Below are 70,689 nucleotides of genomic sequence, written 5' to 3'. Positions count from 1 at the left end.
GTAAAAAGGAAGCCCGGAGAATTGGATGTGTATATACGTTGTTAGGACGTGCACGCACTTTTCCGTCTACCAAAAATGCCCCTCCATCTCACAGAGGTCACATTGAACGTGCTGCCATTAATACCCCTGTCCAGGTTCATTTTCTAACCACCTATAATGCACTTGTCCAAACACACACAAGGCTCTGATTTAAAATAAAATATTATCAACAGGGAAGTGCTGCTGATGTTGCTATGTGTGCCATGTTGGAAATATCTAAGAATGCTCGTTTGAGAGAGCTTGGGTGGAAGCTGCTTCTACAGGTTTGTGTTTTATTTTTTTAAGAAAAATCTAATAAAAGCAGAAAGAAAGTAGGATGCTAAATAAATGAGATTTGGAACACACACAGGTTCATGATGAAGTGATATTGGAAGGGCCAACAGAGTCAGCAGAGATTGCAAAAAAGATAGTGGTGGATTGCATGTCAAAGCCTTTTGATGGGAAGAACATTCTCAAAGTTGGGCTATCCGTTGATGCTAAATTTGCCAAGAACTGGTACTCTGCCAAATAGACTAGAGTGTGATGCCTGCCACCTGTCCCCATGTTTTAGAGGTTGGAGTGTCTGCTCTGTGAAGTGGTTGATGATTGATGACAAAATATGATTTGATTGGTGATGGAAGTTTTGCCTGCCTGTGTTAATTTTCTCTCAGTCTGGATCTTGAGTTTTGATTTTAGGTCCTGCTTCCTTGTAAAGTAGAAGTAGTTTTTGAGTGACTTTGCAAAAGATTGATTCATGTGTATTTGCTTTGTATATAGTTTTCTTAGGTCTTTAGCTTCTGGTAATACTTCTTCTATGTAACTTGCATTCTATGATTCTAAGTGTAAAAAAGATGTTGAAGCCACTGCTGGTTTTTTTACTTTGTTTATGCTTTTCTGTTAAGAGTTGATATATATATATATATATATATATTTTCATAGAATTCTTGTACTTTTGACCACCATTTTTTCTTGCCGCTCAAAAAAAAAAAAAAAAAGCTTATAAACAATTAACCAATTAAAATTGATGCGAGTGTTGGTTAGTGGTTACAATACTCTAAATCAAATCTTCAACTAGTAGCCAATTGAGCTCACAGCATAACTGTAGAGTGTAGAGCCGTTTACCATGACCTCATTATCATTATCAAACCAATAAAGCAAAGGGAAAATGAATCAAAGAATTCACTCACTACAATTGGGCCAAACATGCTAGCTGAGACCCATATGGTAGTCGGTGTCCCAATTGTATTGCGTATCCTAAGTCATCAAATCAGAGTTCTATATATAAAGAATCAGGTTCGTTGTATCATGTATATAAGGAAATGCTAGTAAATTGAATAATATATATAAATAGTGTATGCAGTCTATATCACCAAATCAGAGTGGCGCAGCGGAAGCGTGGTGGGCCCATAACCCACAGGTCCCAGGATCGAAACCTGGCTCTGATAACAGAGAAAGGCTTCCATAGTTTTTTTTATCCCTACGTGCTTTTTCATAAAATGAAACAAAATCGTCCCAACACTTTCCTACTTTCAGGTTATTTGTGTCTAACGGGTACTGACTTCTTGTTTTGTCATCATATCTTATTTACTTAACTATTGTAATCCTGTATTCCAATAAAGCTTTTATGTGCTGTCAAACTAATTCATGAAACCGATAGCAAAAAAACATAACTGAATGATTTATATCCTTTTAATTTTAACACCTGTTTTGTTCCATCTAAATACATTGCTTTTGACAAAATCTTAGTTTTAAAAAGTAGTCACTTGTAAGGAATGACAACCTTTGTTTTAGTTTCTTATATCTGATAACTGAGATTTGAAAATAATCTGGAAAACCATTGAACTTTGCAGAAAGTTTACTTTGGGTAACTTTATAGCTGACATGCATGACATTTATAGGATCCGGATTGTAGTTTCTGTTTATGGACCCAAAATGTAAAAAAGAAAAACATTAGTTGAACCACGCATTGAGATTTGTCATTTGTTGGAGGAATAATGTTGATTGCACTGCATACCCATAAAACATTTTCCTTACAAAAAGATCCTCCTCTGACCACTTTCCTTGGATATCAATCATAATTGCACGTTTCTTCTTTCCTGAGGTTTATATATATATATATATATATATATATATATATATATAGGAACACGGGTACAATTTTAATTGAATAAAGGCCAGTTTCGTGAGGCTTGCGCATATCACAATTTTTTTTTTAATTATTTAAAAAATCTAAAGGAAGTTTTAGAAATTACATAATACGAGAATCATAAAGTTATTAAATGTAGACATAAAACATCACCCACAAACGACTTTAACAATCTCCTACTAAATAAACCACAATGAAGCTTCTTTAATGAGGCCAGTCTAGTCCAGTCCCATGTAACACAAACAAGTATAAGTAGTTCCATCTTAAATAAAACTTGGTGTTTAAAACCCAATATGGATCATACAATCGAACTAAATTTTCATACTACAACATGCTATACTGCTAATCCCAACTAAAACAACTATCTGTTGCTAAAGACAAGGGAAGTTACACACTATTATAGCAAATTATCAAAAACATAAACAAAACATCATCAATCCTAATCAAAACTACCAACATGAATTATTGACTAAAAGGGAGCACATCAATTGATCAACAAACTCTTCAATGGGGCATTTTCTGGGTTCTGTAATTGAAGGCTATTTATGTCATTTTCTTGCATCATATCATCAAAGGGGGGCATGTTGAAAGAAACCAACAGATGGGAACTCATAAAAACGCCTGCTTTTCATTGATAGCATATTACCATAAACCCAAGATTGCCCTCAACCCCACTGCTCGAAAAAAGATCAAACAAATGTGATAACATTAGTTAATTATCTGAATATATCTTGGTACATGAATAAAATAAGGTATGCATACCCATGGAAATAATTTGCAATATGTGCTTCAGGGTGCATCACTTCCTGCAGTAGGTTTTCTGTTCAAGTAACGAATTACAGCATCTTCCACCCTATCAACCATACATACACAAAATAAGTCAAAAAAAAAAAAAGTACAATTATTATTGTATATGAATTTACAATAGATGATTTCCATTTATTTCAACTAGGGTATAAGTATATTCAAACCAGTGTAAGGTGTTGTTTCTTTTTTACTTAATCTGGTAAGCTATATATCGGTATTTCTTTTTGACTTGACGCAAAAAAGAAGTTTCTATAAGAAATAATAAAAAGAAAACAAAGAACTCACCATGGTTGATTATAAAATTCAGAACGATGCTCTTTCTCAGCAATACGAGTGGCATCACCAGCAGCAGTTTTCAAATCCTTACTCTGTGATGCAATAAATGCATTAATGAACTCACTTGGTGATTGACTAAACCCTAAAAAGAAAGCCCTTCTTCGCCTATGTTCATGAATTTTCTTGATTGCAGAACAAATCGCTTCATCACAAGCATCAATCTCCCTATGTTTCTCCAAATTCTCCAAGAAATTTGACATATCTTTATCCAATGAAAACGGGACATCCACAAGAACATCATAACACGTATTCCCAACCGGATTCTCCCCAGAAAGCTTGATTTTATGCTCCAAATGTATAGGCTGTGGTGGGGATAAATGCTGTGAAATCTTTTGAGAAACCAATGCAAATTTCACTTTATCTTCTCCAAATAGTTTTCTAAGAGGTGGATCACATGTAAAGAAGGAAGTATCAGTTGGGATTTGAAGTTTTTTCATTTTCACATATTGCCAGATGGCGGCTATAATTCGAGGGCGGGTCTCCACCTCGAGTCCAAGCACTTCGCTTAAAGCAGGTGAAAGTTTGAATTTTTCAGGGGTGTAATTCATTTCTAATCGAATTATAGCAGTGAACTCTTTATCTCCTTTTCTTTTCACCTCAAAACCCTCATTAAGTGCCAAAGATCTAGAACTTTCCCACAAGATTACATGGTTATCCGGGTAGAGATTTTGGTCTAAGTAAATAGTGATTTTCTTGAAAAAAGATGAAAACTTTGGATTATTTGAGGTTTCTGTTCCGTTTTCTAGTAATCTCCCAAGAATCTTGAGAGACCATGATGGAGGCTCGGTGTTTTCTTTATGGATTCCTGAATTTGTTTGGTTTGTGAATGTGTTGAAGATGTAAATCCTGAGCATTTTTTGGATGCGAGGAGGGTTCTTGATGGATTCTTGAATGTCAACTTTTTTTCTTGCAAGGGCGGAATCCACACGACCCTCGAATTCCAACAATTGAGTGTAAAGAGCGGATTCCGGTAAAAGGGCGGCTACTTTGTCCGGAATCTGCTTTTCCGGTGGACCACTTTTTCTTCTCCGGGCTGCAGGGGTGAGTTCCATGGTTTTTAAAGGTGAACCACTAGCAGCACCAGAGGAACTTGGAGGTCTAGAAGATGGTTTTTGACCCGATCTTTTTGCATTCATGGGTGTTATGAGTGATGGAGATGAGACACCGATGTTACTGTTGCTATTAATCCCTACCATTGGATTTGGCTTCTGGGAAAGCGATTGGGCTTGAGCTTGAGCTTGTAACTGAGCTTGAAATCGGGCATGGGCAGCTCGAGCTTGAGCCTGAGCTTGAGCTTGAACGTATTGTGCTTGAGCTAGCGCCTGAGCCTGCGGCTCAGACAGCTGAAAGTGACCGGAAAAATGGGCTTCACCACCATCATGACTTTGAGGTTGTGGGTGGTGCGAATGGTTCATAGGTGGTGCCATAGATTGAGGAGCTGATGCGCTTGAATTACCAAACCCAGTTGGAACACTCACGCCCCCAACGTTTTTCATTGAATTGTTCATATTATTACCACCCCCCGCCATTATTATCTCAATCTAACAAACCGTAATCACTGTCTTCTGTACTTCCCACGATTCTATCAAACAGAGCCCTTCCTGAAACACTAATTTAAGTCAAAATCCCCAATCATTATCATTCAATTTGCTAATTACGTACATGGGTATACAAAGAATAAAATAAACAATAAAAATCACACACGGATCAGTGCAATTGCAACTTGTGAGAGTTCAAGACACTGGAATATATGAATTTGAAACCCTAGATTTTGTTGGATCGAGAGAAAATGGGAGAATTTGGGACTTACACCGGAATGTTGATAGAGATTTGGGGTTTCCTTTTTGGGGATGAGGATTCCAAGTTGTGAGCTGCGTTCGATAACCTCTGCTTCTTTTACTTAATCGTTTTCCCTCTTCTCCGGAATATCTTTTCCGCTCGTCTGTTCGCCGTTCGTGGCGTTCTTGTTGTGGGTTTCAATAAGCTCTCGAAGTTACCAAAGTGCCCTCGTTCAAACCCAAAAAATTATAGAAGATTTTTGGACTAATATTATAAAAGCCCTAAATTTTTAACGCTTAATTGGAAAAAACCCTGATATTTTTTTTATTATTGTTCTGGCCACAACTTTCTCGCAGAATTATCACTCTAGCCCACTTAACAAGTTTCACGGTTAACTTTTTTGCAAAATCAGTCCTAAAATGTTCAAATTTGGTCCCTGCTGTTTGCAAAAAATTACACCATATGATTTTCTAACTTTATTTTTCATTTTTTGTATATTTTATTTATTTTCTGGTTTTTTTATAAATATATATACATTTTTTATTTTCTGTTTTTATATAAACTTTACTTATTTTCATTTTTTTTAACTTTTCAACAATTTGATTTTTTTTACCTTTTGTTTTCTATTTTTTTAGTGTATATATAGAGTATATTAGAGTTTTTTCTTTCTTTCTTTTTTTCATTTTTCTTTACGTATTATATTTTTAATTTTTTTCATCTTTTTATTTATTTTTTCTTATTTGTTTTCCAATGATTTGTTTTTTTTTGTATTTTTAACTTTTTTATTAATTTTTTTCGAAAAATATAAAATGTATTAATATATTAGAGTATATTACAACTTTGATAATTTATAGTTTTTGTAATTTTTTTTTCAAGTAAATAAAATAGTTATGTTTATATTTGTAATTTCGGTCCAATTTATTTTCTTTTTATTCTTTTTTTTCTTTAGTGTTATTATATTTATGTTACGAAAAATGAAAATTAAAAAAAATAGCTTGTTTATTGAGAATTAGTGTTTCAATGTGTTGTATAACTTGTAAATTAAATCATATTTTTATATATGATATCAATAGTTTAAATTCAAGATAATATTTTTCAATTTGATAATAAACTAAAAGAAAGAACAAAAAATATAATAATAGTCGGTTTATATAAAAACAACTTGTTATAGTAATTTAAACTAAATTCAAGTTCGTTTACTTGAATCAAAATAAATAAAAACATTAGAAAAACCATAAATAACTAAAATAGAAAAAAATAGAAAACAAAAGGTAAAAAAAAACAAACAAATTGTTGAAAAATAAAGTTAAAAAATGAAAATAAATAAAGTATATAAAAAAGAAATAAAAAATGTATATATATTTATAAAAAAAACCGAAAATAAATAAAGTTTACAAAAAACGAAAAATAAACTTAAAAAACCATGTGGTGTAATTTTTTGCAAACCTTAGGGACCAAATTTAAACTTTTTAGGACTGATTTTGCAAAAAAATTAACCAAGTTAACCATGAAACTTGTTAAGTGGGCTAGAGTGATAATTCTGCGAGAAAGTTGTGGCCAGAGCAATAATAAAAAAAATATTAGGGCTTTTTCCAATTACACGTTAAAAATTTAGGGCTTTTATAATATTAGTCCAAGATTTTTCTTTTCTAGTTAGTTTTTTAAAGGGTTTAGGTCATTTTTTGTCACTTAACTTTTGGTTTTGTGCTCATTTGTGTTGGATTAGGTGTCTAAGCCCATAACTATAATTGGTATGTACTTGAATTGATAGCAGCACAGTCCTTTTGGGTTGCCCTCAACCTAGCAACTGGACAAGGAAAGTGTGAAAGGAGAGATATTAATTTATAAGATTAATAAATTAATATAAATGATTTATTAATATGTTAATGGATTAATATATTAATTAGAAATCATTATGTTTAATTAATTGTTAGCCAGAAATTAATCAGAATTGATTTTGGGGTTAAAAGAATTAATTATAAGGTGCAGGGACTAGTTTGCAATTATCTAATAGTTGAGTGGAAGGCTCTAGAACCCCCTTGGAAGAGGGTGGACGAAATCTTTAGGGGAAACCCTAATAATTTCGTCCATAGGGGCTTGGATAAGGCCCTTGGGTTTGCTTAGGCCCTAAGCAAAGGATAACTAGGGTTTCCCTTAAACCCTAGATCCCTCAGCTATATAAGGAGCCTCCTGGTTCATGTTTTTGGTCACTCCTTCTTTTGAAGAAACCCTAAGGCCGAGATTTTGCATACTCCCTCTCCCCTCTCTCTTCTTCTACTTTCCTTCTTGCTAGTTTGGGTGTGATTCCATTAGAGGCATTACACTTGTGGTGCTAAAGCTTCCAAGAAGATCAAGATCAAGATCAAGAGGATTGTCAATTGTTTGCTATAACAATTGAAAGGTATGTAAACCCTAAACCCTAGTTTACTATTTTCGAAAATAGCCTCTCTCCTCTAGGGTTCTTGTTTTGCAATTCAAAGTTGTATGTTCAATAGTTAAAACATAGATCCAAAGTAGGTTGCATGTGAACTTAGGAATTGTTTTCTAGGTTATTTGTTTTACCTAAAACCCATCAGTGGTATCAGAGACATTGTTGTTTTAAATTGAATTGCTACAATTGTTGAATTGCAAATTAGGGTTTATAGCTATTAAACCCTAAAGGCCAAATTTTCGATTTCTAGGGTTTTGGATCAAAGGGTTTTTTCGAAAACCCTAGCCTCCAAAGAACCCTAATCGAAATTAGGGTTAGGGTTTTGAAAACCCTAGCCTCCTCCCTTGTAAATTTCGAAATATGCTAGAGGATAACTAGGGTTTCTTGTTTTTGGATAATTGTTACTTAATTAGATTAATTGGATAATTATCCTTACCCTATTTTTCGAAATTAGAGGGATAAGGATTAGGATTAAATTAATTGATTAATTTAATTAGATAATCCTTACAAGATTTAATAATTTGATTAATAGTTAATTAATAGATAAATATTAAATCTAGTTAATTGGTTTATTTAAATTTGAATTTAACAGCTTAAATTTCGAAATTTATATAAACCCTTGAAGTTTTAAAAAGTTTTAAAACACACCTTATATATATATTATAATTAAAGGTTTAATATTATATGTATAAGAATATGGTCAGTCAAATCGCTAGTATGCCTCATTCACGAAGCTAATCTATAAGGGGGGTATAAGGAAACTGCCTATAAAATGGTAGTTGAATGGGTGTCCACTCTCACCCACCGCTTCCTTGATTAGTGGAGGGTCGTTAGCAGAACGGATTTGATAGGACAACTACTTCTCATTAAAAGTATAATGATATTAAAGAAAGTACTAGAACATTATTTTCAAAATCCCAACTCTAGTTACTTTAGGAAAAATGTGAAAAGTATGCTAATCCATGAAATTGCACATTATGCTTTATTGGTCGTTAGTGGAGCGTGTGTGGTTAACCAGCACACTAAAAGGCACTAATAAAGAGTAGCAATGGGTATCTCATAATTGTCATTTTGATGGAGCGTGTGTGGTTTACCAGCACATCAATAGTTAATGATAAAGACAATGAGGTTACCAAGCACATTTGCATGGTTATTCACATCTTGTTTGTGATCCTCGGCATCCCAGTCACAAATAGAAGAGCATAATCTGAGAATAAAACATGCCATTGAATAGTTTCAATGTATCTCAAAAGAATTAGGAATTTCACTTCGTTTGTTTCGTCTAATGGTGGAATTGGTGAATCGTCATTCACCTACCTTTATGAAATTTGCACTTGGATCTCGGCATCCCATTTCTAAGTTGTGAATCTTCATAGTTGGATCCTAACCTTGATATTATATCTTTGGGTTATTCTATTAAGGTATCTTGAAATCTAACTAAAACTTTCTTTCTTTTCAGATGTCTACTCCTGGAAACACTTCTGCTTCGTCCTCCTCCAACCAAAACTTCTCTTTGCTCAATATATGCTCCAAAGTCGTTATGGATGGCTCAAACTATAACGATTGGATGCGCAACATCAAGATGGCTCTTCGTTTCGAGAACAAAGAATATGTTCTTGAAAAGGAGCTCAAAGAGCTTGATGAGAATGAAGCTACTCCTGAAGATCTTGCTGCCTACAAGAAACATTACGATGATGCTACCAAAGTGGCATGCATCATGGTGGCAACTATGTCCCCAGAACTGTAGAGGTACTATGAGGACTACTAGCCTTTCGAGATGAACAAGGACCTTATGGAAAAGTACCATAAGCGAGCTCGTCAAGAAAAGTTCGAAGTAGTCAAGTCACTCATGGCTTGCAAGATGAAGGATGGGGAGTCGGTAGTGTCACATGTGCAAAGAATGCAACGCTACATAGAGCGTTTGGTCAAGCTCAATATTCACTTTGATGAGGAATTGGCCATTGACATGGTCTTGAACTCACTTCCTGAATGTTACGGTCAGTTTATTCTAACTTACCATTTGAACAATACTGAGCAGACCTTGGCCCAATTGCACAACTTGTTGCAGACAGCTGAGGCAGGGATGAAGGGTAAAAGTATACCCTCCACACCTACGAGTGCCCCTGTTTTGGCTATTGGACAGGGAAAGGGGAAAAAGAGGAAAGGTCCTCCCAAGCAAAACTGGAAGAGCAAGGCTCAAGCTGGGTCATCTAGTAATGGCCCAAAGGCTAAGCCCAATGGTTCCACTCCCCATGTTTCTGATCCAAAAGAGGCAGTTTGCTTTTACTGCAACCAAAAGGGGCATTGGAAGAGATCTTGCCCACAGTATCTGCAAGATATCAAGGATGGCAAAGTGAAGCCATCTTCGGCAGGTATTTACACTATTTCTGCTAATAACTCATTATCTTCTCGTTCATGGGTCCTTGATACAGGATGTGGTTTTCATATCTGTTCTGATTTGCAGGGTCTAAAGGAAAGTGAGGAGATAGAGCGAGGAAGGATAAACCTGATCATGGGAAACAGAAAGTCTTCACCAGTAACCAAGATCGGAGTTTATCAGCTTCTGCTTAGTAATGATGTTAGATTAGATTTAATAAATTGTTGCTATTCGTCTGAGATGACGAGAAACATTATTTCATTTCATGCATTGTTCAGACAAGGTTTTACATATTCTTTTAATGATTTGAATGGTTCAATTTCTGTTTATAAGAATGGTGTTTTTATGTTTGAAGCTTTGCCTTGTAATGGTGTGTATGAAACAGTGACTTGTGTTGATAGCCTAGGAAATAGTGTACTTAATATTGACTTGTCTAATAGTGTAGACAAGGCATGCTTGTGGCATTGTCGTCTTGGACACATTAACAAGAAACGCATAGCCCAACTCCAAAAGGATGGAGTGTTGGAATCATTTGACCTAAAGTCAGATGATATGTGTGAGTCTTGTCTTTTGGGAAAGATGACAAAATCACCATTCACAGGGTCTTGTGAAAGAGGTGAAGGTCTGTTGGATCTCATACACACGGATGTGTGTGGACCCTTCAGATCAACTACAAGAGATGCTAATCGATTCTATGTGACTTTCACTGACGATTATAGCAGATATGGATATATCTACTTGATCAAGCATAAGTCAGAAACTTTTGAAAACTTCAAAGAGTTTAAGCATGAAGTCGAAAATCAATTGGGCAGAAAGATAAAGATACTTAGATCCGATAGAGGCGGGGAGTATCTTAGTATCGAGTTTAACGACTATCTGAAAGAATGTGGGATAGTCTCACAATTGACTCCTCCTAGGACACCACAGTTAAATGGTGTAGCTGAGAGGCGTAATCGAACCTTGTTAGACATGGTTTGTTCTATGATGAGTCGGGCTTCGCTTCCCATTCACTTCTGGGGGTATGCCTTAGAGACAGCCGCCCACATCCTCAATCTTGTCCCTACAAAGAAGGTTGCCAAAACACCTCACGAAATGTGGACAGGGAAAGTTCCCTCGTTAGCACATATTAAAGTCTGGGGTTGTGAAGCTTTCGTAAGACGAGAGACTCACGACAAGCTAGCAGCTAGAAGTGAGAAATGTGTTTTCATTGGTTACCCAAAGCAGTCTTTTGGATATTTGTTCTACAGGCCTAGTGGGAACGTGGTCTTTGTAGCACGAAGAGGAGTCTTTCTTGAAAGAGAGCTCATATTCAAAGAGGACAGTGGGAGCACTATTGACCTTGAAGAAATTCAAGAGTCAGCCAATGAGGGAACCTTAGATGACACTAGCACTCAACCAGAGGAAACAGTTCCTGTTGAACCAATTGATAACTCATTACCTCTTAGAAGATCCACTAGGGTGAGTGTGCCACCTGAGTTGTATGGTTTTCATATTACTTCAGATGGTGACACATTCATAAGTGACAGAACACTGGTAAACTTAGATGAACCAGTCACTTATAAGGAAGCAATGGCAGGCCCAGAGGCTTCCAAGTGGAAAGAGGCAATGGACAGCGAGATTAAGTCCATGTATGACAACCAAGTTTGGAATTTGGTTGATAGTGCACCAGGTCGCAAGACAGTTGGGTGCAAATGGATCTTCAAGAAGAAGACAGACATGGATGGAAATGTGCACACATTCAAGGCTCGACTGGTTGCAAAAGGTTTCACTCAAACCCCAGGGGTTGACTATGATGAGACCTTCTCACCAGTAGCTAAGATTAAATCTATTAGGATATTGCTCGCCATAGCTGCCTTTCATGATTATGAAATCTGGCAAATGGATGTCAAAACTGCTTTCCTTAATGGGAAGTTGGCTGAAGATGTTTACATGAGTCAGCCAGAGGGTTTTGTTGATGCAAAGTTCCCCAATAGAGTGTGCAAGCTTGAGAAATCCATTTATGGATTGAAACAAGCATCTCGCAGTTGGAATCTTTGCTTCCATGAGAAAGTCAAAGAGTTTGGTTTCTCTAGAAGTGAAGATGAGTTTTGTGTGTATATCAAGGCTAGTGGGAGTATAGTAACTTTTCTGGTGTTATATGTCGATGACATATTACTCATTGGTAACGATGTTCCAACCTTGAAAGAAGTTAAGTCTTGGCTTGGAAAGTGTTTTGCCATGAAAGACCTTGGAGAAGCTGCCTATATTCTTGGGATTAGAATATTGAGAGATAGAAAGAAGAGACTAATTGGACTTAGTCATAGCACATACTTGGATAAGGTACTAAAGAGGTTTAGTATGGAAAACTCCAAGAAGGGAGAGCTACCTATCCAGAGCAATAACAAATTGAGTAAGACTCAATGCCCGAGTACAGATGTTGAAATAGATGACATGAGTCGTGTACCTTATGCTTCCGCTGTCGGATCGATCATGTACGCTATGACATGTACTCGCCCTGATGTGGCATTTGCTTTGAGCATGGTCAGTCGCTATCAGGGAAACCCAGGTAGAGCTCATTGGGTAGTAGTTAAGAATATACTCAAGTATTTGCGAAGGACAAAGGACTGGGTCCTTGTGCTTGGTGGCAGTGATACTTTGAGAGTAGATGGTTACAGTGATGCCAGCTTTCAGACGGATAGAGATAACTTCCGTTCTCAGTCAGGCTGGGTGTTTTTACTGAATGGAGGAGCAGTTACTTGGAAGAGTTCCAAGCAAAATACGGTGGCTGATTCTACTTGTGAATCAGAGTACATAGCAGCAAGTGAAGCGTCGAAAGAAGCAGCTTGGTTGAGGAACTTCATCGGGGATCTCGGAGTTGTTCCAACCATCCAGGAGCCTATGGAACTGTTCTGCGATAATGAAGGAGCGGTTGCCTTGACAAAGGAACCGAGAGATCATGGTAAGACCAGACATATCGACAGAAAGTACCATTTCATCAGACATAGAGTAGAAGAAGGCCATCTTATAGTAAAGAGGGTGTCATCTGAAGATAACCCAGCAGATCCCCTCACAAAGGGTCTGAGTAGGGCTAAGCATATTCAGCATGCTCGAAGCATAGGACTGAAAGATGATATTAGTTTTAGTAGTTAGATTAGTTTTTGAAACTTGTAACAAAGTAAATGTAATTGACTTTTGGTGATTAAATAATAAAGTATTATTTATAAATTTGGCTACTACCTTTTGTCAATTGTTTATTATTGTGTTTCATTTTTGCATGTTTTACTTCCTGAATAATGAGATTATTCAAACTCCACAGTCGCTCGTACTCTTGGAAGTAAGTAGTGAATTAAGACTGTCATGAATTGGATTGCAGATTGTCTAAGGATAGACATGGCAATAGAATTGATGCAATGTTCATGAGTACTCAGAAATTGAGATTTGAGTATTGGATAAACCCTCGCTCAGAGTATTACTTCATGGAATTCATCACGAGTAATACTGAGACGATAATATCTTATAATCTTGAAACGAAGATATATGAGTTGTAATTTACAAGTCGGTTGTGTATTGGTGATACGAAAACGCATCAGTAACTTGGTGTTATAAAACGTATTGTCATGCATAATTTGATGAGTAAAAGATACAAGCATATGAGTCAACGTTTATTCGTTCCTTTTGCCCTAACAGGAAAAGCGATATCTGTGGGCCCCTCGATGATTTGGTGTTGACTTATGTGCTGGGCCCAGCCAGGACTAAATTGATGTGTTCGATTAGAAGTCCTACATCATCACAAATCAGGAATCGGGAAACATAGATTCTGGACAAACAGATTGATTACATTCCATGTCTTTTGTCTGGGGATATCAAGCAGAACGAAGGGTTATATGATCACTTATCTTAGGACACGTAACTGACTGGGTCAGAGTTCGGCAGCAGCTTTTGGAAGCTACAATTTGCTGGTCAAATTTAGAAGGCATACTAGCAATTATAGTTACAGACTTATCCAAGTGGGAGACTGTTGGATTAGGTGTCTAAGCCCATAACTATAATTGGTATGTACTTGAATTGATAGCAGCACAGTCCTTTTGGGTTGCCCTCAACCTAGCAACTGGACAAGGAAATTGTGAAAGGAGAGATATTAATTTATAAGATTAATAAATTAATATAAATGATTTATTAATATGTTAATGGATTAATATATTAATTAGAAATCATTATGTTTAATTAATTGTTAGCCAGAAATTAATCAGAATTGATTTTGGGGTTAAAAGAATTAATTATAAGGTGCAGGGACTAGTTTGCAATTATCTAATAGTTGAGTGGAAGGCTCTAGAACCCCCTTGGAAGAGGGTGGACGAAATCTTTAGGGGAAACCCTAATAATTTCGTCCATAGGGGCTTGGATAAGGCCCTTGGGTTTGCTTAGGCCCTAAGCAAAGGATAACTAGGGTTTCCCTTAAACCCTAGATCCCTCAGCTATATAAGGAGCCTCCTGGTTCATGTTTTTGGTCACTCCTTCTTTTGAAGAAACCCTAAGGCCGAGATTTTGCATACTCCCTCTCCCCTCTCTCTTCTTCTACTTTCCTTCTTGCTAGTTTGGGTGTGATTCCATTAGAGGCATTACACTTGTGGTGCTAAAGCTTCCAAGAAGATCAAGATCAAGATCAAGAGGATTGTCAATTGTTTGCTATAACAATTGAAAGGTATGTAAACCCTAAACCCTAGTTTACTATTTTCGAAAATAGCCTCTCTCCTCTAGGGTTCTTGTTTTGCAATTCAAAGTTGTATGTTCAATAGTTAAAACATAGATCCAAAGTAGGTTGCATGTGAACTTAGGAATTGTTTTCTAGGTTATTTGTTTTACCTAAAACCCATCAATTTGGTCACTTAACTCTTTTTCAGTTTTAAAAGGTCATCAAACTTTTGGCTTTGTGCTCATTTAGTCACTTAACTTTTGGTTTGGTCATATTTAGTCACCTAACTTTTATAATTGTGCTCATTTAGTCACTAAACTTTTAATTTTTTTTAAAAGTTTAGTGACTAAATGAGCACAATTTTAAAAATTAGGTGACTAAATGAGCACAAATCTAAAAGTTAAGTGACCAAAACAGAAGTTAAGTGACTAAATGAGTACGAAGTCAAACGTTTGATGACCTTTTATAACATAAAAATAGTTAAGTGACCAAATGAACACAAAACCAAAAGTCAAGTGACCAAAAATGACCTAAACCATTTTTTAAAAATAATACCTATAAATATTGTGGTTTTCGGTTATATAAAATTTCAAAAATAATACCTATAATTTATTTATTTATTAGAATTGATTACTGATTTTAATGTATATTTTAGGTAAATGGATAAAACATAAGATGTAGGAAAGTTATTGGTTACTTTTTCCATAAAAAAAAGTTAAAAAAAATCAGAAATTCATCAAATTTATTTGATTTTTATGAAGTTAATCCACAAAAAAAAATCTACAAGTTTCCCAAATAACCAAAGGAATTGAAAAAATATTTTCTAGCTAGGTACCATGATAGGACTATATATAACATTATAAATATTTTGTAAGATCTTTATTTGATATGCGATGATCTTTTTGTTTTGAGATGGTAAAGATCGTGAATACATACAAAATGGTTTTATTTGATAAAAGATGGAAGATGATATTTATGTAGATGAGATGTTGGAGGTTTTAATCATCCTAGATGGTAATTCCATTTTTGTCAAAGGTATTGATCTCTTAACTATCCTCCAGAGGCTATAGGAAGCCCAAGAGACTAAAACAAAAAGGATCATAGTTTTATACGAAAATACCGATAGACTTAAAATAAAGGGTAATTCTTGTATGTGGTATTATACAACGAGATGTGATGGTGATGTGGTTTTAATAATGAGACGATAGTATTGTATAGTGTTAAAGAATTGTAGTATGATTCTTCTTTATGCATTGAATAAAATGTGAGTGTTATAGAATAGACAACATTTACTTGTTAGCTCAACCAATTTATCTTGACTTATTGTTAACTAAAAAGTAACTTCAGAAAATCTTTAATCAAAGATTTAAGACCTTCTGAATTTAAGGTGTTCAACCTAAAATTGAAGACTTGATTAGTTTAAACTTTAAAGTGCTCTCAAACTATGATTTCCAATCAAAGCTAACCATCTAAAGGAACATATAGTCATATAACCGATCCATAAAAGTTATTGCATATTGTAAACTTTGTTTATCTCCCAACAAGGCAACCATACAACTTTGTTTATGTGTTTGTATTCAACCATCATCCTCCATTCTATGATATGATGCAAAAAGGACTTACACATGGTTTTAACCGATTTGAGAAATATTAATATAAAAGGTGACTTTTAGATTGATAAATACATTTATTTTTCAAAAAATTTGGTTAGGCTCCTCACTTAACTTAGAAACTACATCAAATATGACATTATAGGTGAGCAAAAGGACAAGACGGGTATATAACCGAGTAATCTAGGTACAGTCTAGACATATTGTCTTGGGTCGGTACCATATTTCAAGCTTATAATGGTCTTGCCCTGATCTTAGGTTGGTCTTCCTTCGGTCTTGAACCGTTGGTCTCGTTTCAGTCTTGAACTGTTCACACAAGTCAATTTTTTTAAATTCTTTTATAATAATTGGTCTTATAAATACCTTATCGTTTCCAAACATTTTCTCTCTTTCACATCCTTTCATTCCAAGATACTAGATTTTTACATGTTTGTATATTAATTTCGTTTCAATGATATGTTTATGTGTTACAACTTATGGAATGTTTTGAAACAATTTGTATGCTTTTATATTAAGAAAATATATTTTTTATATTAATAAAATCTTTTAAGTTCTCATAATAATGTTATGAAACAAGATCATGAAAATAACGAACTAAGACAAAACGGAAAACTTAGCAATTTTTAACTTAAATATTTTTGTGTGGTCCGAGTCTTTTAAATGTCGGAAAGAATGGTTCACACCAAAACAGAGCCCGAAAACCCCGCACAAATATGGTTTGAGACCAAACATGTCTCGTTCAAAATAGGTTCATCAATTACTGAAAAATGACTGGACCACCTGAGAGCAGTCCGAAACCAAACCAATACCGATTTTGTTTACATCCAAATTGTCGATTTTGATCCCGAGTAAAGTTGACAGTGGATCAATTCGATTTGGGTTCGAGTTCAACCCATTTATTAATTAGGTCGAGGATTCCAACCATACCCAACCTATTTAATTAAATGTGTTGATATTCCAACACAACACAACCTTTTAGATAAATGGGTTGTCACCGGGTTAACATGTTTATGTAGGTTCCGACCCATCCTACTAGATAAATAGGTTAAACTTGGGTTAACCCATTTAAAATCAAAAAGTAAATAAATTAATTAAAGATTACACCACTTAAATTAGTTTTTAAGGTAAATAAAATTTCAAAATATGACAAAAACACAATCCTAATTTACAAATACATATAAATTGTTGATAACATTAAAAATGTTTAATTTCAAAGTGATGTTAGAGAATGACTAGTATTGTCGATGTTAAGATAAATGATAAGATTAAGATTTCATTTTTTTATAAAACATAAATAATAATACAACATTATAATTAATATATTAATACTTGATAATATTCAAATAATTATTAAATTAAATATACCTAAAATTAGATGAGTTGGCAGGTTAATAGTTTTTTACCCAATTCAATCTATTTAATTAAATGGGTTAGATAGTTTGACCCATTTAGCTTAAATTGTTTGAAAATCTCAAATCTCAACCCAACCCATTAATTGTGGGTTGAGTTCGGGTTAAATTGACGGGCTATGTCGATTTTTACCGACTCTAATCCTGAGTCCCCACCGATCCAATGATGGTTTAGGCTAACCGGTATGGGGAAGGAAAATGACGTGTGAAGGCTGAGGTGGCACAGCCAAGACGTATGAACACTGCCCCAAAGGTCGATGCTCTAGTTGTGGCATGTATGGGGAGACGGAAGGAGATAGACGCATTCATTGGTTGAAATTGATTTTGACCGTTTTTTTTTTTTTTTTTTGCGGGGGGGGGGGGGGGGGGGGGGGCATGGGGAGGCAGTTGACCGTTGAAAATTTATTAAAAAAAATCATTCAAATTAACTTTCTATATATATATATATATATATATATATATATATATATATATATATATATACACACACACACACTTTTTTCACAACAAAACACACACATTTTTTCAAAACATTCACACACTTTAAAAAAAATGGATAATTTTTTCAGTTCAGTTTCTTCTTTATTTGATAACGAATTGATATTGACACACTATTGTCTGCGGCACAAGACAAGGTTCGTGAAAGAGGGGAAAGTTCATACGGCGAGAAGAAGCGTAGAAAATGGATCAACCGGGATCGAGAGGCAGCAAATGAATTTTTGGTACGTGATTATTTTGCCCCTGATAGTTTATATGATCTATCGAAAATTGAAGAACGTTTTCGTATTAGTAGAAATTTATTGTTACGTATAGCTAGAGATTTGGAAAGTAATTATGAGCTTTTCCAATTAAGATGGGATGCTAGAGGTAAACGTGGTTTTACTACAATACAAAAATGTACGGCTGTTCTTAGACAATTGGGATATGGCATAGCCGCACACGCATCAGATGAGTATTTGAAAATGTCTAAGAGGACAGGTCGAGAATGTACATATATTTTCTGTGAGTATGTTATAGAGTTTTACCGTGACATATACTTGCGACATCCGACTAAAAGTGATGTCAAACAGTTGTATGTCGCGCATCAAGCTAAACATGGTTTTCACGGATGCTTGGTAGTATTGATTGTACACATTGAGACTGGGCAAATTGTCCTAATGCGTAGCGTGGTCAATTCACGCGAGGTGATCATGGGATCCGACTATTATATTAGAGGCGGTTGTTTCACATGACCTATGGTTTTGGCATGCATTCTTTGGTATGGTGGGGTCCAACAATGACCTGAATGTGCTTCAAGCGTCTCCGTTATTTAACAATATTTTGCAAGGTAAAGCACCAGACATGTCATACATTGTGAATGAAAATGAATATAAGTATAGGTATTACCTAGGTGATGGGATATATCCAAAGTATGCTACAACTATCAAGTCATATTCATTTCCAGCCGATGAAAAACGAAAATTATTCAAGTTAGCACAAGAATCATCAAGGAAGGATGTGGAACGAGCGTTTGGAGTCCTAAAACAAAAGTGATACATAATCAAACATCCGACACGAACGTGTGATAAGGCAAAAATAGCGATGATGTTGATTGCTTGTGTTATTTTACATAACATGACAATAGAAGAAGAGGGTAGAGCTATTTGTTCATATACCGGGAACGACATATTTAATCCACATGCAGTAATACAAGTTGGCAGTCCCACATACTTTTCCAGGGTTTTAGAAATACAAAACTGTGAAACATATCACAATCCATGCCACGATTTGACCGGGCACATATAGGAAAGACAATTCCAAGGGGAAAATGACGATGAAGACGAAGAGGAGGAGGGCGGTGACGACGAAGCGGATGAGGGCGGTGACGACGAGGCGGATGAGGACGGTGACGACGACGAGTAGTATTTCTCTATGGTTTTTTATGTTTTTTAAGTAGTGTAATGTTTTATATTTATTTTAGTAATTTAGGTTTTAAATTTTTATGTTTTTAATTAATGAAATGTGGTTTTATTTTTTTGTGTTTTCAAAAAAACTATTTATGTTATAAATTATGTTTTTTATTTAATATAATGTTACAAATATATATATATATATATATATATATATATATATATATATATATATATCTATATATATATATTGTGTAATGGTAACCATTTCCAATGTCTAGTGTATTGGTGGTGAAGCTGACGTGACGCAGAGGTGACAACATTTTTCGGTGGATTGGTGGTGACTAGGGGTGAACAAACCGATTTTTTTTTCAAACCGAACCGGTTCGGTTCCGATTCTTGAATAGTAAAACCGGTTCAGCGATAAACCGGTTCGGTTCAAACCGGTTCCGTCATAGAAAAACTCGAACCTATCTAAACCGGTTCAATCGGTTCTAAACCGGTTCGATCGGTTTGACTACCGGTTCTAAACCGGTTTCAATGTCTAAAATAGTAAAATCTCGAACGGGTGCAAACCGGCGGTTCGGTTTTTGAATCGGTTCGGTTCATAGTGGACCGGTTCGTAGTGAACCGGTTTACCGGTTCAGTGACCGGTTCGGATCCTGAACCGGTTTTTTTGTGCAAGCCTAGTGGGGACCACTCCCCGTAGCCTTAGTTTGATAAGTATTGGGCCACTCAACCAATCCTAACTTATTGAATAAAATTTAAACTATAGAGTCTCTCAGACTCATTACAAAATGCTATTATCGTAATAAAAGCCCAACCCATATTAAAACCCCAGTGGCCACTGCCGTTGGTTGTTATAACAGAAACCCTAGACCATCAATTTGGACTCTTTGAACTCTGAATCACACACAATTCAGCGGCATTTGCACCGGCGAACGAGCTACTGCCATGGTCAGTTTTCACCGATAATTTCACCATGAAAATCACTGCGTTGATACATGAAGTTAACATTCTTATTCATGATCGCAGGTTAAGTACTCAAAGGAACCGGACAACCCTACCAAATGTAAGTTTTTTGATTCTCTGTTTGTTTTTTTAGTACCGATTAGCTGTTTGATTGTTAGGGTTTAGATTAATGTTTGTGTTTGTTGTTGATCTTCTTCAGCTTGCAAAGCAAGGGGATCAGATCTCAGGTGCCATTTTAAGGTGCGCTGATTTTTAATATATATTACGAAACAATTTGTATATATACCTGTTCGAGATACTGTGTTTCCTTTTTCTTTTGCTGATATAGTTTCAGCTTTTCCCTTACAGAACACTAGAGAAACTGCACATGCTATTCGTAAGTTGCCATTGATCAAAGCTAAAAGATACTTGGAGGATGTTCTTGTCCACAAACAAGCAATCCCATTCACACGTTTCTGTCGTGGAGTTGGGCGTACTGCACAGGCAAAAAATCGCCATTCAAATGGACAAGGACGTTGGCCTGCTAAATCTGCAAAATTCATTCTGGATTTGCTCAAGAACGCCGAGAGTAACGCAGAAGTAATCATCTATTCTTCCCTCTTATATTTATAAGTTATAATTCTATTCTACTAAAAAATTCTTCTTCTTCTTTGTGTTTAATAGGTGAAAGGGTTGGATGTGGATTCCCTTCACATCTCCCACATTCAGGTGAATCAAGCACAGAAACAGAGGCGTAGGACATATCGTGCTCATGGAAGAATCAACCGTGAGTCTCCTTCTACTACTGCTACTATTTTCTGTTGGCATTTAAAAGTAAAGTTGTGATTTACTCATTGGACGTGTTGAAAATAATGTTGCAGCCTACATGTCTTCTCCATGTCATATTGAGCTGACTTTGTCAGAGAAGGAAGAAGCTGTTAAGAAGGAGGTTATTTTCTGATTCCACCATTATCTTTACATTATCTAATTGATATAATCCTATCGAAGCTTCCTGTTATCAATTCTTAAATCCTTTGTATCTTGCAGCCTGAGACTCAATTGGCTGCAAAGAAGACCAAGTAAAGTGCAGCATCAGTTTTGGAAGTCTAGTTTGGTATGCTAGATAGAAAGAGTTTCGTTTTTACCTTGAAGAGATGTACTTTGATATTGGAAGATTTTTATCTAATGTTCAGTTATGAAATTATAAAGCTAAATGTGATTTACTTACTTTTTTACTTTTGAATTTTTTGTTTTTGGTGGAATAGTTATGATAAGGGAGTCATACTTTCGATTCAATGATAAGGATGTGAGAATTACATGTGATGTCTCAGTTTTTCCATCATATTTTTTTGCTTTTGGGGCCTTGATTTAATCAGCTTAAGTCAACAAATCCACACTTCATTATACAAATCTTAGAGTGTTTGTGCTAATTTATAACAGTTTATGTTTTTTTTTTCATAATAGTGTTTTATTAATTTATGTGGTAATAATGCAGTTTAAAAAAAAGTGTTTGAATTAAGTTTATGTGTTATCACAACGCAGTTTTTTTTTCAAGCACCTTAATATTGGTGCCAAAGAGACTGTTAAAATGTGTTATGATAGACGCGAAACCATATGGGAGCTGATTTTTCCAAGGTTTATTTTGATTCTTCCACTGAATAATTAATTCCACTGAATAATTAATGGATAGACTATTTTACCCCTAAACACATTTAGTTTGATAAGTATATGAATAATTAATATATTGAAGTGAATTTCACAATAAATTAAGGTCATAAAACTGTACAAGTCCTCCATGACACCCACCATGTTTTAGAGCCAACGATGATTTGGATTTCCCTGTTTATCATCTTCCTTGAGGAGGTAAGAAACCTATCTTGCCGTGTGATATGTCAAAAACATTTTCGACACCATCCATGGGGGTATCCAAATTGGTTTGCAATGGTGACATAGATAACTACATCAAGTGCTTGAAGTGGCAGACCAAAAAATTTTAACCATGCAATTCTTACAAAAAGTAACTCACATTGGTCACCTGGCTTGACCCATTTGATCCATTTTTTCCAAATGTTCTGGGTATGTAGGAATCCTTTTGCATCAGGGGAGTGATAGTACGTATAAACCACCAGGGTAAGATAACTCCACATCTTAATATCCTTCTGACAATGGGGAAGATGAGGGTGCCCAGAGGGTCAATGATGAGGGCTTCACCAATGATAGTTGATGTCTGCAGTACTCATGAGACCCTAGCAGGTATGGTCTTGAGACGAATTAATTGGCTCAAAGTTGTAGATGACGGGTTGTTGGTAAAGCCTTTGACGGTGTCGGCATAAGACTTGTGATCCATGTGACCTGCGACATAGCCGATCGGGAAACCGATGCGAGGAGGTAGGCATAGGAGGAGTTGGGTTCTTACGCATCAAAGGTTGACGTTGGAATATGGAAATATTGACTTTCGACGTTGCGTTTGAAGCAGATGAAAATATATAAATGGTTTGAAATTGAATTGGGAAGGAAATGTCCTAGCAAAAATCAAGTGATATTTACTTTCTATTTTCTGTGAATCTTGCAACAAATTTGAACTGACGTAAATATAATTAGGGAATGTTACAGTTTTTAAAAGGATTTCAATTTATATTTTGTTGTGATTTTGGTTTTGGATTTGCAAATGATGTTAGGAGACAATTAAAGATCAACACAAACATAACCATATATATAGCAAAAGGTCAACACTGATAGAACCACTAACAACAGGGATCCCTCATGATCAACACAACTGCAAACTAACATAAATAACAACTCCACAAAACCATCCTCCTGCGTCTTTCTTCTGTCCCAATCAAGCAGAAATTCTGCAATTACAATACATCCAATTCCATCATCAATAAGCAAAATAATAATAATAACAATAATTAATTTTTTTTTAGGATGAATGAACTTACAGATCTTATTGAAGGCCACAATATCACAGCTCTGAACATATTCATTGATTGGCTCTGCAGTAAGCCTTTCTTCAATGATTGTATCAACAGACACCAGGTCATCCACAATTGTCATCATAATCTGGAGCTTCTTAATACCATATCCAACTGGCACCAACTTTGCTGCATTTTCACACATTTTTTTTAAACTTATCATTTATCCAATCACAGAAATTAAAAAACATGGTATAAGTTGATTTTAAGAGAAAAGAAAAAGATTCAACATACATGCACCCCATAGCAAGCCCTCCATTTGAACACTTCTAACAGCTTCCTCAAGCTTTTGCATGTCAGTTTCATCATCCCAAGGCTTCACATCCAACAACACCGAAGACTTCCCAGCTGATTAAGCAATCAACAACACTGTCAATTTGCATTTGAAACATAATATTGAAAAGACAAATATAGCCTTACATTCTTTCTTTTTCCCAGATGCTTTCACTGCAGCTGCACGTTCTTCAGCAGCCTTCTTTTCCTCTTCAGTCTCCTCACCAAAAAGATCCACGTCACTATCCTCATCTTCATCAGCTGAAGCCTGAAATTCATATATTTCGTGTCACATATTTTGCAAAAAAGAATTGACATTTTACATAAACAAGTTGATAAAACATGCCTTTGTATCAGCAACAGGAGGAGTTGCAATGGCTTCTTCTGGGAAAGAAGCGGATCCCTCAACAACAACACCACTGCCTTCAGCAGACACACCACTGAAAAAGGAAATTAATCATAAAATACAAGTAGTGGATAAGGAATAATGGTAATAAAAAGATAAAGGTTTTAAGAACATACGAAATCCTCAAAAGGGCATCAATATGAGTGAACCAACGAGATACATTCACATACTGGGGTGATGGGGGTTTTGTGAAAGCTGCATGAACAGTGAGATCATCCTTTGAAGCTTGATACCTGAGGAAAATTAACATTATTTTAAATCTGCATGATGTAAAGAAAAATTGAATCAATCCATTTGAAAGAAAAAGTGTTAAGAAACTTACCCTGTGATGTAACTGCGAGACAATAGGTATTCATCAAGCTTCTTGAGCCCAGCCTCCGAACCAACATAAAATGTGGGCGCCATTGCTATATAGTTGCCTGATCTCTTCTGCGAGTATGCATAAAATGAAATATATGAATTACAAATCCGAACATATCTTTCAATAATCTGATTTATTCCATCTGATCGGAAAATTCACTATGTGTGCATCGATGTTCATCCGTTTAGAGCCTAATACTCTAATCTAGCAAAATCTCTTTCGAATTAAACTACAACGACTACAATTCAAGCACACGCATCAGTATACTAAAACAGCAACTGACGAACAACTATTCGAGTGTGAATTTCCTAGAAACATTGTCCTCATAAACTTCAAAGGGTAAGTCACAAGATGCGTATAAGATAACCACATACAGTAATTCAAATTGCACAACGGTTGCTCTAGATTCAAAATCGAACAACAACTACTAACGAGCTCTAAATCATCGATTAAGGATTACATACCTAGAGGGGAGATCAGGTTGCTGGTCTCTGTTGTGAGCTGAGTTGAGTAAAGTAATCGGCTATGATGAGCTGAAACCCTAGCCTTGCTTTAAGTTACAACCGGATCACGAGGGAGGGTAAATTTGTCATTTTATTACTATTTCAATCATTTATTTTAGACAAAGTTACATAAATGGTCCCTATCACTTCCAGTCCAACTTCAGAAAAAATAGACAAAATTTATCCTTGTGTTTTGTCGATATTGTGGAGAAGGTCATTCTACCGTTAAATCTAACCACAAAGTCGTTACTTTTTCAAATTGACAAATTTATCCTTAACCAAACAGGGAAAATACTATATATTCATGGACCATTAATGTAACTTAATCCCCATTAAACATAACACTTACCCTCACCATTCGTCGGCTTCTCCACTCCATTTTCATCTTTCTATTTCTTCCCCGATATCAAATTAATACTCATCAATACCTAAAGTTGTACATTTAATTAATACCCACCAGTACCAATTACTAAGTACAATATCCCTTTTTTTCTATCAGTCAACAACTATTCAATTGTGAGGATGCACTTTCTTAGAAGTTATTAACCCCCATCAAACAATAAATGGTTTGTAAATAAGCCTTATCCCTTCACCATTAGCGTTTCTTGATTTTAATATATAACATGCAATTTTATATCTATCTCTTCCTTTGATTTTACCTTGAATCGATACTCCAAAAGCCCTATCTAACGTCCCAAAAACCATAGTAAATTTTTTCGTTTTTATAGAAATAAAAGTAGTTCCAAATAACCATTAGTCATCTAAAACATTGTCTCACAACATACCATAAAAATCAGAGTATCAAAACATAAATCTTTCTTAAATCATAAACCTGTTAGATGATGTGTACAGTCATGCTTTCGTCTTGCCTTGACCTTCAGAAGTACCTGAAACATTTAAATCCGCAATTACAAGTCAAAGCTTAGTGGGTTTCCTAAAATACCTCACACAACAATACACATACAATGCATACACGCAGGGCCTACGACATGAGGCTGGACTGCCATTCGGAGCTTACAACATCCAAGCCGAGCCGCTCCCATTGGGCCTACAGTATGGACTGGACCAGCGGATCTCTTGGCCTACAACACAGAGTCAGGGCGCCTCAACCCAACCACAATATGTCGACATATGCAAATCAAAATAACAAGCAAACACACGTAATCATGACAGATCTACCACTCTAACAGATTACTACAACATATCAACATCCTAACATACAAAGGATACATACTATAGTATAAAGTATAGTGAGAAAACTCACAACACATATGAAAGCAGAAATACCTATAACTTGCCGCACGCAGTAACCGGTACCACACCACCTAGACAAATAAGGATAAATCCTCAATTTAAGACTTGAACCCTAAATTTTGACCTCAAGTCAAACTTGGTCAAAAGTCGACGGCCAAAAGTCAACAATCGAGACACCACGCTTTGGCCAACACCATGGCCACATCGTGGAATCAACCTTGACACGTCGTGGTTATGTCCTGTCCACGTTAATCCATTAAGCTCTTAATCCTTGTTTTTAGAGCTCCAAAGCTCATATCTGGATCGATTAAGGCCATGCATGGATAAGGTTTCCAAATTTATCCCTTCTCTATCATATAGAAGCCTAGATCTACACACCCTAACTCAAAAAGGGACCAAATGACCTAAAAAGCTCATGCATGGTTGATTTATGATCAAGATACAAACTTTATGGGGCCATAAGGTCCAAAAACTAACATAAATCTTATCCAATGTCCTGAAGTTGCTTCAAACTCCAGTGTTTCATTTTCAAAAGCCAAAAAGGACTTAATCACATCATAAGCAACCTATGGAATGGAAATGTATGAACTTTATTGTCACACCCCGAAACCGAAGATGGCAGAAACGTTCCGGGGTGGAGGACGTCATGTATAGCATCACAACCAATGTATAATAGCAATCATAGCAACGTAACCATTACATTGAATACTTAAATAAAAATGTTTACATCAATTTGAAAATCGTTTGAAACTTGTTTGAATTACATCATATAGTTTGTATGAATATAAACATTAAACTCTTATTGCTCCAACTCCTCAAAAACCCAGCAGGTACCTGTCTACTGATTTCCTGAGAATACAAGCAGTTTGAAAATATCAGCATAAAGCTGGTGAGTTCATAAGCAGTAATTTGTAATGAAAACTTGTTGATGAGCTAGCAGAAATGTTTGTATAATTTCAAAAAAATCCGATATTTTCTTTAGTGAAAATGTAGTGTTATCAGTTCTGTAATAAGCCATGAATATCTGTATGTTTCCAAGAAAATCCGATATTTTCTTTAGTGAAAATGTCGCGTTAGCGATTTCGTATAAAACCATGAATGTTCGTTACTAAAAACTGTAGTGATATGCGAAAATACTACCTCGTGTGACTAGCTAAAGCTAATCATGAAGTATAAGTATTTTGTACGTGAAGACATTGCATAATTGGTTCTGTCTGACAACCCTGGCTTTGGCCAGTATACGTAGTGTGTTTTAGTTCTATTTAGTATAGATAAAACCGTTGAAGAGTGTCAGATTGTAAACTAAAGGTGATTTATACATAATGTGAGTCGTATAACCATACTTGATATGACTAGAGACCTTTTCAACGTTCTTCAGGCGTCGAGTTAAATGACATTTGTCACCCTGGGCATGCCTGCCCAACTGTAGCTAGTAGTTCGGGTGTGGGATTGTCAGCCCCGAATATATCTATTCACAAATCTCACGCTCTCCCTCCAGGAGACTCTGGTTATACTATGATAGGATTTATCCCTGTACACCTAAGGGTACAGTAGTGAAGTAGTGCCTCACAGTATCGTACAATCTAGTTTACATGTAGTGTAGTAGCGTTCTACCGTAGTGAAAATCTGAATGTATACCGTTTGTAGTGATAATTACAGTTATGAAAACACGATAAAGTAGTGATGCAAACTGTAAACTATTTCTGTCTTAGTGCATACGTTTAGTAGTGAAAGTTTCTATACTTGTTATGATTAGAAAATCCCAAACTATACCGATTATAGTTTGCATGTAAAACGTAGTGAATAGCGAGTCCGGAAAACCATGCAAGTTTAGTGAAAACGTCCCTTATGCTCAACACAGTACAAAAGGGTTAAAGTATGAGAATTTCATGAGTTTTGAAAACCTTTATGTTTAGCTTGTATCCCCCCTGAAAACGTTATAAAAACTTATAAAAGCGTAAGGGTATGAACTCACCTCGGGTAAGTGGCTTGATTGAAGGATAGATACGAAGAGTCGGGTGTTCAAGTGAAGCCTTGAACACGATTCGATCCTAATAGCATGTAATGACACATAAACGAGTCAAATGAAGGTATTTCACCACTATAAGTGATGGAAAACCACTATAGGGACTTGAAACTATTTGCACCAAGTGATAGGACCTTGTAGGATTGAGTGTAGGGGGTGTATGGCCACCTAGAGTGTGTGTGCGGCCATGAGTGTGCGACCCAATGGGTGTGCGGCCGTACACTCATGAAATGAGATGTCTTCGAAGTGTTCTCAAGGTCCATACTCACATCCACGAAATGTTCGAGGTCTATACTCAATTGTAGTGCAAGATAAAGGTCCTAGAAGTGGGTTTATGGTCCTAGAATGAGTGTATGGCCGCACACAAGAGTGTGCGGTCGCACATTTGGGTGTGCTGCCGCACACTTGGAGTGCTGCCGCACAGGGGTGTATGCCGCCGTACACAGGTGTGTGCGGTCGTACACCACTCAAAATGATGCCCAAATTGTCCATTCCAAGGTACAACAAGGCTAGGGGCATGTCTACATCGAATATGGAAGTTAAACTCTCACTTTGGAGGGTGTTTTTGAGGGTGTGCGGCCACCCTAAGTGGGTGTGCGGCCGCACTCACTTCCAAACACGAAGGACATGTCGTTTTTGCACACATAGAGTTTGGATAGAGTGGTCTTTCATGGATTGTAAGCTAGAGGAAGAAGTACTCACGTTCTTGAAGCTTTTGAAGGTTCAAAGTTGGAGAAACTTGAGGGAAATGATGTTGTGTGCTTCCAAGGTGCTAAAGGAATGAAAGGAAGGAGGCTACCCTTTATATAGGGGTAAGGGTGCTGCCCAAAAGAGTGTGTGCTGCCAAGGGAGTGGGTGTGCGGCCGCACACCCATGTGTACGACCGTACACTCCTCCAAGAGGTGTGTATGGCCCGATTTTCTCACTATTCAACACTCTGACTCATTCCTAAACTCAACCTTGGTTAAATACAAGCTTAGGACACTTAAATGAACCCTTAAATAGCACCAGAAATCAACAAAACAAGTTGAATATTGATTGAATTGACTAAGCGTACAAGATTAAAGTTTACAAGTTGTCACATTTATACCTTCTGGATATGTGATATATCAAAACGAATGTATCACGGAGGAGGACATGAATGTATAATCATTTGTCTATTTTAATTACATTTAGAATTTGAAATTCATGCTCAAAAATGGGAAAACCCAAATATTAGAAGTTAGTAAAACTAGTTTTCCAACACTTTGTACATGTGATTCAAGTTAAATACACCAAAAAACTTTGTGATGACCGTTTAAAGAACATCATCAAGGGTGAACATGATATCAAACTTCATAGACACTATTAGTGAAACCTTTGTTACATACTCCATTGCCTTATATCTAGACATATTTAACAAGGCTGATCAAGGTTAACTTTGTGAAAATTTATTTTTTTCGTTAAATTAACAAACTAAAATTGATGTATGCATTTTTCAGTGTGATTTTTGTATTCACCCCGAAATTTCCTATAAGACTATTAAGAAAAATAATCTTGAATAGTTTTTTGACATAACAATTGTGATTTTTTTAGATATATCATGTAACTAAAAATGTTTTTATATCATTGGACCTGCATTCAAAAATACAATTTGACAATCTAAAGTAGGGATCAAAGTGGATCCAAACCCGGCCCCGGAAAACGGAATTGGCGAATTATAAGACCCGATAACCGGACCGTTATACCGGAATCGGTTCCGGGTATCCAGTGTCGAATATAGAAGAAAAAACCATGTGGTTCACTGATAAAAATAAAAGAATCAACAATCATTGTGGCTGGTTGGGTCGTGTACCTTAAAAACTGGATCGACGAGTTCAACTGATTGATTATCAGTCCATTTATCAAGTCGCTTATTGTTTGATAAAAACTATATATTACGTTTTATATGATATAAATATGTATTATGTTTGATTCGATCTCAATCTTCTACTTGGTACACCTTTTTGTTACCGAGCATATATATCAATAAATGTATAACAAAACTTCTATTATTTTAGATTAATTTTCATTAATAAAAACAATATTTACAATACTAATATACGAAAAAAGTTGTTAAAACATAATATATATATATATATATATATATATATATATATATATATATATATATATAATATGATAAAGTAAACAATATTTAACCCTATATATTTGACAACACACTATAGAAAAGGACAAAAAACTTTAAGCTTTTACAATTCTACATTGACAATAATTGATAATACACTGACCATATCTGTTCATAGGCACTTTGTAATTACCATAGTTTTTCAGGGTATCACAAATTATAATTACAAGGTAACGAGGGATATTTTTTTCAGGGTATCACAAATTATAATTACAAGGTAAGGAGGGAAGAACAAAATGAAAGATCGAAGTCTTGAAGATGTAAAAGACAATAATGAGTATAAAGCAAAACGTTAGAGACGAGATGAGACCCAACTTGGGTTGTAGTAAACTTGCCATGGCGAGAGGCTGACCAACATTGAGGCGACGAGAGAGGGAGTCTTTGGCAGTGTTCGTGTCAATTGTAAAGCGGTGAACGGAGGCAAGAAAGGCACGATTAGGGCTTTTAAGTTTTCACCTTTAGGTTTTTTTGATCTATTTTTTATGGATTTATAAAAATTAATGATCCAGGAGGAGTTGTGGTGGTGGGCTTCTTTTTATTTATTTATTGATATTCCGATAATGCTAATTAAGATTGGTTAGATTTTTGATCTATTTTTTCTCTATCTAAAATGTCTATTTTCATGACATTTAAAAAAAAAATCAAGGTAGGTCCTGGACCTTTTCCAAGGTAGTTCCTAATTTTATTCCTATATATATTCTAAATAAAATTGAAATTTTAGGTAGGTCATGTAACCTACCTTCGGCATCAGTAGACTCGTTTCTGCGGGTATCGGACCGGGTAAAGTGGGTATAGAACTGGTTTTTTGGAACCGGAAATTCAAAATTGGAACCGAATTCGTGTATTAGACATTGAAAAAACTGGAAACCCAGAAATGGAACCGAAAACCTAAAATTTTGGAATTGAAACCGTTAAATTTGGCAAAATACCATATCGTATTCCTAAACTACCTTTTCAATATCTCTTTTCAATATTTGTGTATATTTTTCTCAAATTCTATCGACGCTCTTTTTTGTTTTCACTTCATCATCGATACACACAAGGGATGTGTGTATGTGTGAGTTTTGTTTGTTCCCATTCCCAAGTCAAACACATAAAAGTCCCTTGGCATAAATCCAATTTAACTTCATTCTTGTTTAGTTTATTAGTTAATAAATAAATAAAATATCAGCTCCCACTTATTATCTAAACATCAAAAATTCTATATCATTTTTCTTTTCTTTTTCTAAATTCAAAAAGTTACATAAAACTATAAAAGTATATAAACTTTATATTTGATTTTGATTTATTAATTGAGAGAAAGCTAAACAAAAAGGAAGTTAAGTTGGATTTATGGGTTAATGGGATTTTTATGCGTTTGACTCTGTCTGACACAGGGGAATAAGAAGAACATACATACATACACATGGGGTTTTTAGTATGTGTATCAGCGAAAAGAAAAAGAGATCATAAGTGGATTTTGAGAAATATATAAAGAGAGATTTCGAGAAACAGAGAAATGGTAGTTTAGTAAAAGACCATTCTAAAAATACAATGCTGTAAACCCGATTCCGTTTTTTTTTTTACGAATCCGGCTCTAAAACCCGGAATATCCGGAACCCGGATTAAACTAATTTTTAAACCAAATATCCGGATCATTTAACTATTTTCCAATTGTACCTGTTCCCGGTTCTGGTCCGATTTTTTTATAACTCTTCTCTAATATAATATAAAGTCTCTATAAAATATGGATGGATAAATATTTTCCTAAACGTCGGGGCTTAAACCCTAAAAACGAGCGGCTCCCCTTGGCAAAAACCCTATTTTCGTTTTACAGAGGGGAAATAAAACCCATTTACACTGACGGACGTAGAGATTATCGTCTCCAATGGCATTGTATCTTCTCTACGAATCTGCGTCTGGATACGGACTGTTTTTGGCCCACGGTATTGATGAAATTGGGCAAAACACAGAGGCTGTTCGTAACTCAGTAGTCGATCTTAATCGATTTGGAAAGGTTGTAAGGATTGCCGCTTTTAATCCTTTTGAATCAGCCCTTGATGCTCTCAACCAGTGCAATGCCGTCTCTGAAGGTACCTGCATATATGCACCGATATTCGTTATTTGAAATGATTTTGTTCGGTTAACATGTGGAGGCTAATGAAATTTCTATGCGATTCTTCATTTAATTGAAAGCTGCAAGTTTCTCGTGTTTCTTCCATTTTCACAGAGATATAACAACACCTTCATTGAGATTTGAGGGTCACTTCTTTATGTAGTTTTTTCTTTGTTTTTGTTTAGGCCAAATGACAGAAGAACTGAGAAACTTCTTGGAGCTCAGCCTTCCTAAAGTCAAAGAAGGTAAGAAACCAAAGTTCAGCTTAGGAGTAGCCGATCCAAAAATTGGGTCTCAAATACATGAAGAAACCAAGATCCCCTGCCAAAGCAACGAGTTTGTTCTCGAGCTCATTAGAGGCATCCGTTTGCATTTTGATAGATTCATCGACAATCTCAAGGTTTGCTTGTTATCACATCACATAGTGTTGTGTTGTCCAAATTAATCATGTTTTCTTCAAATACCTATGATATGATGCTTTTCTCAAACTTACACAGCCTGGTGACTTGGAGAAAGCACAACTTGGTCTCGGCCATAGCTATAGCAGGGCAAAAGTCAAGTTCAATGTTAACCGTGTTGACAATATGGTTATTCAAGCAATTTTCCTTCTAGATACTCTTGATAAAGATGTCAATTCGTTTTCCATGAGAGTCAGGTTTGCTCACTCCAATCCAATCTTTTTTGTTGTCTAGCCCTTATAAGTTAGAATATTGTTGTAATTGCCATTTGTTTTTATGCAGAGAATGGTACTCATGGCATTTTCCTGAGCTAGTCAAGATAGTGAATGACAACTATTTGTATGCTAAACTTGCAAAATTTATAGAGGACAAATCAGAGTTATCAGAAGATAAATTATCAGGTCTAGTAGATATACTCGGTGATGAAGATAAAGCAAAGGAAGTGGTTGAAGCTGCCAAAGCATCAATGGGTATGAATAGGATTATATAATTATGCAACAAAATTATAAGATTCATTCATGTAATTGATGCTATTTTCAGGGCAGGATTTGTCACCTGTTGACTTGATCAATGTGAAGATGTTTGCTCAGAGGGTAACGGAGCTTGCTGAGTATAGAAAGAAGCTGTATGATTACCTTGTTGCTAAAATGGGTGATATAGCACCTAATTTGGCTGCATTAATTGGTGAAGTTGTTGGAGCTCGTTTGATATCTCATGCTGGTAGCCTCACAAATCTCGCCAAGTGTCCTTCATCTACCCTTCAAATCCTTGGTGCTGAAAAGGCCCTTTTCAGGTCTTTTTTATTTAACACTTCCTTTATTTACTTTTAAAAAAACTAAGTCTAAAATCTAAATCAAGTTTTGAATGTTTCAGGGCTTTGAAAACTAAAGGGAACACTCCGAAATACGGGCTTATTTTTCATTCATCTTTTATTGGACGTGCATCTGCTAAAAACAAGGGTCGAATGGCTCGATATCTAGCAAACAAGTGTTCTATTGCTTCTCGAATCGATTGTTTTTCAGGTGAGTTTAGGATTCTTTTAGAAGTTTTTTTTTTCTTTGATTATATGTTTTTGTGGCTCATGGTTTTGTTTTCTTGATGTTGATAGAGAAAAGTAGTACGTCATTTGGTGATAAACTTCGTGAACAAGTTGAGGAGCGACTTGATTTTTATGATAAGGGTGTTGCTCCTCGTAAAAATATTGATGTCATGAAAGCTGCTATGGAAAATGATTCAAATCAAGGTTAGTGTGAAAATACTTGTTAATGTATTTGATATATATGGATAAAAAATGGGAAAAGGAAATGGTTTGAATAGAAAATTTTTTGGTTAGGGTTTTATGCTATTACAACGAATTTCCATTTTGTTTGATGTATTTTGTTTTCAGATACAGAAATGGAGGTGGAAAATTTTTCATCAAAGAAAAGCAAGAAAAAGAAATCTAAAGATAATGAGGCTAGTGATGATGGTGATAAAGAAAATACGGCTGCAAATGGAGAATCTAAATCTGAAAAGAAGAAAAAGAAGCGATCACTTGAAGAAAGATCAGAGTCCAATGAGAATGGCAAAGAAATGGGTGAAGAAACTGAAAAGAAGAAAAAGAAAAAGAAGAGCAAAGTCGTTGAGGTGGTTGATGCTCCTACTGCTGTTAGTGAAGGCAAGAAGAAGAAGAAGAAGAAGAAATCATCTGTAGAGTGAAGAAGATGTGTAGATCCGAATTTAGGGTTAAATTGTGTTGTTTCCTAGCCAAGAACAAGCTAGGTGACTTCACATCGAATTTTGTTGCAACTTGGAAACTTATATTTGTGAGATTTTTGGGTTTGTGGTGAATCCTTGGTATGCTATCAACTTTTTGTAAACATATACGATAGACTTGATCTCTTAACAATTTATATGCTTACTAATGAATATTTGGTTGGCTTTGTCAAGTAAACTACAAAAATAATGACTTACCATAACTATTTTGAAGCAAGGTTTTCATCATGTCTTTTTGGTTTTGTTGTTTGATGAATAAGTAACAGTCCATGGAACTTTAAAACCAAATGTTACACTAGTGCAAAACCAAACTACCGTTTATGCATGTAACATAAGATCAGGAATTGAAAAAAGTAGACTTCTAGGTTTTTTTTTTTAAACCATAAACCAGTTATTAAATGGACCTAAATGTCAATAACAATCTTGGCATCAAGAGCAGTGAAGTCTTCAAAGAAAGCCTTCAAATGGTGATAAGAATGGTTGACATCATCAACTGCACACATCTCTCTAATGCTGTGCATCGACAATTGTGGGGCCCCAATGTCAACTGTTCGAATCCCCGTCCCACTTGCTAAAATGGGTCCGATGGTTGACCCGCATGGCATGTCATTTCTAACAACAAAATCCTGTATTACATTCACACATACAACTTTACTTCATTAGCTCACATCAATACAAAATCAAAAGCCCAAAAAACATAACAAGCACTTGTACTCTCACCATTTTATTGATTCAGCCACTCAACTATAATAATAATTATAATAATGAATTACCAACCTGAACAGGAAGGTTTTTGTTGGCTGCTATTTCTCGGAATATAAATGCAGTAACAGCATTAGTTGCATATCGTTGGTTTGCATTGTGTTTAATCACAAGCCCTCCATGCAACTTAGGTTGATGATTCTCTTCATGCTTGTCCTGAACACTCACATAAATAAAAACTTCTTAGGAACCATATCCGTAATTTCCACTATAACACAGGGACGAATTTTGTAATTTACTCTCCAAGAATAATAAATAGTCAATGAAACACTAACCATATAATTTGGATGCAAGGCATGCGCCATGTCTGCAGAAACCAGGAAACTTTTCTGGATCGCCTTTTCTAGCAACTGCACAAAATTTAATGCAAACAATGTAAACCCATTCAGTCATTCTGTCTAGCTGTACAAATTAAGTGCTTAACTCATTAAGTGAAAAAGAAACAATACATACCTGTGAATCTGAGGAAAAGAAGGTTGTAATGCGGGATAGAGCATCAAACATGACTGGAGATCCAGCTCCTTGTGCTGAGCTGGATCCAACCTCTTCATGATCAAATAATGCCACCATTCTTACACCAGATTCATCTTCAATGCTTTTTTCTGATACTGTGGCATCTATTAACGCCTGAAAATCAATCCAATACCCAAATTAGAAACCCATTAAGCCATTCTGTCCAGATTAAGTCAGAAAGAAACATCCCCTATGAGTCTTACCTTCAAAGAGCAGAAAGACATACAGAGATTGTCAAGCCTTCCAGAGAATACAAACTCCTTCATTGCACCAGCAACTATACTTGGTTGAGTGTCACATGCTTGCAACTCAAAATCACAAATCTCATCTGGTTTACACCCTACCTTATCTGCAAGAATCTACCAAAACAAAAACCAACAATCACTACATATATAAAAGATTGATACAAATTAAAATAAATAAATACCTGCAGAAGAAGAGAATGATGCTTCTGGATACTGGAATTGTTTAGACTTTCATTAGGCTTCCCATCAGGGCCATTTTCAGCAACTGTTTTATTGAGTTCAGCCTGACAAAAGCTCCAAAATTTAGTGGTAAAAAGGTAAAAATTTAATGTTATATTTAAATAGAGTAATAAGATATTATTACCTTAACTGCAGTTGCTAACACAGGAGCAAGATGAGTTTGTGCATTCACTTTAAATCCATCATTAACGCCTCGATCCAAGTGAATTGCTAGGGTTGGAATTCGCATTATAGGTTCTTCAATTCTAACAAGTTTGTGTGAGTAAGATGCAGAATCGCCTTTTCCTTCTTTGATAATCATTCTTCCAGCAATAGTTAAGTCACGATCAAACCATGTATGCCATAAGCCACCTCCATAAGTCTGAACACCAACTTCCAAATAGCCACCTTTTGATATCTAGTTAAGATATATCAGATAATATCAGTTCAATCCCCATAGAAGATCCATAACTTTTATAAAATCAAAGAAAGATTACCTTTGAAACAGGCTTCAATTTAAGACAAGGACTGTCAGTATGAGCACCAACTATGTGGAACCCATTTCCAGCAATGTATCTAAAAAACAAGATGAACATTAACAACCATCACAGTGTCAGCATATATGAAAAAAAAATCAACACATACTTCTTTCCAATGGCAAACGCAACAATAGTGGAGTAATTCCTTGTGAAGAAATACTTCTTTCCAGGTTGTAAATTCCAATCCCCTTTTTCAAAAATTTGCTCATATCCCGCAACTTTTAGTCGCCTCTTCGCTTCGTCTACAGATCAGCAGTTCTCAATATAAAAGATCGAATTAGTTTCACTACATCTGAAGCGATTACGATTTACTTCTAAATAGAAAAAATCATCAACAAATAAGGGTTTTTTTGGGGGTTACAATTGGTTATCTTTTCTTTTCCATTTTTTTCTCGTTGATGAAACAAGAAATAGAGAGAGGAAGTTACCGACGGCGTGGAAGGCTGTCGGAGAAGCGTTTAAGAAGTCGATGAGATCGGAGACGACTGAGCTTTCTGCCTTTGCCATTGATTTGATCGCAGGGTCTTCTTGGGAGCCTCGGTTTGGATGAATTGTAACCTTTGCAATTTGCAGAACTGACAAAACACTCGGACCTCAGTTTTCTACTTTTCTTTCACTCGACCGATAAATTTTGGTTTCGATCTCACTTCTCAGGCCGTAAAATGTAAATAAAACTAGGGTGTGTACATAAAATTTATATGTATTATTAAAGGGTTTTTGCTATAAAACTATAAAAGTCACATAATTTAACACCTAGTTTCTAATTTATCCCCAACATTTGTTTTTATGACTCATTTGTCATTAAAAGTTTAGTAACACCTCATTAAATGCTCCTTAGCCGGTTAACAACAGGTAAAACCTCGTTGTTGGTCACCAAAGACACTCGAGTGTCTTTGTCTTCCCGATGAACAAACGAACACGTACTTAGAGCACCTTTTGAACGAGAGCTAAAGGTAAGGGCTTTGAAGCATTTATCTGTAAAAACCCCTTCTCTTATGCAAGAAGATAATCGTTGAAATTCAGGTCTTTGCAATGACATCAACATCACGGAAATCTCGATTATAAGGTTATATATTTTAACTTTCAGTTATAATATCAATATACTTTTAATAGATAAATAGAGTCATAACAGCGTTGTTTTTTTGGGGGGGGGGGGGGGGGGGGGGGTAGGATTGTAGGTACCACCCATAGTTGACCAAATGCCCAGGTACTAGTCTTGTAGAAAATAAAACTTATGGGGGGTTTTATGTATACATACATATAAAGGTGGAACCGTTGAAGAAAAGTTGTAAATGCTCCACCCAATCATATTCCAGAGTTGGTAGTCCTCCTCCCCCGACCAAAGGCCAAAGGGTGTTGAGTTATTCTGCCACTAGTCGACGGCGACGGTAAGGGTTTACGATTCTCCGTTCATTCTATATCGAACACTCCATGTGCTTTTATTCATCTTCCTTTTCCATTATGTGTATCCGATTTTCACTTGCTGTGGAAATTAGGGCAAGCTATAATTAACTTTATTGCTATTTTACTTCTATTGATACATTCACATACTGTTCTATACGATGCATCGATATTTAATTTTTGAGTTGGATTTAAGTTGTAGTTGTTGGTGTATTCGGCTTATGTTGTGTTACTGTGAAAATCAGTGTAGATGAGTAAGATGTCCTAGCTATGTGCTTTTATTTTGACACAATTTTTTTGTGGGTAATGGCTAGATCGTTGGTCTTGATTATAGGAATGGTAGGGTTTTGTGTTTTCTAGGGTTGCTGGTGATAATATGCTTTAAGATTGACTGATTGTGAGGCTGTTGTCTCTTTTAATCTGGAAAATATTTGTTCTCAGAACTGTTGAGTTTGCATGTGCCTTTTTGTGCTATAGGGATGGGTGTCATATAAAGCTTAACCTGTAATTAAACATGCCATGAATTGTAAGTTCTCCATGAAATTGTATTAAGAATGATTTTTCACAATTGAAGATGTTAAGATTTAAAAAAGGATTAAAGGAATCTAGATGCACTGAATGATCTGATGTATGAAACCTTGAAACTAATACCTGCATTATTTTCTTTCTTGAAGACTTGAACTAGTTATATGTGATCACATATGTAGAAGATTCATCCCTGTAGTGTGACTCGTAGTAAGAATTGTATATCAAGAGTCCAACATGATACCATTTTCTCTTTTAACAATTCTGTTTGCATTTTTAGTCATGGTGATAGCAATCATAGAATGAATTCAGAAAGTACAATTGTGTTTGCACATATGTTTTGTTTTTTACCATTATACCCTTTTATGCGTCCTCTGCTTTTTGGGTCTCATTTTTACATCTCCTACGTGATATAAGTTCCCTTTTCATGCTGCTATTAATGTTTGTTTCTCATATCTACTTTTATCACACGGGGTAACACTTGTTATAATTTATTTTAAATCAACCATTGCAGATATTTTTTTAACCAACAAGATACCATATGGCTGCATTTCGAGCATTCTTAAACAGTCCTGTTGGGCCCAAAACTACTCATTTCTGGGGTCCTGTAGCCAACTGGGGTTTTGTTGCTGCGGTATGCTTTTTTACGTGACATCAGTCACAGTCACAGTCAGTGTCAGTGTCATACAAAAGCTATTTGTCTTGTCTTTAAGTTGATATACTACTACTAGTATAATTTTATAAAAAGAATATTGTGATTGGTAATGTTGCAGGGGTTGGTGGACATGCAGAAACCTCCAGAGATGATATCTGGCAACATGACTGCAGGTTGGTTGGTTGCTCTTTCATTTAAATTTAATTAGATGTGGTTATGAAGGTTAAGATGGTAATTTCATCCTCAACTTTTTTTTTTTTTTTTTTTTTTTGGTGCAGCGATGTGTGTGTACTCTGCATTATTTATGAGGTTTGCATGGATGGTGCAGCCTCGTAACTATCTGCTTCTAGCATGTCATGCCTCAAATGAATCGGTTCAATTGTATCAATTTTCACGTTGGGCAAAGAGTCAAGGGTATGATACTTTCCATGCAACACCTTTTTCTTTTCTTATGTTATATATATATATATATATATATATATATATATATATATATATATATATATATATGAGAAAATTAGGGCACATCTTTTTTATATGCAGCTTTTGCTTACAACTATTATTTCTTGTTATGTGTTGAATTTTGAAGGTATTTGCAAAAGAAGGAAGACGACGCTTCATCAACTTGAGACTCAGCTCTTATCTTCATCCTTGGGACTTTATCTTTGTGTGATAATTTTGGATTTAATACACATAGCTTGTTTCTTTGAAGCTTTCATGTAATTGTTTAAATCAAAACTAAGCTTTCTTCACATCTGAATCCTTGTTCTTGTTCTTGATCCCCATCAATGGTGATATTGATGAAGATTTGATCATTGTTGTTACTGCTTTTTGTTTTAGACCTTTATTTTGTTCTTGGGTGTTTGATTGAATAAAAAGCAATATTTTCTTGATTTATTATCGTTTTTGAAACCCTCCTAACAGAAGGGTTGTATTTTGACAAATTATTAAAGCTACAGTTATGGAAAATCCACTGAATTGCAACACTGATCGATAATATTTACTCTAAGTGGTAGATTTCTAAAAGTACAATGTTTAAACATGATGAAAATTAAAATAAGATGTTATAAGAAAATTGGATTCTATTGAAATCATAGTTTAGAATTTGTTTAGTTTAGCCACCAGAAAAACGTTTTTTTATGAAATAACCATTAGAACTTTGAATTAAGAAAAAAACAACTTTAACTAAAATTATATTTTTTGGATTATAATAATCTGTCATTTTTTTGAACAAAAAAAAAACTCATATTAAACTGGATTTTTTTTGGGCTAATGACATAAAAACCCTCAAATTTGCACAAAATTGACGGATTTGCCCAAAGTTCAAATTTAGTTCTGTTTTTGCCTTAAACTTGCATTTAATGTGTCGTTTTTGCCAAGTAGCCGGTTTCCCTTTAATCAACCGGTTACCACTTGCTTAAGTGGAAGGCTCATTAACGACGTTTGGCAAAAAAAAACTCCAATTCCGTTACATACGTTAAACTGTCGCATCTCATCTCCCTCTATAACCCGATCACTCTTCACCTTTTCCCACAGAGAAAAAAAAAGGGTTTTCTTGGAGATGATTAGGGTAAAAGTTTCTTCGAAAGGTAAGGTTTTTACAGGTTGACTGAAATTACGTTTACATTCAACATTTCTTGAAATGTGTTCCTAAAGTTAGTGTGTTGATGCATGAGGGTGTAATGTCTTCATCAGACGAAGGGTACGCTGACCCCTTTGCTGGCATACATGAGCCATTTGCTGGCTTGAGTGAAATGGATTTTGAACTTCACGACATTTACATGGACCACGAACCAGAGGAAAAATTTGTGTCCTCACTCGATAAATGTAAGGATATCTTCCTAAATGTTCTATTAAGTGATGAAAACCTACGAAATTCTAGTATGGCATATGAAGTCAGAGCACAAGTGTACCATGCTACTGATTGGCAGAGTGATGAAGATGAACAGGAGGTATTGAAAAACAACTATAGAATTCATGACCCAACCATCAAGTGGGACAAGATGGTACCAAAGCTTGGTGACATCTTTGAATCCTCTGCCCAACTGAAGTTTTGTGTCACCAATTATGCAGTGTCACATGGCTATAGAATATACTTTGAAAAATGTGATAGTAAAAGAATTGTAGCTAGATGTGGCAATAGGAAGGAAGAGAATAAATGCATTTTCAGAATTTATGCTGCATGGATGTACAAAGAAAGATCTTTTTAGATAAAAGTTATAAATGGTGACCATAAATGTTGTAGGCAGTTTAAGTTTGGATCCATTGTGTCCCCTGAATGGATTGGAAGACATTATGTGACTGAAATTGCAAATAAGCCAAAGATGAAACTTCAGGAAATGATTGATGACATCAGACAAAGGTATAGGTGTGTGGTATCTATAGGACAAGTTAGAAGGGCAAGGAAATGGGCCAAAAATTTAATAGAAGGTAAACTCACTGAGCATTATGCAAGGATATGGGATTATGCCCATGAATTGTTAAGGTCAAACCCGGGGTCCACATGTCAAGTTGGTGTAACAACCAATCCAGATGGAAAGAATTTTTTTCACAGGTTTTACATTTGTTTCAAAGCACTAAGTGATAGCTGGAAAAGAGGGTGTAGGAGAGTAATTGGGCTTGATGGGTGCTTTCTAAAGGGGCAGGTGAAGGGTGAACTGCTAACAGCCATTGGTAGAGATGCCAACAACCAGATTTATCCAATTGCGTGGGCTGTTGTTGATGTGGAAAATAAGTCCAACTGGACTTGGTTCCTTGAGCTACTCAGTGGTGATCTAGACCTTATTGATGGAAGGGGCTTGGTAGTTATATCAGATCAACATAAAGTAAGTTTCTTTATAACATATTAATCCTTTTCAAATTACTTATAAATACTTACATGTATGCTGGTTTTTGTATAGGGTTTGTTGCAATCTGTTAAAGATATATTGCCACATGTGGAGCACAGGCAATGTGCCCGACACATATATGCAAATTTTAGAAAAGCTTACACTGGGGTGGAGTTGAAGAAGCTGTTTTGGGCTGCAGCTATGAGCTGTGTGGAAGGTGATTTCAAGAGACATATGGACACAATTAAAAAGCTCAATCTTGGTGCATATGAGCATCTCATGTCCAAAGAACCCCAAACATGGTGTAGAGCTTACATGAGTACAGGGTATGCATGTGAGGCAGTGGAGAATGGTATATCAGAGTGCTTCAACTCCATCATTGTGGATGCTAGGAAAAAACCATTGATCACAATGCTTGAAGAAATAAGGATATACATCATGGATAGGTTTGCTCACATGATTGAGGAAAGCACTAAATGGAATACCCGTATATGTCCAGCAGTGTTAAAGAAGATGAAGCTTTTTGGGAAGAACATGAGGTAACACTTTAACATGTAACTTTTGTTTTAATTTCATTAGGTAAAACTTTAACATGTAACTTTTTTTTTTAATTTCATTAGGTAAAACTTTAACATGTAATTTGTGGATGTAGGTTTTGGTTAGTAATTCATAGTCAACAACATGTGTTTGAAGCAAGGAGAGGATGTGATAGCTACATGGTGGATTTAGATGGAATGCATTGTACCTGCAGGTTATGGGATTTGGCTGGGATCCCATGTGTTCATGCCATTGCAACCATCAAATATATCCAACAAACACCTGATGAGTACATTGATCAAATGTTTTCCAAGGAACAATTCCTTAAGTGTTACTCTGCTAACATTAGTCCAGTAAATGGTTCAAATCTATGGCCTCAAACTGAATTCATAAAGCCCTTGCCACCAGTGTCAAGGAGAATGCCTGGTAGGCCAAAGGTCAATAGAAAGAGACATGTAAGTGAAAATGATGGAAGAGTACACACCCCAAGAACTGTACGGTGTGGTAAGTGCTTTGAGTATGGCCATAACCAGAAGGGATGCAAGAATGCAACCAGGGAACCTGTCCCTATGCCACCAAAGAAGAAAGGAAGGCCAAGGAAGGAGCAATGTGAACCCAGTCAAGCATCATGTGATAGGTCTGAGAGGCAGGAACCTGTCCCTATGCCACCAAAGAAGAAAGGAAGGCCAAGGAAGGAACAATTTGAACCCAGTCAAGCATCATGTGATAGGTCTGAGAGGCAGGAAGCAGTTCCTATGCTACCAAAGAAGAGAGGAAGGCCAATGAAAAAGGTCCAATCTGATCCAAATCAAGCATCAGGTTCTACATTTGTTAGAAGCAAAAAGAAGTTGGGGATAAAAATAGGTGGTGGCATTGTTGAAGATAGAGTTCTACTTGATGAGCATGATGGTTTAGATGGTCATGTTGAAGGTAGGGGATGTGAGGAACAAATGAAAGATTTGTTTGACAAAGAAGATATTGATGATGACAGTTTGGTTGATATGATGTGCACTTTTGAAGCTTCTCTTAGCCAACCAAAGTATAATTATCAGAAAGGTTATGGATTCCAAGATGCAATGGATGCTATTATTCAAAGTATTCATCATGCTAATGATGACAAAGGTGTTGAGGATGTTGAACCTGACTTGACAAAAACACTTGATGAGGTTGAAGATGCAATGGATGCTATTCTTAAAGGTACTGATGAAAAAAGTCAATCTAAGAATAAGGGTAATCCTGAACCTGAATTCACTGAAGGAAATGCAAGTGATGTTCTCCCAGAGATGGTGATGCTAGATCTAGAAAGTGTAGCAGGCCTACTTGGGGCAGGATATAGCATGGCTGAAATAGAGAGCATGAGAGGGGTTCAAGTTGAATTGGATGATATGCCACCAGTTGAGATGGTTAGTTTGACTTCATCATTTTATAATTGCTAACATCAGTAACAAACATGTTTATATCTTTTATTAATAAGTATTTTTCAAATTTTTATTAATAGGATGTGAATGAAGTTGAGGATATTCCATATGTTGATGGTGTGATGGAAGGAAATGAGGATGAGGGTGATGCTGATGATGCTGGTGAAGTAGCAGGTGAGGGTGAGGGTGAGGGTGATGGTGATGGTGCTGGTGAGGGTGATGGTGCTGGTGAGGGTGATAGAGAGGGTGATGGTGGTGGTGAGGATGATGGAGAGGGTGATGGTGATATTGAGGATGAAGGTGATGGTGCTGGTGAGGATGATGCAGCAGATATGGAGGGAAATGATGCTGATGATGAAGGGCATGTACCACCTAGAAGGACAAGAAAGCCCTCAGAAAGGATCATCCTGCAGAAGCTGAAGAAACCTTGTTTTGACAAATATGGAAGGGGTTCCACATCTAGCTATCCAGTAGATTTGGAGTAGTTACCTAGGTATATGGGGGAAAAAGTGGGGATGGTATCATTGGGCAATTGTATAGGTAGCCCTTTTTGGTTATTTTTTGATATACACACACTACTTGCAGCATACATCCATTTGTTTATGGCTTGCCTTTTTTGGATATTTTTTAGGCTTTTGGGTACATGTTTTGGTATACAAAATGGATGGCTGCTACATGCTAGTAAAACTTATGTAATGGATGCTTTATATTAAGGTTTATAATGGATGCCCCCTATTATGGTAACCATGATGTTTTTATTTTATTTTCTAGTAAATGTTAAGCATTAACAATGTACTTTCATTAGTGTAATTCCTTTTATGCAAGTTAGTGCAATTCCATTCATGCAAAGTTTACTTTCATTGTGAATGTAACCAATATACTTTCATTGTACTTCCATTCATTAGCCCTTCCTTTTATGCAATGTACTTCCATTCATGCAACATATACATGAGATAGCAATTAACTACCATTAATAACATTACCATTAATACCCTTAATACATTACAAACATGTAACATTCAGCCGTTCAAAAAAAACATTACAAAGATGTAACAATTCTTCATTACCCTTAATATATTACTAATACAGGAAAAACCAACAAAACTACACCTTAATAACGACTATTGCTAGCATCAACGATATAACCACTAACAACCCTATGATCACTTCTAACAATGGCTTGATCTCCTCTGTATGACACATCTCCATATTTTGACCTAGTTCTTCATCCGCCCATTTGAAAAAACCACAGTTACCTCCTTCCACCTACAACAAAAAAAATAGGGTTCTATTACATACGTTCCTCTTTGGGAAGTTAGAGCAGCCCTAAAATTTTAGGGAGAAATTAGTACAAAAATAAAGAGATTTTTACCTGATAATTAGGGCAGCCCCAAAATTTTCGTCCTGGGTTATCAGGTGTTCGTGAGACTGATACACCACAAACATCACCATAGTCGCATCTTATTACCTTCTTTTTCCTCATTCTTGTACCACCGTTGAAGCTTGATCTTGAAGACGAAGTTGTCATTTTTCCGTTGTAACTCTGTGACTAACTGTGGGGGTCGAAGGGATCAATTGCACACGAGGATGTCTGTGAATGAGTTTTTAAATGATAAATGCCACGTATCTTCCACCTAAGCAAGTGGTAACCGGTTGATTAAAGGGAAACCGGCTACTTGGCAAAAACGACACATTAAATGCAAGTTTAAGGCAAAAACGGACCTAAATTTGAACTTTGGGCAAATCCGTCAATTTTGTGCAAATTTGAGGGTTTTTATGCCATTAGCCCTTTTTTTTCAATGGTTAAACCAAAGAAAATTAAACTACATTGCATTTTATGGATTTTGGCCAAAAACATAATATATTTGTGTTTATGAGGAGAAATTATTAATTGTTTCAAAATATATGTATAGCTCCTTGTATTTCAATGAGAAAATGACTCAGGATGATAACCAACTGTTGATTTTATTCATGTGGTAACTTTTTTTTTGTACGCAAAATACCATCTAACTTGTTGTTTGTTTTCACCATAACCATTTTGACAACACATGTGATAGCCGGTCAAAAGGGTTATGGTGAACACAAACAACAAGTTAGATGATATATTGCGTACAAATTAAAGTTATCAAATATGAACAAAATCAACAGTTGGTTACCCTCCTGAGTTATTTTCCTTAATTAATATTACATGGCTAATGATCTAAAATAAGTGAGGATATTGGTGCTTAGTTATTGCCTATAATACCTATGATGATGCTTATGATGCCTTTGGGGAGCTATTTTATGTGTTTAAACTATTGTTTTTTCTTTGTTTGTTTGTTTGGATTTATTTAAAGTTTTGTAATTGCATGATTGATGGGACAACTAACTCTTTACTTGGACTTGATTTGCTTTGAACTTAGTTTCGAATGAGTAAAAAGCTTCTCTATCTCCATGTATTGCCTTAGCAACTTTCACCCACAAGACACTTGGTTCATTTAAGAACATGCAACACCATTTTAAAAGTAACACCCTATTAAAAGAGAACAAATCTTCCGGCTCCCAAGTCTAAAACCCCAAGTTCCGCTTCCTCTTTAGATATTCATATATTTCTCCATTTTACCCAATAAATGTAACATCCCAAAAATTAGAGTAAAAATTTTCATTTTTTAAAAACAACCCAAATATCATAATTGTTTACAAAACATTGTTCCAAAAGTAAAAATCCAATAATATAAAATCTGAAGGATGTGCATGATCACGCCTTTGCTTTCCCTCGATCATCTGAAGTACCTGAAACAATCACCTGAAACTGTAAGCCAAAGCTTAGTGAGTTCCCCAAAGTACCACACATATAGCCATACAAATAACAACATGCATGCATGAGCCTTCAGCATGACTGGACCGCCTCGCAGACCTACAGACTATGTGGACCGCTCTCAGAGCCTTCAGCATGACTGGACCGCCACACCAGGCCTTCAGCCTATCTGAACCGCTCTCCGGGCCTTCGGCCTGACTAGACCGCCTCACATGCCTTCAGTTTATCCGGACCGCCCTGGGTATCTTGGCCTTCAGCACCAGCTGGTCCGCCTCAATCCAACAAACCATAACATGTCGACATATACAATAACAATCAATAATCAACAAACACAGGTATCCCTACAGATCTACCAGTCTAACACATATCCATCAACACAGGCAGTCCTACAGATCTACCAGTCTAATCACATAACTAGTGCACACATATCTCAGCATAACAGCATTCAACAGACCAGGATATCTAACCCAATGGACCGACCTTGGTGCCTTCGACCTATAAGTACAACGAGGAAAACTCACCTCTTAGTCCGGAAAGATAGTTGAACAGGATACTACTCCAAATATCAGCTCTACCAGTCACCTATACATCAGATAGTGACAAATCTCAATTACAACTCTAAATACCCAAAATACCCTTAGGTCACACTTGGTCAAAGTCAAAAGTCAAAGAAATCAATTCGATTCGACTCAGCTAAGTATGCCCAACGTACTCGGCCAAAAGTCATTTTCCCATTAAGTGCTTATTTTATTAAGTTCTTTCGTCCAAATGCAGATCTAGCCCCCAAATATCATTTCCAACCATAAAGTTTCCAACTTTATGAGTTTGCATGCTTAGAAAATGCCCAACACCAAGACCTAACTTGTCTTAAGCTCTTAAGCTCTCAAGCATTTGCATGGAAAGGAATAAGGGACCAAGGTTACACTTTTATGACTCTAGACACTACCAAACGTCCAAAAGGACAACACATTTGGTCTAGAGCATGCCATACTCAAGAACACCATAACTTGGGGACAAAAAGCATATAATAGCATAACATCATACAAGCTAGATCTATCAAAATAAGCATTAAGGCATGAATTTTATACCTTATGGAAATGAAGAAGGGTGTAAAACTTCCAGATCCAAGGTTACTTCTAGCTTCCAAGATGTTCTCATTTCCTTCTCCTTCCTCTTAGAACACCAAAACACACACAAATGGCTCAAGGATGCTCACAAAATGGATTAGGGTTTTCTAGGGTCGAACATGGAGGTGGAGGCTGATGAATGAAGGGATCCTTGAGAGTTACAGATGTATAAATAGTGCACAAACCCTAAATATTAGGGTTTTTTGTCCAAGCTACATACGCCCAACGTACACTTGGGTACGCCCAACATACGCAAGCAAATCCCAAAAATTACAAAAATGTCATGCGGGACCAAATTTGCAAACAATAATGTAACATCTTGATATTGAGGTATTTCATTTTTAACCATGGGCATGAGAATTAATTGCATTTTATCCCTTGATATGAGAATTGTGGCAAATTGGACCAAAATGGCATAATTGTAATTTTTGGGCCGTCCCCACGTATGCTGGGCGTAATCCCAGGTAAGTTGGACGTACGTGATGAAATCCCAAACCCTAATATTTAGGGTTTGGACACTATTTAAGTAACCTTAAGTCCCAAGGCCTATTTCTTTCATTAGCCTCCAACCCCAACTTCGACCCTTGCAAACCCTAATTCGTTTTTGAGCATTCTTGAGCCATTTATGGGTGTTTTGGTGTTCATAGAGGAAGAAGAAGGAAGAGAGAACAACTTAGAAGTTTGGAAAAACCGTGGATCTGGAAGCTTTGAACCCTCCTACATATCTGGAAGGTATAAAGCTCATACCTTGATGCTTTAGTTAGATCTAGCTTATATGATGTTATTATGTGCTTTTGTCCCCAATCAATGTTGTTCTTAAGTATGACATGCTCTAGATCCATACAAGCTATCCTTTTAGACGTTTTGGAGTGTCTAAGGTAATAAAAATGTAATCTTGATTGTTAGTTCCCTTCCATACATGAGTTAGAGTGTCTTAATGAGTTAAGAAGTTAGGGTTTTTATTATTGGGCACTTATTAGCCATGCAAGGCCATAAAGTTGGAAACTTTATGGTTAAGGATGTTAGTTTAGGGTTGGATTTGGAATTTGGACAAAAGAGATTAAGGAATAAGCTCTTAATAGAAGTACCTGAAGCAATAAACTAAAACTGTAAGCCAAAGCTTAGTGAGTTCCCCCCCCCCCCTCTAAAGTACCAACACACTACAAAACAAACAAAGCATTCAAATATGAGCCTCCAGCCTGACTGGACCGCCTCGCAGGGCCTACAACCTATCTAGACCGCTTTACGGGCCGCCGGCCTGACTGGACCGCCTCGTAGGGCCTACAGCCTATCCGGATGTCCCCGGGTGTCTTGGCCTTCAACACAAAGTAGGGTCGCCTCAACCCAAACATAATATGTCGACATATCTAACAGATAAACATAAACACGAAGCCAAAAAATACAGATAATTATACAGATCTACTAACCAACCATATACTAGCATATCACTATCCTAACCAGGATAAGTAATCTAGTGGGCCAACATTGGTACCTTTGACCCACAAGTACAGTGAGGAAAACTCACCTCTCAGTCTGAAAAAGGTATCTGACAAAACACAGCTCCGAATGATAACTCAGCTGGTCACCTAAACACCAAATAATGACCAATATCAGATACCACTCAAATGACCTAAAATAGCCTTAGGTCAAACTTGGTCAAAGGTCAAAGTCAACAAACCAATCGAGTCAACCCAACCGAGTATGTTGGGCGTACTCATCTATACGTGGTGTGTACTCCGATTGACCTAGAAGTCGGGCCCTTGACCGCGTACGCGCAACGTACCGCTTGGTACGCCAAGCGTATGCACTTAGTCAACCATTCTTCTCATTAAGAGCTGAATACATGGAGTCCTTACGTCCAAAGTCAGATCCAAGCCCCAAATGACATCCTTGACCATAAAGTTTCCAACTTTATAGTATTGCATGGCCAAAAAGTGCTAAACACTAAAAACCTTAACTACTTAACCCATTAAGACCTTGTAACACATGCATGTAGGGGTGTTCAAACCGGATATCCGGAATTTTCGGATAGTATATTTCAGTATCCGAATCCGTATCCGAAATTTCGGATATCCGAAGTTCGGATATCTGAAATTTCAGATACGGATACGAATATTGAAATCGGATATCCGAAATTAATTTATTAGGCAAAGTAATTTAATTAAGTCCTTGTTTAGAATGGTGCAATCTATAAATTTATAACAAAGAAAATTCAACTGTTGGTGAGTTTCATCTTTGAAACGAGAAATCAGCATGAACTCCATTTAAAACGTAGTTAGATTTGCTTAGTTTGTATGCAATAGGAGTTGTAAAATTTATATCACGTAGTATTCAAGTTATCATAGATTACACTAATGTTAGTAATGTTACTAAAAGGAGACATTCGTTAGATCCAGTAAAGTATCACACTTTGAAAAGAAAAGGCGATATCCCATATGAATTCATAGTGATTTTATAACTTTTACAAGGCTAAATTATGTGAAATTTTCCATTATTAAATAATATATAAAATATAAAAAATAATTAAAGAATATAAATTTCGGATATCAGATATCCGAAATATCCGAAATTCTTTGAAATCATTATCCGTATCCGAATCCAAAAAACCAGATATCCAATTTTCGGATATCCTAAATTTCGGATATCCGAAATTTTGGAAAAATTCGGATCGTATTTTCGGATTTTTCGGATCGGAACACCCCTATATGCATGAAAGGGAATAAATGATCAAGACCACATTTTTATGCTTCTAAGCACCTCAAAACGTCTGAAAGGACAACTTAAATGGATTGGAGTAGCTCATACTCAGAATACCCAACTAATGGGACCAAAAGGACACAAACTTCATGGCTAACTTAGATCTATACATAGCTTTATCCAGTGTAAAGATTTTTACCTCTGAGTGATGCCAAATGCTGATGGGATTCTGGATCCAAAGAGCCTTACTCCTCTAATATGATATTCTCTTCTTCCTCTCTCCTTCAAGGTAACCAAAACACACACACAAAGCTCAAGAGTGCTCAAAAATGGATTAGGGTTTGTTTAGGGACGAAGGTAAGTTGGAGGATGATGCAAGAAGGTAGGTTATGGACTTAAGGATGTTTAAATAGGGTCCAAACCCTAAAAATTAGGGTTTGGGAATCACCCACGTACGCCCCGCATACGTAAAATCGCCCCAAAAATTACAAAAATGCCACTATGGGGCATTTTGGAAGATTTTTCATGCACAAGGGCCAGAATGAAATAATTCTTCATACTTAGGGTTAAAATGGAAAATACCTCATCATCGGAATGTTACACTTTCTGAGACTGTTGTTGCTGCAACTACCACGACTGTTTCTGTGGCAGGGATTTGAGGGGATAGATCATTCCGGTACCGGGACTTCGACAATACGAAGCCCCCGCAGTTTGATGGGGTCAGGGACCCGATTATGGTGATGTGGTGGTTGTCTGATGTGGAGGGTTGTTTCTTCACATGTTCTTACCCTGTTGACCAGAAGGTCAAGTGCGCCCTGAACCTTCTGCGGTTGGGGGCGAAGGATTGGTGGAGATTGGTGACTGTTACTTACACTCCTGAGCAGAGAGCTGCTGTTACTTGGGAGCAGTTCTCGAAGATATTCTATACGAGATACGTTCCCTTGGTGGAAAGGGAGAGGTTGGCTCAGGAGTACTTGGATCTGAGACAGACGACTGAGACAGTGACAAATATCACCAAGATGTTTACTGAGAGGGATCTTTTCTGCCCTGCGTTTGCTGTTTCGGAGTAGGCTCAGATGACTCGTTACTTGAGCATGCTCAAGACATATATTCGACAGTTCGTGTCCACCCAACGTTATGCTACCCGCGCTAAGCTTCATGATTCCACGAGGAGGTGGAAGATTGAGATATAGATTCATACGAAGGAGTTGAGGCAGGATCCTGTTCAGTCACAGCCTGCGGCGAAGCGGTTCAAGCCCGTTGATTCGAGATCTGGGGGACAGAGGGGCCGCACTTATGGCAAGTGCAGAAAGGTTCATGATGGTGGTTTCCGATCTTTATCTGGATGCCACAAATGTGGCAAGGAAGGGCATTATGCCAAGGATTGACATCTACAGGACCCAGTACTGAGCGTCAGGATTTGTTATCACTGTGATCAGTTGGGCCATGTGAAGGCCCAATGTCCATTGCTCGCGTCCAAGACAGCGCAGGCTCCAACGCTGGTTACTCTGAGGATCACTGATGGACGCCAGGGTAGGACGGAGCCCCCGAGGTCGTGCTTTCCAGCTCACTGTGGAGGAGGCCAGGGCGGCACCGGACGTCGTTACTGGTATGTTTCCGTTTATTATTATGTCAGTTATTTTATGGTATACTTATGTTTATGATTCTGCTAGATACCTTCTTAGTGAACTCCTTGCATGCTCTTGTGCTTTTTGACTTGGATGCGAGTCGGTCCTTTGTATCTCAGTCTTTTAGTAGGGATTTGGATATGACTCTTGGAGAGTTGGAGTGTCCGTTGTGGGTTTCTATTGCCAACGAGCATGGGATATCTGCATCGAGCGTTTATTAGGGTTGTGTCTTGGAGATTTTTGGGGTGCTTTATCCTATTTATCTAATTCCTATCCCCATGGGGGATGTGTGCGTGATAGTAGGATGGATTTGCTGAGCAGTTTGGGGCTATGATTGACTGCGAGGGTCAGCAGGTGGTAGTTCGAATCCCAAGTGGGAGAGAACTGGTTATTTATGGATAGGGTACTAGGATTGGGTCAACCTTTTGTTCTGCTGCCAGGGATCGACAATATATTCAACATGGTTGTATGGGTTATATTGTGTATGTGGTTGATACTCAAGCTGCGAAGTAGGCTTCGGTTTCAGATGTGCCTGTTGTTAGAGAGTTTGTTGATGTGCTCCCGAAGGAGTTGCCCGGTGTGCCTCCTGAGAGGCAGGTTGAGTTCATGATTTATTTGGTTCCAGGTGCGGCTCCGATTGCCAAGGCGCCGTACCGATTGACACCACCTGAGATGCAAGAGTTGTCCCCTCAGCTTCATGATTTATGGGGAGCACCGATTTTGTTTTCAAGAAGAATGATGGTTCACACCGGATGTGCATTGATTATCAGGAGTTGAACAAGTTGACGGTAAAGAACCATTACCCACTTCTGCGGATTGATGACCTCTTCGATCAGTTGCAGGGTGCATCTTGGTTCTCCAATATCGATTTGAGGTCGGGGTATCATCAAATGAGGGTTAGAGAGGAGGATGTGGAGAAGACCACGTTTCAGACTCGTTATGGTCATTACGAGTTTGCGGTGATGCCATTTGGGCTCACCAATGTGCCTGCAAAATTTATGGATTTGATGAATCGGGTATGCAGGCCGATGCTCGATCGATCAGTCATTGTTTTCATTAATGATATCTTGGTGTATTCCGAGACTAGGGAGCAGCATGAGGAGCTGCTTCGAGAGCTTCTGGGATTTTTGAGGCGAGAACGACTGTATGTGACAACCCAATACTTTCTAAGTCAACAAAAGCCAATTTCCGTTAAATAAAATTTCGAATTTTATTTGTTCCGTTAAGTTCTTGTGGGTTAGAAAATAATATAAAATATATAATTAGAGTTATATAAGTTTTCGGAACCAAAAACGCTCGAGTAGTCAAGATTTCCCTCGAAAAGTCAACAAACTCGTTCAGCCAGACGTTTACGGCCGTAAACCCATGGGCTGTAAACCCTGGGCCGTAAACTCCAGGGCCGTAAACCCGTTTACAGCCGCAAACCCATGCCCGACCGTAAACCCAACCGGTATAAAGGTTTTTTCCGGAGAGATTCTTCATTTCTCATCATTTTCACCCGAAAACTCTCTCAAGTTGCTCCCAAGAACCTCCCAAGAACATTCATATCATCAAGAACAAACCTTCAAATCTTCATATTTTCACCAAGAACACCAAGAACAACCTTCATATCTTCAAAGGCTACAAACCCAGTTCACAACCGTAAACCTAGTTCATGGCTGCAAACCCAGTTCACGGCCGCAAACCCGGTTCACGGCCGCAAACAGCCTTGAGCCGAGAACCTTGGCTGAAAATCCTCTTTTCCACTTCAAACAAGTCTCGGTAACATTCCTAACCTAGAAGCAAGTGTTTCTAACACTTTAATTAATGGTTTTCGCTAATTTAAATACAATTATGTGTTTAATTATCATTAGGATACCGTTAATTCCGCGTACTCCAACTCGAGGGTCATCTTTCCGGTTTTGCTATCGAACACGTGCACATAATCAACTGTGAGCTCATACCCCTACACTTTTACTGTTTTAAACGTTTTCAGGGGGAATACAAGCAAAACGCAAAGAAATTTTGTGTTCTTATATAAAGGATTCCAACAGGATTAAAACTTATGCAATTGATACAACCAAGAGATCACTACATTTTATAAAATATTTAAATATTTTATCCCTTTTTGTAACATGCTGAGCATAAGGGAAGTTTTCAACATAGAAACATAATTGCAAAGTTTTCAGTACAATACATGAATCGAATACATAACATACATGCAAACTATAATAGGTATAGTTTGGGTTTTCAACACACGGTTTTATAAATTCCAGAGCTTATACATTAACAAATATATAAACTATGATAGATATAGTTTATGGCATACAATACTATTTTCTGAAAACAAGAGTACGACACTAAATAATTATTTAAGTATAATTATTTTTACTCTATAAGTATACATACAGTTTCAAGTACAAGAGAACACTACAACACTACACGTAAACTAGTTAATACAGGGTTGTGAGGCACTACTTCAATTGTACCCTTCAGGGTGCGGAACTAAATCCTACCACAATATAACCAGAGTCTCCTGGAGGGAGAGCGTGAGATTTGTGAATAGATCTATTCGGGACTGACAATCCCACACCTAAACTGCTAGCTACAGTTAGGCAGTGACAAATGTCATAACATCCGACGCCTGAAGAACGTCGTAGAGGTCACTAGGTCATATCAAGCATGGTTATACCAAACTCAAAACAGTATAAACTAACCATTTGTTTACGGGATCTCAATTCTTCAAATAGTTTTATTTTCATTAATAGAACTATCTTACACTACAACTGGAGGATTACAGGGAATACAAATACATGGTTTTATTTTAAGTAATAAAACTACTATACATACTGGTGGTAGCCAGGGTTTTCATATAGAACATACTATACATACTGGTGGTATCCAGGGTTTTCATACAGAACACACTATACATACTGGTGGTAGCCAGGGTTTTCATACAAAGGTTTTCATACAGAACGTACTATACAATACAACTAGTGGTAATCAGGCATACAGACTAACATTTTCATATACTATTACAGAATACAGTAACGAACATACATTTTGGTCTTAGGGTTTAAGACTACTTTTCATTACTAAAGAAAATATTGGATTTTCTTGAGAACATGCAAACATTTTACAGATTCACAGACATGTTTTCATTACAAAAACACACTTATGAACTCACCAGCTTAAATGCTGATACTCTTTCAAAACCGCTTGTATTCTCAGGGAACCGGTAGACAGGTACACCCGCAGGTTTTTGAGAAGACGGAGCACATAGAGTCGCGTCTTTTACACTTTTGTTACATTTTTGCTGTTATACAAACTATGTATCGAATAGATGTAAATACCTTATATATATATTCAATGTAATGGTTGTGTTTACTTTGGTTACTATGATGCAATTGTTGTGATACTGTACATGACGTCCTCCGCCCCCGAACGTTTCCGCCGTTCCGGTTTGGGGGTGTGACACTGTATGCCAAGTTCTCGAAGTGTGAGCTTTGGTTATGAGAGGTCCATTTCTTGGGGAATCTCGTTAACCACAACGGGATCTTGGTCGATCCGGCCAAGATCGAGGCCGTGATGAAGTGGGAGGTCCCAAAGTATCCCTCGGAGATCAGGAGTTTCTTAGGATTAGCAGGGTATTATCGAAGATTTATTCAGGACTTCTCCAAGATTGCTATACCGCTCGCTCATCTGACGAGGAAGGGCGTAGATTTCCTCTAGGGCCCTAAGCAACATGCTGCATTCGATACTTTGAGGCGGAAGTTATGTGAGACCCCACTGTTGACCCTCCCAAAGGGTGTTGAGGATTTTATGATGAATCCATCACCGGCCTGGGGGCAGTTCTTATGCAGCGAGGGAGGGATATTGCTTATGCTTCTCAGCAACTAAAGTCGCATGAGGCTCGTTATCCGAATCATGATTTGGCGACATTATTTATATGGGGTCCGGTGTACTATCTTTACGAATCACAAGAGTTTGAGATACCTCATGGATCATCCGAATCTAAATATGAGACAACGTAGGTGGCTTGACGTGGTATGGATTATGACTATGAGATTCTGTATCACCCGAGGAAAGCGAATGTGGTCGCTGATGCTTTGAGCCGCAAGACGGCTAGTTCTGCTATTGAGATCCTATATATGAGGATTTTGATTGATTCACCATTGTTGGATTTGATTAGGGAGGCTCGGGATGAGGGAGTCAAAAAGGCAAATTGGAAACAGGAGAGACTCAGGGATGAGAATGACAAGTTTGCTACCGAAAGTCGTGGATTATGTTGGATTAGGTGTCTAAGCTCATAATTATAATTGGTATGTACTTGAATTAATAGCAGCACAATCCTTTTGGGTTGCCCTCAAACCTAGCAACTGGACAAGGAAATTATGAAAGGAGAGATATTGATTTATAATAAGATTAATAAATTAATATAAATGATTTATTAATATGTTAAAAGGTTAATATATTAATTAGAAATCATAATGTTTAATTAATAGTTAGCCATAAATTAATTAGAATTGATTTCGGGGTTAATTGTATTAATTATAAAGTGCAGGGACTAGTTTCCAATTATCAAATAGTTGAGTGGAAGGTTCCAGAACCTCCTTGGAAGGGGGTGGACGAAATCTATAGGGGAAACCCTAATGATTTCGTCCAAGGGGCTTGGATAAGGCCTTTGGATAAGCTTAGGCCCTAAGCAAAGGAACATTAAGGTTTTCCTTAAACCCTAGATACCTCAGCTATATAAGGAGCCTCATGGCTCCCAAAATTGGCACTCCTTCTCTTGAAGAAACCATAGGCCGAAATTGCATACCTTAACCTCTCTCCTCACAAGTTTCCTTCTTGATAGCTCTTGGGTGTGATTCTATTAGAGGCATTACAATTGTGGTGCTAGGCTTCCAAGAAGACCAAGATCAAAGGATTACCAATTGTTTGCTATAACAATTGAAAGGTATGTAACTCTAAAACCCTAGTTGGTTAATTTCGAAAATAGCCTCTCTCCTTAGGGTTCTTGTTTTGCAATTCAAAGTTATATGTTCAATAGTTAAAACATAGATCCAAAGTAGGTTGCATGTGAACTTAGGAATTGTTTTTCTAGTTTATTTGTTTCACCTAAAACGCATCAGTGGTATCAGATCCAGGTTTTGTTTTAAATTGAATAGCTATAATAGTTGAATTGCAAATTAGGGTTTATAACTATTAAACCCTAAATGGCCATGCTTTCGTTTTTAGGGTTTATGGTTCAAAGGGTTTTTCGAAAAACCCTAGCCTCCATGAACCCTAATCGAAATTAGGGTTAGGGTTTTGAAAAACCTAGCCTCCTCCCTTGAATTTCGAAATATGCTTATAATATTAGGGTTTTATCTTATTTTGGATATTTATTGCCAAATTGGATAATTATTGCCTAATTGGATAATTGAGAAAAATGAGGGAATTATCCTGTACGCCAATTTTCGAAATCTAGAGGGATATGGATTAGGATTAAATTAATTATTTAATTTGATTAGATAATCCTTACAAGATTTAATAAATTGATTAAAAGTTAATTAATAGATAACTATTAAATCTAGTTATTTGGTTTATTTTAAATTTAAAAAATTAATGGTTTAATTTTCGAAAATTTTATATAAACCCTAAGGTTTTAAAAAGTTTAAAACACACCTTATATATATATATATATTATAATTTAAAGTTAAATATTATATATGTATAAGAATTGGTCAGTCAAATCGCTAGTATGCCTCATTCACGAAGCTAGTCTATAAGGGGGTATAAGGAAACTGTCTATAAAATGGTAGTTGAATGAGTGTCCACTCTCACCCACCACTTTCTTGATTAGTGGAGGGTCGTTAGCAGAACGGATTTGATAGGACAACTAAATCTCATTAAAAGTATAATGTTATTAATGAAGTACTAGAACATTATTTTACAAAATCCCAACTCTAGTTACTTTAGGAAAAATGTGAAAAGTATGCTAACCCATGAAATTGCACAGTATGCTTTATTGGTCGTTAGTGGAGCGTGTGTAGTTAACCAGCACACTAATAGGAACTAATAAAGAGTAGTAATGGGTATCTCATAACTATCATTTTGATGGAGCGTGTGTGGTTTACCAGCACATCAATTGATAATGATAAAGACAATGAGGTTACCAAGCATATTTGCATGGTTATTCACATCTTGTTTGTGATCCTCGGTATCCCAGTCACAAATAGAAGAGCATAATCCGAGATTAAAACATGCCATTGAATAGTTTCAATGTATGTCAAAAGAATTAGGAATTTCACTTCATTTCGTCCTCTGGTGGAATTGGTGAATCGTCATTCACCTACCTTTATGAAATTTACACTTGGATCTCGACATCCCATTTCTAAGTTGTGAACCATTATAGTTGGATCCTAACCTTAATATTGTATGTTTGGGTTATTATATTGAGGTATCTTGAAATCTAACTAAAACTATCTTTCTTTTCAGATGTCTACTCCTGGAAACACTTCTACTTCATCATCCTCCAACCACAACTTCTCTTCGCTCAACATTTGCTCCAAAGTCGTTATAGATGGCTCAAACTATAACAATTAGATGCGCAACATCAAAATGGCGCTTCGTTTTGAGGACAAAGAGTATGTCCTTGAAAAGGAGCTTAAAGAAATTGATGAATCCAAAGCCACTCCCGAAGAATATGCTGCCTACAAGAAGCACTACGACGATGCCACCAAAGTGGCATGCATCATGGTCGCAACCATGTTCCCAGAACTACAGAGGTACTATGAGGACTACTGGCCTTTTGAGATGAACAAGGACCTTATGGAAAAGTACCATAAGCGAGCTCGTCAAGAAAAGTTTGAGGTAGTCAAGTCACTCATGGCTTGCAAGATGGAGGAAGGGGAGTAGGTTGTTAGTCATGTGCAAAGAATGCAACGCTACATAGAGCGTTTGGTCAACCTCAATATTCACTTTGATGAGGAATTGGCATTGACATTGTCTTGAACTCATTACCCGATTGTTATGGTCAGTTCATCCTAACTTACCATTTGAACAACACTGAGCAGACACTGACCCAATTGCACAACTTGTTGCAGACAGCTGAAGCAGGGATGAAGGGTAAAAATATAGCCTCCACTCCTACAAGTGCCCCTGTCTTGGCTATTGGACAGGGAAAGGGGAAAAAGAGGAAAGGTCCTCCTAAGCAAAATTGGAAGGGCAAGGCTCAAGCTGGGTCATCTAGTAGTGGCCCAAAGGCTAAGCCCAATGCTACCATTCCCCATGTTTCCGACCCAAAAGATGCTGATTGCTTTTATTGCAATGACAAAGGGCACTGTAAACGAAGCTGCTCAAAGTATCTGCAGGACATCAAAGATGGCAAAGTGAAGCCATCTTCGGCAGGTATTTACACTATTTATTCTAATAATTCATTATCTTCTCGTTCATGGGTCGTTGATACAGGATGTGGTTTTCACATCTGTTCTGATTTGTAGGGGCTAAAAGAAAGTGAGGAGGTGGAGCGAGGGATGATAAACTTGATCATGGGAAACAGAAAGTCTTCACCAGTAACCAAGATCGGAGTTTATCAACTTTTTCTTACTAATGATGTTAGATTAGATTTATTAAATTGTTGTTGTTCGTATGAGATGACGAGAAACATTATTTCATTTCATGCATTGTTCAGACAAGGTTTTAAGTATTCTTTTAATGATTTGAATGGTTCAATTTCTGTTTATAAGAATGGTGTTTTTGTGTTTGAAGCTTTACCTTGTGATGGTGTGTATGAAACAGTGACTTGTGTTAATAGCTTAGGTAATAGTGTATTTAATATTGACTTGTCTAATAGTGTAGACAAGGCATGCTTGTGGCATTGTCGTCTTGGAAACATTAACAAGAAATGCATAGCCCAACTCCAAAAGGATGGAGTGTTGGAATCATTTGACCTAAAATCAGATGATATGTGTGAATCTTGTCTTTTAGGAAAGATGACAAAATCACCATTCACAGGGTCTTGTGAAAGGGGTGAAGGTCTGTTGGACCTCATACATACAGATGTATGTGGACCCTTCAGATCAACTACAAGGGATGCTAATCGATTTTATGTGACTTTTACTGATGATTATAGAAAATATGGCTATATCTACTTAATCAAGCATAAGTCAGAAACCTTTAAAAAGTTCAAAGAGTTTAAACATGAGGTCGAGAATCAATTGGGCAGGAAGATAAAGGTACTTAGATCCGATAGAGGCGGAGAGTATCTTAGTATCGATTTCAACGACTATCTAAAGGAATGTGGAATAGTTTCACAATTAACTCCTCCTAGGACACCACAGTTAAATGGTGTGGCTGAGAGGCGTAATCGAACCTTGTTAGACATGGTTCGTTCCATGATGAGTCGTGCTTCACTTCCTATTCACTTCTGGGGGTATGCCTTAGAGACAGCCGCCCACATCCTCAATCTTGTCCCTACAAAGAAGGTTGCCAAAACACCTCACGAATTGTAGACGGGGAAAGTTCCCTCGTTAGCACATATTAAAGTCTGGGGTTGTGAAGCTTTCGTAAGACGAGAGACTCACTACAAGCTATCAGCTAGAAGTGAGAAATGTGTTTTTATTGGTTACCCAAAACAGTCTTTTGGATATTTGTTCTACAGAGCTAGTGAAAACGTGGTCTTTGTGGCACGAAGAGGAGTCTTTCTAGAAATAGAGCTCATATTCAAAGAGGACAGTGAGAGCACCATTGACCTTGAAGAAATTCAAGAGTTAGCCAATGAAGGAACCTTAGATGACACTGTTGGGTTTTCTACGCATCAAATACACTCTAAACTAGGCAGCGGAAAAATCGAAACAACGATATACCTAAGTGTACATGCATCCTATGGATCTATGGCTTCATGCTAGTTACATCAACCCTAGAAAACTAAAACATAAGTAAGAAAACATACCTCTTATGTAGCCCTTGATCTCCATGCTTGAGATCTTGAACCTCCATGAAGTTGCTTGGATGAAAGGACCCAAACCAGAATCCCTCTAATGGTATCACACCCAATGACACCAAAGAGTAGAATAAAAATAACTAGGAGAAGGGTCAATTTCACAAACCCAAAGGGGTTAGAAATCGTCCCTAAGAGGGGGAGGAAGAAGGGTTGGCGAATACTTCAAGCCAAGGTGCAAAGAGGAATGAAATCCCTAAGGCCCTATTTATAGCCTTGGATGCCTCCTAGGGTTTAGTACTCCTTCCCATGTGGGATGACGGCCTACCCACTAAATTTCACTCCTTTCCCATGTGGGATGGAGTGATTTTCATCCAACCCTAATTCCATAAGGGTTCTGGAACATTCCTGATTAACCAACTATCGATTAATGAACATTCAACCCTTTAATTAATTAAACTGTTAATTAATTCCCAAAATATATTTCCAATTAGTTTCTAATTAATTATTAACCATAATAATTAATAAACTAATTTCTCCTTTATTTATTCTACTCAATTTGGGTCTTGAGGGCAACCCAAAAGGACCCTACTATTATTAGAAATATTACCATTAGTTAATTACCTTGGACACTATTCCAACAGTCTCCCACTTGGATAAGTCATCAACTATACGAGGACTAATATTTCTCCAATAATCAACAGAGAGTTAGCCATCCAATGCAACTACCAAACTCTTGATCTAATCAAGATTCAGCCCTTAGATAAGTGATCAACTATCCCTTCGTTCTATGATATCTGTATGAATTCGAGACATGGATAATGGTCAATCTCAAGAATTCAAGATTATGTTTCCCGATATAGATTTATGACGACTGCATCTGACTACTAAATTGAACACATCAATTCCAATCAGGGCTCGGCCAAGCGCTTTAGATGTCAGCACCAAATCATCGAGGGGCCCATAGATATCGCTTCTCCTATTAAGGCAGAAGGAACGAATAAACTTCGACTACATAGTTTTTGTCTATTTCATCATGTCACACATGGACATACCCTTTATAACTACCAGTTATGGTTAGCGTTAGAGTAGACCAATGCATAACAGAATCATAGAGCAAAACCCCACATGTATCTAGGTTTGAAGAATAGAAGATATTATCGCCTTAGAATTACTCGTGACTGAATCCATGAAGTAATCTCTAACCGTGGGTTGGTCCAAGACTTAAATCTCAATTAAGCACTCATGAGTGTTAGCGCAATCTCTTTGCTATGTCCAATCAATATGGACAATTCACTAATACTCATGACAGTCTTGAATCACTACTTACTTCCAAGAGTGTGACCGACTGTGGACGTTTGAGTAAATTAATACTCGGGAAGTGGGTTCCAAACATGCAAAAGTTAGAACGCAGTGATAGGCTAATTAAAATGACCGAAATCCATCATATATTAAGATCACCACTTAATAATCGCCAAATCAAATTAAAACTTATACTGCTCAAAGTCCTCGGGTTTTAAAACAAACCAAACTAAGAGTGTTTAAGCCAATTCATTTGCAAATCTAATGCCTCTAGACTTTGTCTGACTGTCAGACTTGGTCAGTGACATTGGCTTAGGAATGGATCGACAAGATTATCTTTCAATATGAATCATTGACTATGATGTCTTTTGCATTTGACTCACTATCAAATGCGTTGGTACTTACTGAGTATGTGTAATGTGAGCTTGTGTGACTTGGGATCCATACTCGAGGTAAGTTCACCCCTAAAGTCACAAGAAACTTCATAAGGACCATCAATGATTGAATTTCAACAAAGATGTCACTAATGAATCTCTTTCAGCCACATTGTCGACTTTGGAATTTAACCAACTGCAACATACTCTAAGTATGTTAAATCCTTTATGGTGTATTATATGGTACTCTTCCAAGCTAATATATCACCATTTAGTAAAAGCACGAATTCCGACTGCAAACGGAATTGCCTTTATCAGTATAGAACTTAGCATCAATGTAACTCTTTCATTTATCTCTTCCATATTATCAAGATCATTTCTTCTGTCCTCCAAGGACACTTAAGAATGTCCTTGATTTTGATTCATTGATTCTTGCCAAATTGAACTAATCCAACTTGTGATGCACGAAGCATACAAGTCATTAGATGTGGTACATGTCATGACATGTATGATTGATCCCATAGCATAAGCATGTGGGAAACGAATCATTTGCTTTAGCTCAATAGTAGAACTAGAACATTAGCATTGCTCAATGTTATGCCAACCTAAACTCCTTTTTGAGTTTTGCATATCGAGTTTCCTCAACATTCCATGTACTTTGGCTTAATCCAATGAATTACTTTGATCTATCTCCATAGATCCTTATTATGTACGTGTTTTGTATCTCCCATGTATATTATAGCGAAACAGTTCTCATACCAAGCCAAGCTTTTACACCTGCCAAGTTAGAATACAGTTTCCTATAAATCGTACATTGTCTATGTACAATACAAGGATGACTACAATGCTCCCACTAGCACTGACATATATGTGGCTTATCTTTATTTCTCGAAATTCAAACTCCTTGAACTTTCTCATGGAAATAATGATCCTACTTGCGAGATGCTTATTTCGGTCCATAAATGAACTTATTAAGCTTACAAATCCTTCAAAACCTATCTTGGTTTAATTATGTGTTTGTTCCTATCCATGATTGTCTCTACTTGAAGATCCACTTGCACCTAAGGGTTAAGGTCAAGTGCTAGATCTACCAAATAACAACATACATGGATTGAATCTCACTTTCCAATTCCTCTTTCTATGTTGTTGCCTTTAGGGCCTACCATAGCTTCCGATAGCTGGTACACTCTGATTGCTATCTACCAGTGACTCAAATACCTTAGCAATATAAACTATTATATAACTAGGTCCATGACTTCTTCTATCAGATCTATAAGGAAAAATGGAAATATGTCAGTTTCCTTAATAGCTCTTTCAATTCCAAATTTAATGTTATGTCCAACTTTAGGCTCTTCGTTGGTTGACTCTTGAATCTTATCAAGATCAATGTGGCTCCCACTAGCCCTTTTGGAAATCAGCTCCCTCTCTTGGAAGACTGCCCTTTGAGCAACATACACTTTGTTCTCAGAAGGTTGTTAAACAATTATCCAAAATGCTTGATGGGCTCTCCAACGAGATAACACATCTTTAATCAAAGTCCTAGATTGTCGAGCACTTCACGACAAGCGTAAGCCTCATAATCGTAGACTTACATATATGGCAGTGAGGATAGAATCCCACTTCACATATCATAGAGTGTTTCAGGAACCTACTTAGTTGGCACAAGACCAAAGGACTTCTTGTAACACTATTCATGGTACAATCCACGAATTGTTAGCAAACACAGTGCGACTCATCTAGTAAAAAATCAATGAACGATTTGTTTCTCTATCCAACTAACACTTCCTAGTGGTAGTGTTTTGGGCGGAGATAGATCATGAAACTCTTTCACGATCACTTAGATGATCGATAAAGTTTGGACTGAGATTCTCACTATGAGTGTCTCATCCTATTGCCCAATTGATTCTTAACTTCGCTATATGAGAGCTCTGAACACCTGAGAGGTTCCAGAATCACATTCATACGAAGTTGGTCTCACCATGTATCGTGGTTGATCTAAACGGTCAATTAGTGCAAACTAATTCCAACAGATATTGACATCACCCAGTGACGCATTCATCATCTATCTTGATAAACAAGATTTGCATTTATCATGAGACTCGAGGTCAAATGATATCCAAAATCCGATCCAACTGGATACTTGGTAATGCATTTCTCATTTATGATTCCACAAATACATTTCACCCAAACATTTGGATGCATTTGAATAAGTACTTATTATGGTCAATCTGTACGATCCATTAGTTGAACTAACATCAACATATATTCACAATAATACACCTTATTTAAATGTTCGAATCAATTTTGAACTATTGCTACTATACTAGCTTCATAGATTTCATGACTTTCTTTAAAATGTTAGAATGCTCCACATTTAAATAAGTCAGAACTATCTCATGAATCATAGTATAAACAATTTCAATTATAATACCATAGACTAAATTTTTTGAAAAGAGTTGTCTTTTGATCCTATAAATGTAGCAAGGGCTTGGCATTCATGATCAAATTATCTTCTCCATGTTTTAGTCTTCTTACTTCATTTTAGTGACTGCACATTCTTGCAAATGTCAACACTAATTCTTAGCAACACACTCAAGGTTTAGAAGTAATGTTTTGATGGCATTATAAATCCATATATTTGATTGAATACCAAACATGGAAGAACTGGTCATATTTTTATCCAATGGAAAGCAGCACGGGCTCGTGATCCATGATCAAATTTAACTTCTTCATGTTCCAGTTCTCTCACCTCAAATATACATTTGGGCAAGTTTTGCTTTCTTAGTCCTTTTCTTGTTATGGAAACGAATTGCTATCAGAACATGTCTCAAAATAAGCCTTCCTTTGTCCTAGGTATTTGGGCCTAGATTAGGTATACCAAAACTAATCGCCTTTTAACCCATGGGCAATTGGCTTTCTTCTTCTTGACACTTCTATTCATGATAGTAAAATATGGGAGTGTTTTTGAAGTATGAGTTTCTATGATTGGCCATGTTAGTTCCAAAAGGAAACCTTAACATGTTACACAAGTCCTTAATGGATATTCCAAGTTGTTCATATTAAAATCGGAATGAACTGATCATATGTACATGTTAGCTAGTCGACTAACCACAGTCAACTCCTAACTCAAGGAAATTCCATTTTACTTCAATATGTCAATTTACAACGTACATTTGATAATTGCTCTTTCTAACAATTTAGAATGCAATGTTTGAAGTAACCTAGGAAGAGCTTTAACAAAGGCGTGATCTTTCCTTTCGCTTATGAGAACTATTCCCAAACTACGAAATTGGCAAGATTGATCATCCTCATAGCTAATCCTTTCAAAGGTTTTATAGCAGTAGATTTTAGTGGATAAGGTTATAGACATCATTCAATAACAAATTTCATTATAGTTTGTTTTACTTATCCTTAGAAAATAATCACCCTAAATAAAATTATTTTAGAAGGCTAGGATCCATATTTGGCTCCACGATGTGTAAAGGGATGCTGTAAACACACCATAAAGTTATTTAGGTAGGCAAAGCCCTTTGCCAATTTCGATCACCACGAAATTCCTAGATCTTTGAGATTCGTTGACTATCAATGACATGTTAATCTCGGATTATGTTCATCTCAAATTCAATGACGGGGTCGCCGCGGATCACTGAACAGATGGTGAATCGACCATACAAAATCGCGTGGTCCCCGGCTCAAGTTACGCTTAAGATTCGCAAGTTCCACATCATTCTCTACCTATACTCTCAAATTGACGTGTCGGTTAACCACACGAGCTCCATCAACAAGTTATAAAGAGAATGTGCAACTTTTATGGATAACATAAGATTCACATTAAATAGATTGAGAATTAACCTTGCAAAATCGCATGGCCTCCAGCTCAAGTTACGCTTGAGATTCGCGAGTACCATATCATCCTCAACTATACCCTAGATTGATGTGACGGTTAACCACACGAGCTCCACCAACAGAATATAAAGAGAATGTGCAATTTTCATGGATAATATAGACTCACATTCTATTAATAAAATGGGATTTTGTTTTATACTTGTATTTAGAATACTTTGAGATTGACCATTATCACTATCAAACTCTTTCGGTAACTCCATTCTCAAAATGAAATAGGGCGGTGAGGGTGGTAAGCGCGAAGCATATTAAAAACCGACCTCATTAGGAATCAAAGAGACCTCCTTAAACCCCTACATTAGAACGGGTGAGCCTAGTCGAGGTAAGACTGACAATGTCAACATTTAAACACGCGATGGCGCATGTTGTAACTTTCTTATACATATAATAAACACAATTCTAATATATATAAACACAAGGGGTAAATTTAAAACTCTTTAAATTTAGCTGTCTATAATTAATTATAATTAATTACGAGGACGCAATGTAACAATTAATAAATCATGAGGGGTTAATATTCAAATTTATAATTCTCTATTACAAATAATCGTAAATATTAAATTCACTATTTAAATAATAGATAAATATCCAAATTCAAATAAACATATTTAAATAATATTTATCAATTACCAAATAAATATTCAAATTTAAATAAACACATTTAAATAATATTTATTAATTTTCCAGATTCAAAAACAATTTAAATTAGGTATTTATCCATGTTTATCAAAGCTTCATATTTGAAAATTAAAGGAAAATTCAAAAATCCCGAATCTGCTAAGTTCACGTCGTGAACTCTTAGTTCATGTCGTGAGCTACGACTAGGGTTTTAGCACATTACGAAATTTTCAATTATTCTTTCATCATTCAATTCCAAACAAGTTTTTACAGAAAACATGGATCTAGGGTGAAAGTAACCATGAACCAATGGCTCTGATACCACTGTTGGGTTTTCTACGCATCAAATACACTCTAAACTAGGCAGCGGAAAAATCGAAACAACGATATACCTAAGTGTACATGCATCCTATGGATCTATGGCTTCATGCTAATTACATCAACCCTAGAAAACTAAAACATAAGTAAGAAAACATACCTCTTATGTAGCCCTTGAAGTAATATGAAAACCATACAGTGAGATTAAGTCCATGTATGACAACCAAGTTTAGAATTTGGTTGATAGTGCACCAGGTCGTAGGAAAGTTGGGTGCAAATGGATCTTCAAGAAGAAGACAGACATGGATGGAAATGTGCACACATTCAAGGCTCGACTGGTTGCAAAAGGTTTCACTCAAATCCCAAGGGTTGACTATGATGAGACCTTCTCGCCAGTAGCTAAGATTAAATCTATTAGGATATTGCTCGCCATAGCTGCCTTTCATGACTATGAAATCTGGCAGATGGATGTCAAGATTGCTTTCCTTAACGGGAAATTGGCTGAGGATGTTTATATGAATCAGCCAGAGGGTTTTGTTGATGCAAAGTTTCCCAATAGAGTGTGCAAGCTTGAGAAATCCATTTATGGATCGAAACAAGCATCTCGCAGCTGGAATATTTGCTTCCATGAGAAAGTCAAAGAGTTTGGTTTCTCTAGAAGTGAATATGAGTTCTGTGTATATATCAAGGCTAGTGGGAGTATAGTGACTTTCCTGGTGTTATATGTCGATGACATATTACTCATAGGTAACGACGTTCCAACCTTGAAAGATGTTAAATCTTGGCTTGGAAAGTGTTTTGCCATGAAAGACCTTGGAGAAGCTGCCTATATTCTTGGGATTAGAATATTGAGAGATAGAAAGAAGAGACTAATTGGACTTAGTCAGAGCACATACTTGGACAAGGTACTAAAGAGGTTTAGTATGGAAAATTCCAAGAAGGGAGAGCTACCTATCCAAAGCAATACCAAATTGAGTAAGGCTCAATGCCCGAGTATAGATGAGGAAATAGCTGACATGAGTCGTGTACCTTATGCTTCCGCTGTCGGATCGATCATGTACGCTATGACATGTACTCGACCTGATGTAGCCTTTGCTTTGAGCATGGTCAGTCGCTATCAGGGAAATCCGGGTAGAACTCATTGGATATCGGTTAAGAATATACTCAAGTATTTGCGAAGGACAAAGGACTGGGTCCTTGTACTTGGGGGCAATGATACTTTGAGAGTAGATGGTTACAGTGATGCTGAAAGACCCACACTTTCATATTTGACAATTGTTACTCCAAAACATGCTATTTGCATATTCATAAAAACAATATTTTACATTAATAACTTGTTTACATAAGACTGGATACAAACCGACTATTACAAAGTGTTATATATTACATAACTTCCCAGGATACTATAATTTATACATACATGAGTACAAAATACAATAGTTTCAAACTATTCAAAATCTTCCAACAGTATATGATTATACTGGTTACTTATCTCCTGCAATTTGTTAAACATTGAGAGGGGTTAGCGGTGACGCTTAGTGAGTTCAATAATAGATACAATATAACGTTATGTTATATATATACTTCAATATGGCAGAAGCAAAGAGGAACAAGGAACAACAAAGGCATATGTGAATCATGTGACAAACTTTCCATATCAATCAATGATTTGATTCAATGATATACAACAAATGAGACATAATAATTTCCATACTTGATATACATCAATAAAGCTTCGGCCCAAATGGCACAGAAGACATATGATTTCTGATTAAACATTTTGGTAGATTTCTGGCTTTCAGCCCTGTCTAACCTTCTGCCAATGCCATAGAATAGAAGTCATTCTCTTACGAGACATGCTCTACATGGCCAGAGGCTACATACCAGTACCACCGTGAATCTAAGTCCTTTCACTGATCACATGGTCAAAGGTATAGCTTTGCTATCATAAATAGCAGAAATAATAACAACGGAAAAGCACATAGCACATATAACACATAACATACAATTGTTCCTATATATTGAACTCACCGTAAATTAATCGGGGGTTAAAATAGTAATTTGTGCAGCACTTCGTTATAATAAATAGCTTTCTTTGTTGAAAACCCGGAGCTTTATTGAAAACCGGGCCCTGCGAGGGTTGATCTTCAAACCGAAAAAATAAATTTCTCGGGCTCTTCGGGCACTTCGGAACGTATTTCGGGTGTTGGATATGATCCCGGGGCTTCGGGGGATTAAAAGTGGCTTAAAATATGGCTTAAGGTGTAAAAAATGAGAATTTTCCAACCAAAACCGGGAGATCTCGTACCTACCTTTATATAGGGGAGGCTTCGGACCGAGGGGGAGGATAAGCGAACACGTGGCTCGCATGCGAGGGGGGGCAGGTGGTGATGCGAGGGCGAGACACGGGGAAGGCACGCGTCGACTTCTTACTGGACCGAGCCTTTGGGTGCGAGGGGTTGCGACACGCGTCGACTACAGCTTCGGATGAGTCATCGACATCGGACACGGGGCAGCTCTGCGGGCGAGGTGACGTGGCCGAACTTGAGCCATGCGAAATTCCTTGGTTTTAGCATTTTTCTCGAATTTTGTGTCCCAAACTTCTAAAATCCATAACTTTCGCATACGGGCTCCGTTTTTGACGTTCTTTATAAGCACGCGTAGGTAAAAATATTCTCTA

The 70,689-nt window shown here is 36.8% G+C and overlaps 8 protein-coding genes across 10 annotated transcripts in view; 4 read left to right on the top strand and 4 right to left on the bottom strand.

Annotated features, from left to right (window-relative positions):
- Positions 1 to 896, top strand: part of LOC145129387 (DNA polymerase I A, chloroplastic/mitochondrial-like) — a 5,459-nt gene extending 4,563 nt beyond the window's left edge. For both annotated transcript variants that reach the window (XM_079064184.1, XM_079064113.1), the window contains 3 exons: positions 1 to 134; positions 213 to 302; positions 389 to 896. The exon at positions 1 to 134 is cut by the window's left edge and continues 172 nt beyond it. In XM_079064184.1, the coding sequence (XP_078920310.1) occupies positions 1 to 134; positions 213 to 302; positions 389 to 550 (386 nt within the window). In that variant the 3' untranslated portion in view covers positions 551 to 896. The remainder of the gene's footprint in view (positions 135 to 212; positions 303 to 388) is intronic.
- A 1,515-nt stretch (positions 897 to 2,411) lies between these two features.
- LOC145129246 (SWI/SNF complex component SNF12 homolog) lies at positions 2,412 to 5,303 on the bottom strand. 2 transcript variants are annotated; one of them, XM_079064027.1, is made up of 4 exons: positions 5,118 to 5,303; positions 3,257 to 4,916; positions 2,927 to 3,017; positions 2,412 to 2,838 (listed from the first exon to the last, which is right to left on the bottom strand). In XM_079064027.1, the coding sequence occupies exons 2-3, from the start codon at positions 4,834 to 4,836 to the stop codon at positions 2,954 to 2,956; spliced, it is 1,644 nt and encodes a 547-aa protein (XP_078920153.1). In that variant the 5' UTR covers positions 4,837 to 4,916; positions 5,118 to 5,303; the 3' UTR covers positions 2,412 to 2,838; positions 2,927 to 2,953. The 2 variants fall into 2 exon arrangements, with proteins under 2 accessions (XP_078920153.1, XP_078920097.1); XM_079063971.1 differs by having other exon boundaries at positions 3,257 to 4,908.
- A 14,999-nt stretch (positions 5,304 to 20,302) lies between these two features.
- On the top strand, positions 20,303 to 21,748 carry LOC145129153 (large ribosomal subunit protein uL22y-like). Its single transcript, XM_079063907.1, has 7 exons — positions 20,303 to 20,431; positions 20,510 to 20,546; positions 20,646 to 20,686; positions 20,795 to 21,025; positions 21,110 to 21,212; positions 21,307 to 21,374; positions 21,473 to 21,748. Exons 1-7 carry the CDS (start codon positions 20,429 to 20,431, stop codon positions 21,506 to 21,508), a joined length of 519 nt encoding a protein of 172 aa, XP_078920033.1. The 5' UTR covers positions 20,303 to 20,428; the 3' UTR covers positions 21,509 to 21,748.
- Positions 21,749 to 23,110: 1,362 nt separating this feature from the next.
- Positions 23,111 to 25,014, bottom strand: LOC145129061 (elongation factor 1-delta 1-like). Its single transcript, XM_079063841.1, has 8 exons — positions 24,905 to 25,014; positions 24,402 to 24,508; positions 24,196 to 24,312; positions 24,020 to 24,113; positions 23,821 to 23,941; positions 23,635 to 23,748; positions 23,368 to 23,529; positions 23,111 to 23,277 (listed from the first exon to the last, which is right to left on the bottom strand). Coding segments are annotated over exons 2-8 (693 nt in total). The 5' UTR covers positions 24,485 to 24,508; positions 24,905 to 25,014; the 3' UTR covers positions 23,111 to 23,275.
- Positions 25,015 to 32,131: 7,117 nt separating this feature from the next.
- Positions 32,132 to 34,853, top strand: LOC145128795 (nucleolar protein 56-like). The gene is made up of 8 exons (XM_079063624.1): positions 32,132 to 32,462; positions 32,671 to 32,885; positions 32,983 to 33,140; positions 33,226 to 33,413; positions 33,484 to 33,736; positions 33,817 to 33,965; positions 34,052 to 34,186; positions 34,331 to 34,853. Exons 1-8 carry the CDS (start codon positions 32,258 to 32,260, stop codon positions 34,639 to 34,641), a joined length of 1,614 nt encoding a protein of 537 aa, XP_078919750.1. The 5' UTR covers positions 32,132 to 32,257; the 3' UTR covers positions 34,642 to 34,853.
- Positions 34,854 to 34,872: 19 nt separating this feature from the next.
- On the bottom strand, positions 34,873 to 37,636 carry LOC145128884 (Zn-dependent exopeptidases superfamily protein). The gene is made up of 10 exons (XM_079063691.1): positions 37,405 to 37,636; positions 37,083 to 37,218; positions 36,935 to 37,013; positions 36,583 to 36,855; positions 36,401 to 36,502; positions 36,177 to 36,332; positions 35,914 to 36,087; positions 35,736 to 35,810; positions 35,476 to 35,616; positions 34,873 to 35,324 (listed from the first exon to the last, which is right to left on the bottom strand). Exons 1-10 carry the CDS (start codon positions 37,481 to 37,483, stop codon positions 35,103 to 35,105), a joined length of 1,437 nt encoding a protein of 478 aa, XP_078919817.1. The 5' UTR covers positions 37,484 to 37,636; the 3' UTR covers positions 34,873 to 35,102.
- Positions 37,637 to 38,230: 594 nt separating this feature from the next.
- Positions 38,231 to 40,454, top strand: LOC145128973 (mitochondrial pyruvate carrier 1). Its single transcript, XM_079063763.1, has 5 exons — positions 38,231 to 38,364; positions 39,417 to 39,536; positions 39,676 to 39,730; positions 39,836 to 39,971; positions 40,147 to 40,454. Exons 2-5 carry the CDS (start codon positions 39,444 to 39,446, stop codon positions 40,184 to 40,186), a joined length of 324 nt encoding a protein of 107 aa, XP_078919889.1. The 5' UTR covers positions 38,231 to 38,364; positions 39,417 to 39,443; the 3' UTR covers positions 40,187 to 40,454.
- Positions 40,455 to 45,444: 4,990 nt separating this feature from the next.
- Positions 45,445 to 45,868, bottom strand: LOC145113899 (uncharacterized). Its single transcript, XM_079049943.1, has 2 exons — positions 45,713 to 45,868; positions 45,445 to 45,606 (listed from the first exon to the last, which is right to left on the bottom strand). Exons 1-2 carry the CDS (start codon positions 45,866 to 45,868, stop codon positions 45,445 to 45,447), a joined length of 318 nt encoding a protein of 105 aa, XP_078906069.1.
- Positions 45,869 to 70,689: the final 24,821 nt, after the last annotated feature.

Source organism: Lactuca virosa, chromosome 1 (assembly GCF_052849685.1).
Source record: "Lactuca virosa cultivar CGN04683 chromosome 1, Lactuca_virosa_CGN04683_v6, whole genome shotgun sequence".
NCBI classification, from domain to species: Eukaryota; Viridiplantae; Streptophyta; class Magnoliopsida; order Asterales; family Asteraceae; genus Lactuca; species Lactuca virosa.
This window is presented reverse-complemented; position numbering and strand designations above follow the sequence as displayed.

Coding starts and splice junctions, on each gene's coding strand:
- LOC145129246 (XM_079064027.1), bottom strand. CDS start 4,836: ATGGCGGGGGGTGGTAATAATATGAACAATTCAATGAAAAACGTTGGG. Junction 3,018..3,256: donor GAATTTTATAATCAACCATG/GTGAGTTCTTTG, acceptor TATGGTTGATAG/GGTGGAAGATGCTGTAATTC.
- LOC145129153 (XM_079063907.1), top strand. Junction 21,026..21,109: donor ACGCCGAGAGTAACGCAGAA/GTAATCATCTAT, acceptor TGTGTTTAATAG/GTGAAAGGGTTGGATGTGGA. Junction 21,213..21,306: donor TGCTCATGGAAGAATCAACC/GTGAGTCTCCTT, acceptor ATAATGTTGCAG/CCTACATGTCTTCTCCATGT.
- LOC145129061 (XM_079063841.1), bottom strand. CDS start 24,484: ATGGCGCCCACATTTTATGTTGGTTCGGAGGCTGGGCTCAAGAAGCTT. Junction 23,749..23,820: donor ATCTGGGAAAAAGAAAGAAT/GTAAGGCTATAT, acceptor TTGCTTAATCAG/CTGGGAAGTCTTCGGTGTTG. Junction 23,530..23,634: donor GGGCTTGCTATGGGGTGCAT/GTATGTTGAATC, acceptor GTGAAAATGCAG/CAAAGTTGGTGCCAGTTGGA.
- LOC145128795 (XM_079063624.1), top strand. CDS start 32,258: ATGGCATTGTATCTTCTCTACGAATCTGCGTCTGGATACGGACTGTTT. Junction 33,966..34,051: donor TCGAATCGATTGTTTTTCAG/GTGAGTTTAGGA, acceptor TGATGTTGATAG/AGAAAAGTAGTACGTCATTT. Junction 34,187..34,330: donor GGAAAATGATTCAAATCAAG/GTTAGTGTGAAA, acceptor TTTTGTTTTCAG/ATACAGAAATGGAGGTGGAA.
- LOC145128884 (XM_079063691.1), bottom strand. CDS start 37,483: ATGGCAAAGGCAGAAAGCTCAGTCGTCTCCGATCTCATCGACTTCTTA. Junction 36,333..36,400: donor ATCATTCTCTTCTTCTGCAG/GTATTTATTTAT, acceptor TTGTTTTGGTAG/ATTCTTGCAGATAAGGTAGG. Junction 35,325..35,475: donor ACAAAAACCTTCCTGTTCAG/GTTGGTAATTCA, acceptor AATGTAATACAG/GATTTTGTTGTTAGAAATGA.
- LOC145128973 (XM_079063763.1), top strand. CDS start 39,444: ATGGCTGCATTTCGAGCATTCTTAAACAGTCCTGTTGGGCCCAAAACT. Junction 39,537..39,675: donor ACTGGGGTTTTGTTGCTGCG/GTATGCTTTTTT, acceptor GTAATGTTGCAG/GGGTTGGTGGACATGCAGAA. Junction 39,731..39,835: donor ATCTGGCAACATGACTGCAG/GTTGGTTGGTTG, acceptor TTTTTGGTGCAG/CGATGTGTGTGTACTCTGCA.
- LOC145113899 (XM_079049943.1), bottom strand. CDS start 45,868: ATGACAACTTCGTCTTCAAGATCAAGCTTCAACGGTGGTACAAGAATG. Junction 45,607..45,712: donor GGGGCTGCCCTAATTATCAG/GTAAAAATCTCT, acceptor TTTTTGTTGTAG/GTGGAAGGAGGTAACTGTGG.